This window comes from Nicotiana tabacum, chromosome 4 (genome assembly GCF_000715075.1).
Source record: "Nicotiana tabacum cultivar K326 chromosome 4, ASM71507v2, whole genome shotgun sequence".
In the NCBI taxonomy this organism is placed as follows: Eukaryota; Viridiplantae; Streptophyta; class Magnoliopsida; order Solanales; family Solanaceae; genus Nicotiana; species Nicotiana tabacum.
In genome coordinates this window covers 126,080,331-126,152,419 of record NC_134083.1, presented here as the reverse complement: position 1 = coordinate 126,152,419, position 72,089 = coordinate 126,080,331, and the positions used below count along the sequence as shown (strand labels likewise).

At 38.4% G+C, this 72,089-nt stretch overlaps 1 protein-coding gene and 1 non-coding gene across 2 annotated transcripts; both read left to right on the top strand.

Moving 5' to 3' along the window:
• The first annotated feature begins 34,412 nt into the window (after positions 1-34,412).
• Positions 34,413-66,681, top strand: LOC107827411 (trimethyltridecatetraene synthase-like). Its single transcript, XM_016654547.2, has 2 exons — positions 34,413-35,400; positions 65,864-66,681. The coding sequence occupies exons 1-2, from the start codon at positions 34,501-34,503 to the stop codon at positions 66,488-66,490; spliced, it is 1,527 nt and encodes a 508-aa protein (XP_016510033.1). The 5' UTR covers positions 34,413-34,500; the 3' UTR covers positions 66,491-66,681.
• LOC142180492 (small nucleolar RNA R71) lies at positions 59,897-60,003 on the top strand. The gene has a single exon (XR_012709115.1). It is a non-coding gene; the product is annotated as a small nucleolar RNA R71 (small nucleolar RNA).
• Positions 66,682-72,089: the final 5,408 nt, after the last annotated feature.

Sequence of the window (72,089 nt, the reverse complement as noted above, 5' to 3'; positions counted from 1 at the left end):
TATAGGAGAGGTCACGTTCGCATAGAGTTGAGCTGAGAGCTGGGCGCTGACGATTCCTCTTCCGCATTCGCGTGGGTCAGTCCGCGTTCGCATAAGTCAGTACGCGTTCGCGGAGATTTGGCATTTGTGGGCATCGCTTTTTCATAAGGAGGTTCACGAACACGTAGAGTATTTCGTGGGCAGTGCATCTTTCTTCTTCATGATGGCGATGGTATTTCCGCGATCGCGATTTATTAATTCGTCTAGTGATTATAAGTACTCTATTTTCGGAGGTTTCGGCTATTTTAACATATTTGGAGCTATGGAGCTCGGATTGAGGTGATTTTCCTGGCAATTTTCACCACATGGAATGGGGTAAATGTTTTCTACTAGGTCTTGATTTTATTCCATGATTTCCTCTTCGTTTTTGATATTTGATTGATGATTTCAAAAGAGAAATTGGGGAATTTTGTCTAAAATTTCATAAAGTGAATTTTTGGGTTTTGAACATTGATTTAGAGTCAGATTTGAGTGAAACTAGTATGGTTGGACTCGTAATAGGATGAGTTGTTGGATTTTGTGAGTTTTGTCGGGTTCCGAAGTGCGGGCCTGGGTTTGACTTTATGGTTGACTTTGGGCTTTTGATTAAAGATTTGATCTTTGTTGATTGGGTTTGTTTTCTTTTTATATTATTTGATGTTCTTGGGTTGATTTTTGCTAGTTTCAAGTTGTTCAGAGGTCGGTATGCACGAGATTGCATTTCTATAGTATTGTTTGGCTTGCCCGGTATTGGATTCGGCGTGTTTGAGGTAAGTAACATATCTAAACGTAGAATTGAGGGTATTTACTGTGTTATAATAGATGTATTGAGGTAACGCACATGCTAGGTGACGAGCGTGTGGGCGTGCACCGAGGAAATCATGATTTTAGTCGACTATTAGACTATTACCGAACTTGTTTTGATGTTATATCCTGCTACCTCCATGTTCTCCCTACTTATTTGATTATATGAGTTGTAAATCATATTAGAAATCATGTTCAGGTTATATGCTTATTCTATTGGGACCCACTGAGGTCATCTCTGTTGTTGAGTTATTTGCTTAAATTGCAACTACACATTCAGCCATATTCATTCATTTGCATATCATATCTCAGTCTCTGTTATCATTTGTTGTCACATCATGTTATCATTGTTTGGGCTGATTGGCATGAGATTTGTGAGCCCAATAGACTGGAGATATTGATGATTGAGTTGGGGCTTGAGAGCTATGTTGTGAGTGATATCGTGGATCGGGTTGCACGCCACAGTAGGCCATATTGGCTTTATATATATTACTATTATATGGATCAGGCTACACGCCACAGCAGGCCTTATAGCAATGAGCGCCGGTACCGAGTTCCGAGTGATTGAGTGTGAGACAATGAGATTGAGTATTCTAAGGGTATGAGTATCACTGTGATGCTTAAATTTGACATGCATACTTGGCATGTAGGCATAGAGACGCATTTTCTCATGCTACACGGTATTGTGACATTCATGACTTCACACGCACCTTGACATGTAGGCATAAAGATGTACTCTCCTCATGCTATCTGAGAATGAAATATCTTATCTGTTGTGAATGTTTTTTTGGAAAAAATCATAGTTTTTCTAATATACTCATACTTTGGTGATTTCAGTGAAAGATTTGGGTTTTACTGTTATACCTGAAAATCATGCCTTATTTCCGTAACTGTGAATGAGCCGAGCATTATATCTTGGAGTTATTACTTGTGCTGCTTTTATTATATTGTTGTGAGTTGTGGCTATTGATGTTAGACTTTGACCGTTTCTCCAAGCTCAACACTGCTTTCAACCTAAGATTAGGTTTGTTACTTATTGCGTATATGGGGTCGGTTGTACTCATACTACACTTATGCACCTTGCGTGTAGATTTTGGAGCTGATATTGCTATGTATGGCAGGAGTTGGCATTGAAGATGAACCTGCATTCCTGTTGTAGCCACCTCTTATTCATGGTAGCTTTAGATTTATTAAGATCTGTTTATGTACATTTCAAATAGATGATGTATTTATTTTATACTAGCTTTGTAAACTCTAAATCTTAGAAGCTCATGATTTGTACTACTAATCCTTGTGGATTCTTTGTATAAAAGTTCAGTTATATTATCATTATTTCTGTTAGTAGATCTCATTTGAACTGGATTGTTGATAATTTGCTTACTAAGCGGGTTGGGTTAGATGCCATTACGACTAGTTGAATTTTGGGTCGTGACAAGTTGGTATTAGAGCTCTAGGTTTATAGGTTCTTTGAGTCATTAGAAAATGTCTAGTAGAGTCTTGTGGATCGGTATGATGATGCCCATACCTATCTTCGAGAGGCTACATGGCATTTAGGATAAACTTTCCATCTTTCTTTCCTTATCATGCGACATTGATTCTTCTTGAAGCGTATCTCTTTGAATTCCTTCCACTCACTCGTACGCACATGTGAGCGCTCGGTATCAGCTTTACATAGACTAATTTTGGATTCCATTGATGAGGTGCGAGATATGTTTTTTGTGTTTTGGTGATGGGCTAGTTTGGAGGACTTGAGGCCAGGTTTGGACCACAGCTTACGCTCAGTAGTTTTAGTTGTGTGCGCATGTGCTTTTGGATTTCTATATCCAATGGTTTCCCTATGAGTGGGAATGGTGGTTCGGTGATGTGTTGGATGGCTATATGATGAGTAGGGTGTGACTCGGGATGTGTTCAGATGGTTTGAATATGGATGGGAAGAGTTTGCTTGAGATGTGAAAATGACAATTAAATGCTCGATTTCTGTAGATGTGTCATACAGTCTTGAGTTATGAAGGTTTTTGAGGGATTCTTTCATGTTATTTCATTTGTGGAACGAAGTAGATTTTTATGTCTTGTTGATGAGTTCAGACTCGAAAAGATGTAATGATTGCATATTGGTTGTGGTCATGAAAGGGTATAGAGAGATGCCAGTTTGAGGCTAGGTAGGTGGGTTATCTCCCGTGAGGTAATCTATGTGTGATCTTTATGATGTTTGTGTGGAGAACTTCTTTCTACTAGTGGGTTATATGTGTTGCGATTTGAGTATGGACTAGCTGAGAAAATTGACCCGACTATCACGAGGATGAATGCGAGCTTAGCAGATGATTTGAGGTATTATATGGTTTGTGTTGCATGAGCTTATGAAGGGTTAGTTGAATTTTGGTGCAGGTCTATGGTAGCAATAGAGTATGGGTCTTGTGAGTTATCAGACGTTTTACTTTATGGCTTTGAGCCAAGTGGGGGAGTCTACCATTGGTGATTAGGTTGTATAGTTATGGGCTGTATTGGTTGCGGTCTGAAGCATAGTTGTGGATTGCTTATGACTTGCAGATGTTGGTTTTGAGGATGACTTAAGAAAGAAATTTCTGGATGCATGATGTACTACACCTTATGGATATATGTAAGTCATGGAAATGGTCTGGGGTTTTTGTTCATGATGGATGAAATGTACCAAGAAAAATGATTCACTCGCTTGCTTAGAGGTGTAGAATACTTCTTTGGGTGTTATTGTGCTAATGGGGCACAGGTCTTTCGGCCCGTTTGGGGTGGTAAAATTGAGATTTGAGCGGAGTGGATGACTCTCGAGAAGGTTCTAATGGATTCAAGATTTATATGTGGCAATTGAGAATTTTTCTAGATTTTTATATGGCTAAGATCTGAGATTTGCATTAGATGGTGTCAGGACTTGCGGTATTTCTGTATCATTATGGATTCTACATCTCAGTATCAGAGATGTAAAAGGAACAATGTTAGATTCACAAGAGGTCTTTTCAGAGTGGGTGTCTCGGTTGTGGTACTTTTGGGATACTTAAGAGAGAATACAACAGCTTATGGGCCTTAGGGCGGTGTGGTTTTAAGCTTAGATCTCTTGTGGCAAACTTTGGGTAAGGGTAGTGGTGTTCTGGCAAGGAGAACTATCAAATTAAAGGTAATTCAGAAGGAACTCAGAGAAATATGACAGCTTGGTAGCAAGTTGGATTGACACGGTACTGGATATGATTGGGTCTTTGGGTTCTTACGATGTGATGAGGCTTTACAGGTGTTTTGTGGTAATACTCTTGGGTTTGGCGACCTGCATGACTTGGTTGAGTTAGAGGATTTCAGTTTTGATGGCTTGGTTATGTGCAGATGGGTTTCGAAGGGTTCTCGATGGTTTCTACCACGACTTTGGGATGAATATTTTCTATAATATGGGGAGTGGGGAGTTTTTTGTGCATTGCAATTTTCTCTTGTATGGGATCAAGTGGAAGGTTTCCGGCTATTTGAGTATGTATTATGCTTGTTACTCAAAGTTGATAATGAGATTCTCGTGCTTTTCATATGAGGGCATGATAGATATGGTGTGTCCTGTGTGATTGAAATTTGCATGTACAAGGTGGCAATTCAATTTTGGAGGGAAGGTCAGGAATTTTGGATGGCATTGATGGTTCCAGATGTTTAGATGAATGCTATTACTATTTGGTATTGTCTGAGAAGGGTGCACATTACAGATTGCGCACTACGTTTTGACTTACAGATGCTTCATTGGTATTGTGGTACTCACCTGGTTGATCGACCACTGATATTCAGATCTTTGCTATGTGGCATGGAAGAATTATAAAACTATTTCTCGTGGGATGATTGTGTATGAGAGATGTGTTAGTTATTCGAGTGGTGGAGTTGGGATCAGATATGGTGATTCAGGTGTTCTATGGATTTGGAGAATGGGAGCTCTCAGAAACAGAGTGTTTCAGGGTTGTGGACTGTGAAGATATGGCCAAAGTTAACGAGATGGTGGTGCGTTCTATGGTTAGGTTATTGTGGAATTTTTGAGGGCCATTTATCCATTTGGGGATGATCGAAATTGATTTGGGAACCCATTGGTACGCCCAATGAGGGTGTGTAATCTACACCGGTTCAGATTTGTTGACTTAGAACTGTTAGTGTTGAGGGTGTGTCATACGGTTAGAGTTGAGCTTGTTCGTGTTCTGAAATGTTCTATGTGTTACTATTCTATGCTACGAGGGGTTGTGATTCATTGGTTATATGCACACGTGGTGCGGTTCTGTTTGGGTCTTGTAGCAGAATTCGCGCGAGATGGCGATTGGGGTGTGGATTGGTTGATAGCACCTTGGTTATGGTCTTACCGAGTTGTGGTATATTGAGTTATTAATTTCTCCATGGTTATAGTCATGCACTTCATCTACTTGATGTCGGATTGCGTATGGTTGTGGATTTTGAGCATTGTGGCTTGAGGTATTTCAAATGGACCGGTGTTTGGATGGGTCACGCATTGCAGCGGGGTTATGTTTGGATATGATCCTTTGTGTTAGATTCGTGTGTCTTGGTCCTAGCATATGTGATGGGTTCATAGCATTGCATTGTGGTGGTACTTGTTGAGCTTGCGAGACGGTTCTCTTATTTGAGTCATTTTCCATGTTTGGGTACATTTGAATTGTTGCTTATTGGTACACGGATTACACGGTTTGTATCTTTAGGTTGTGTTGGTGTGGCATGCCAATAGAATGGTTGTGTTTGCTGAGATGAGGTCATTGGACCTAGAATGGATACTATCTGATTTGATTGCAGTATGTATGGAGGAATAATTTTAGAAGTCGGTTTAGAACTTGGCTTTGGTTGTTGTCGGACGAGAGAGAGCTCCATGACTTGTTGATCTGATTATGGTTATGACTAGATACAACTTGTTTAGACTTATACAGTGTGTAGATGCGAGATTTAGGTCTTGTAAGAAATTTCGGATGTTGGAAACTGGGTTCCAAGGTTTATGGACTAAGGTTGATGGAAGAATCTTCGGTTATGTTGAGTTGACAGACTTATATGGGTTAGGGTGATGTAGGATCACCCCCGGGTGTTGATACCCAATTTTTCCCTCATATTTTTTAAAATATTATATATACTTTCAAAATATCATTTTGCATCATTCAGCAACTTACAAGTGTCATATAAGTATTTTTTTTATAATTTTCCATAATTGTTAAAGCTTTAAAATTGATTTCTTGCATTTTAATGGTTCGAATATTTATTTACTTATCCTTTAAAATTATTTTGTGATGACCTAATCATCCAAATATATTATTTACACCCACATATATATTTTATAACATTTTTACTCCATTTCATATAATTATATTTATATTTTTTTGCTATTTATACAATTTTGCAATAATAGCCTATATTCTATACATAATTACATTATTTATATTGTTTATACTAAAATAAAATTTTTATATTTTTATAATATTAAGCTATTATTTTCAATCATTTTACTGTATAAGTAATATTTTCATTATTTATAAATCACTTTTTATAAATTATTTTAAGCAAATTTCGTATATTTAATTTACAGCCTAATACAGGGCTAATTTCGGACCAAAATTAGGCCCAAGACACCTGGCCCATTCTATTTCACCCTTCAGCAGCCCAACCAAACGACCCTTTTTAAAATCTGGTCGCGACCCGTTACACTAAACCGGCACTGTTTCCTATCCAATCTTGGAATTGATCTTTAGTGATAAACGACCTATATTAAACCTCCCCCTCTCATTATATCCTTCGCCCCTAAACCCTAGAGACATTTCCCTTGAATAACCGACCACAAATCCTCCTCTTCTCTCTTCAGAAACCCTAGCCGCCTCCCCCAACCCACTCCGAATCCGATCAAATCATGGATTCCTTCTGTGATTTACATACCTTTCACGCGTTACCTCGTTGTTACTTACAAGACTATGGTGTTACTTAGTACTTGCCCCATTTTTGGCAAATACCAATCTCCGAATCAAGGGATATCGGCTGCACCCTTCGAGATTTGGATGATATTTTGTTTGTATACATCCATGGCAAGGCTCTGAGGGTCCGATTCACCAAGATCTACGACCAATTTTTTACCTTTGTCAAACTAGGGTTTCCTGGTTTCTTCTCCTAATCCGATTTTAAATTGATTTTGCATGTTCTTCATTCCTTGTTTATATTTGATTGACTATATTTTCTTATTTGTGTGTTTATCTTTACTACTAAATAAACCTCCTTTCCCTGTTCCTCTCTAAGTCTTAACGATCACTGAAACTACTCTAAGGCTTAATCTCTTGGCTGGTTGAAAGCCAAGGCCACCGAAATTTAATTATTGGACCTTTTTCCAGTGCGAGCACTTCCCGGGGTTCATTCAAAACCCTTGGGAACTCTGACGCACAGAGATTCCTGGGTTCTACTGCTCATCTTGCTACTGACGATTGAGATATTGCTGAAATCATTCTTCTTGCTTACTTGTTTGTCGATTAATAACGGGTAAGTCCTTTGTCCTTTGTAGTTTCATCTTTTTTCTTGTGAACTAATGTGTTACCCTGCTATCTCTACTTACATCCTTATTTGCTTCAAGTTTAGTTTGAGATTCTAAACTTTTCCTAACACTGTGACTTACCTAGTTTGGTAATCTGGATTATAGATTTCTTAAGCATCTCTTACTGTTCTACTTATTTTTGGGTACTTATGCCTACTATCTGCTATGAGCCCATCTCTCTACCCTACTCCAGACCCTTGAGAGGAACTAATTCATTGCCCTGAATGTGTTTGTATGCACTGTTTTCCTTAAGTCATTCGAGTGTAATTTTTTATCTTCTTCAATGATCATGTAATTTCTGAATGTCGTCACTGCCTGAATCTCTAAAATGGTATGCCATGTTTTTTCTGCAATTCCATTGTGTGATCTGCTAAACTCTATGTTTCTAAGTGTTGCCCAGGGCTTTCTAGTGTAAACTTCAATGTTTGGCCTTTTCCTGCATATGATTAATTGGCACTAGGCTTGATAATTATTATCCTATTATCCTAGGGTTGTTACTTTTGCTACCATGAATCATAATGTCTGCATGTTTTGTTAGCCTAAGGTCGACATATTCTTTTACCTACTATTAGTTCTTAGTGCTACAGTTAGTGTCCATCATGTTAAGTCTCATGATAACCTAAGTATGTTTGCAAAATTATGCTACTAGTATGGTTGTTATGCAAGGCTTTTATGTTAAAATCCCCATATGAAGATTGTACTCCACCTTCTTCTTGTCTATGATTCTGCTAGGCTATCATCTGAAGCTCTTAGTTGGTTCTATTTTGAAACACTGTTTGCAGTGTTTGTTAGTTTATGATAGCCTATCTTGTCACTGTTAATCCTGTTTTTCTGGAGTTATTTGCCCATATGTGTCTTTGATGCCTTTCAACTTAGCATGGCCCTGTCTATTGGCTGAAAATGTAATTTTTTTTCAGTTGTGAAAATTAAGTGTTTAAGTTATTCCACGAGTAGTTCTTTTACCTGTATGACAGAAATTGCCATCCATTAGCTTAATTATTTGAATCGTTTGGGTCTGGTATGTTAGGCCTGCCTTTGGTATTGAGGGTTTAAAGTATACTGCCTGCACCTGGTGTTTGGGACTGCTGTCCGTATAAAGTTCTAAGCCTATTTGAAGGCCCAGATGTAATTACTGGGTTATTCAATATTTGTATTTGGGTCTGTAATTATTTAAAATGATCTGTAATAGCTTGTAAACTGAATGATGGGGAAATTAGTAAAAAAGGGCTGGGGTATTCTAATTCTTACATGAAAGGGTAAAAAACTTGTCTATAGGATTTAATTGCCTTGTTTGCTATACTTTTGACATGTTTCGATTCTACACTCTAATAGAAGTTATGCCTATAGGAAATTACACACTTCACTTAATTTGTCTAATACTTGTACACTATTCAAAGCATGCTAGTTTAAGTGATTTGCTATATATGTTTCCATATCTATTATTGTGCGCTATTAGGCAACATGTCTATAGGAATCAAACGTCTTATTTAATCATTAGACAACATGCCTATAGGGTGTAATAATACATGTCTTTTCTAATGCTCATCTAGAGACCATGACTATAGGGTTTTAACTAATTAATCAAGCTGCTTACGTTACTTTCATTATACTACCCCTCCTAGCTGATATGCCTATAGGGATAAAGTATTATAAAATCAAGTTCGAATGCCAACTGTTAGAAATCCTGCCTATAGGATACTCTCACTCGCCTAGAAGGCATATCTATAAAATCAGCACTGGTAATTCTGAATTCTCGAACTGTTTCACTGCCTCATTGCGCAAATAAATAGAGATCATGCCTAGAAATTAGAATCACATAGAAACCGTGCATATAGGACTCGACAACTCTCATGCTTCTTAACTATAAATTGTCTACTGCTTAATCTAACCGCGTGCATTTGTTGCTATGTGTGGAGGCTAACTTGATCAATTTATTATTATTATGTGAAGTCCTATATGTTTTGAATATGCACTTAGTTTTATCATTTTAAGCATCCTAAGTAGAGTCTAGAACCACCCAAATAGTAGGTCCAAAGGCCCCCGGACCATAGGCATGGGGCATGTAATGCATGCGTAGGACACAATCTAGAATTGAATTAGAGCACTTTTAGGTAAACAACTTTAACATAATAATAGGTTTTCATGAGATGATAGTCTGTTGCTGCTGAATAATATGAGCAACCCCTACCCTAAGGGAGCTGTGAAGTATTATTTATGTTGCACGGGGTGATCCTTTAGGCTAAAAAACTTAGGACCCCCTCTTTTATATGTTTATTATTCGCACTTAGTCGCTGAACTTATAATAATTAAGTTGTACCTTGTAACCTCTAAAGACTTGTACTAATTATCTATATAGTTTAATTGTTGCCTGATTTCCTTTACACTTGTTCATAATAGAATCTTTAAATTCCTTGTCTTCCCTCACTCGTATGATCGCTTAGGACAATTATAATCTGACAATCCCACATAGTTTAAACTTCGGCTGGGACCCACAGTTGTAGACCTCGAAGAGTGCCAAGCACTTTCTCTTTGAGGTAATTTGAGCACTTGCTCGATCTTTGGTGACGTAGACTAATCAAACAGAGTGATTTGCAAATAGGTCCCTAGCGCACCTTAAAACCCGTTAGGTGGCCACTCGCCTCTTTTAATACTCATTTAAAGAGTTGTCACATGTCGAAACCAGCTTTCGAGAGAAAAAGAGGCGCGACAACATGGCGACTCTACTGGGGATATACTTGGGCTCTTTCCATATTGATGTTGACTTATGTGGATTAATGGATTATTTGATGACATGTACCTCCCTTCACTTATTTTTCTTTATTTGAATTGCTATGACATAAACATCCCCTCCCTATTTCCCTTACTTTCTTAAATTGCTATGCCATGTACATCCTCTCTCCATTTTCTTCATCTTATTTAAAGCTGCTATAGCATGTCTCTCTCATCCCTATCCCCCCATCTACTTCATTTAATTATGTTCTCACACATTTTCATGAGTTAAACTTACTTCTCTCTTTTGTCTTTCCTTTTTCCATTCTTTCTCCTATTCATATTATTTACTGTTTTAGTTGCATTTTCATCATACAAATATCTAGCAATGTGTTATTGTTTTTGCATAAAGCATGCTTTCCACATCATACTCCGTTCGTTCTGATTATCAACATAGTGGCGCTTGATGAGTGTCCGCATTTTTTCCAAAAAACACCCTTTTAAACCCGAAAGGCTTATTTTCAGTAGACTAGTCGATCAACGGTGCAGTCAACGGTACCGTGCCTTTCCCTATCAAGTTGTCCATTTGAGAGTACTAATATAGACCTTTCTAGAAGCCACAATCTAATTTGAAATGTACATGCATCATGCTAAACCTAGTTCGGATTGAGACGTCATTGACACATCGACCCGCTTAGATGAACCTTGTTCAAAAGTCCAACAGGATTTCCATAATCCCATAGGACACCATCATATTATGTGCATTACTTGGAGAAAATGTGTAAACATGTTGATCATTATTTCACTAATAGTCGAATCTGGAGTGGGAAAGGGCTAACTTTTATTTATTTGCATAAAATGAAGCACGAAATCCCCATGTTCGGTATTGTCCAATATATCCCGCCTCTGCTAATTGACTGGTGGAACGACCTTGCACCATGTGACAGAAACCATGTGAGGAGGGTACTGGGTAACCTGCTATCTTTGTTGTATATTCAACCAAAGAAGGGACTGATCGAGGTTGTTGCCATGTTCTGGGATAAAAAGAGAGCTTTTTTCCGATTTGGCAATATAGAAATGACTCCTATCTTGTAAGAAATAGGGGGCTTCGCCAAGTTACCATGGGATAGTCCAAGACTATTGGTGCCAGAAAATCACACCCCACGCGATTTTATGAAAATGCTGGGTTTTAAGAAGAATGACGAATTGGTGTATCTGAAGAAATTATATATCCCCTTGGAATTTCTCTATGAGCGTTATGGGCATAGAAAATCATATCGCCTTCATCATGAGGAGATAGACATTACCTCTTTGGGATGGGTGCACCTCCGGGTCTTTTTCTTCATAGTCTATTTCTTGGGTTTGTTGATCATTCCAATGCAAGGGGGAAGAATTCATACTTGCTTAGCCATGGTCGCCAGGACCTTAATGGAGGGTATCGAGGGGCAGAAATACACTATCATCCCGATGATCTTATCTGAGATGTACCGTGCTATGGATCAGTGCAAGCATGGATTTGAACACTTCAAGGGTTGTAATCTCTTACTACAAGTTTGGCTACTGGAACACTTTCAAAGGGGTTATTATCGCCAGTAGCTTCTTCGAAGGCCACTGAATGACTACATTTCAAGTCATCATCCAAAAAAGATGACATTCATTCTAGACAGGTTTGCAAAGCTTGGAAATACTGCAGGCTAGGTGCGTTTCTTCAATAATCTGGCAGACGAGCAAGTGCATTGGATGTTTGAATGGTGTCCTAGTAGTGAGTTCATCATCAGGTCCAAAGGAACCACTCATTTAGTACTGATAAGGCCATGAGACATCTACGCTTACGCTCCTATAAGGGTAATGAGGCAAGCTGTGAGGAAACAAGTCATACCTCGGGTTTCCAACATGGTTCAGTATAAAGCAAACTTTAAAGGAGATGTCATCCCATTCAAATTAGAATCCCAACACATGTGGAACCAAAAGATCATCATGGAGGGAGATACTATTGAGCCAGACAGGTATCACGCCGGTCATATGTACTACTATCTCTCATGGTTGGAAGACGACATAGCCGGGGAAGTCAAACTGGGGGTCAATCTGAAGGATAAGATCATAGATGAGGTGGATGAGGCACATGTGAAGTACAAGAGGCTACACAAAAGAGTATTTGAATCTAAAGCTAAGCATCTAGAACATCATAAGGTAATGGAAGGAGATTTCAAAAAAGTCGACAGAAAGATTGGAGCATCTAGAGCAAGGACTGATGGAGCTAGAGGGGAATATGAGAGAGAGACTTTGGAATTGTCAAGGCATGGATCCTGATGAAGTAGGGAAGCTGGCAATATCATACTTGATACGCGACATGTGCGATCTAGGAAACGTGATTGATGGAGTCAAGAGAGCCAAGCATGGAGAAGACCATTCAAGAACCAAGTAGACTAGGAGATAATGTTCTTTACTTCTTTCTAGATTAGATTAGATTTCGATGTAACAAGGCTTAATGCCATAAGTGACTTCATAATTATTATTTTAATTTAGTAAAAGATTTATTTGGCTTATTTTCGCATTAATGGAATGAGGCAAACGTTGGCATGAATTTTCTCCAAGTCTATGTGTCGCTTAGGCCTACTTCAGGCACAATGAGGTCCCCAAATTAGGACGTGAATTTTTGCATGACCTTACGTGATACCTGCTTAAATATTGCAAACACTCTTTTACTTCATCTTACTCACTTGATTACCTTTTGTTTTGTTTCCTTCTTTTGATTGCTCACATTCTCAAAGGTTGGTTTGTGCATTCTGGCATCATCGGCGTACCATACTAGATCCGGAGGTCCCCCACCTCCTCCTCCACCTAGCAATCCTAAAGGCAAAGGCAAAAGAAAAGGGAAGATGAATGATCTAAGTGGTAACCAAAAATACAATGCTACCATGGTAGAGAATGTTGAAACCGCAGACAGAAGAAGTACGCTAGGACGGAATGAGTTGGTCCTACGTTTGGAACAAAAATCTTGGAGCTACAGGGTTAGCTTGAGCAGGTCCGAAATCCCACAAACCTCTCCATTACTCTAAATGTTCCTGACATCAACCACCAAAACACAACCACTCAAAACAAAACACCACGGCAAAACACCCAAAACCAAAATCCACCACCTATAGCTCACAAACTCCTCCCGTAACGCACCAGTATCACAATTATACACCTCATCAAAACCTTAACCTGCCACTAGTGCAAACCCCTAAAACACACCACCACCATCCAACCCAATATCCGCAAACCACCACATACCACACTCCTCAAAATGCACGGCAACTTACCCCCGATCAACCTCAAACTTCAATCAATGATCACCGATATACCCAAGTTTTAGGAACTCGCCAAGGCAACCCGATATACGTGGAAACCTTACCCCATACCCTGCAACAAACCCTATACATACCTGAGCTGACCGAAAAGGACCTGCTCATTCAAAACATGGTAGCGGAACTCAAAAAACTAATAGGGAGAGTCCAGAGTGTTGAAGGCGGGAATGGCGTTGAAGGTTTAAATTACGAAGACTTGTGTATCCAGCCATATGTAGAACTGCCGGAGGGTTACAAACCTCCCAAATTTGAGATGTTTGATGGCACTGGTGATCCTAAGGTGCATCTGAGAACCTACTGTGACAAGCTTGTCGCAGTGGGTAAGAATGAACAAATTCGCATGAAACGGTTTATGCAAAGTCTTACAGGAGACGCATTTTCTTGGTATATCAGCCAGAATCGGAAGAAGTAGGTGAATTGGATGAGTATGGCACCAGATTTCATGGACAGATTCAGGTTCAATACAGAGAATGCGCCAGACGTTTTCTATATCTAGAACCTCAAGAAGAAGTCACTTGAAACCTTCCGCGAGTATACTACTCATTGGAGATCAGAGGCCGCCAAGTTCAGGCCCCCACTTGAAGAAGAAAAAATGAACAAGTTCATTGTTAGAGCTCAAGATCCGAAGTATTACGAAAGGTTGATGGTTCTCAAGAATCACAAGTTCTCATACATCATCAAGTTAGGGGAAAGGATAGAAGAGGGAAACAAGAGCGGAATGGTGACCAATTTCGAGGCACTGCAAGACACAAATAAAGCCTTGCAATCAGGAGGTATCTCGAAGAAGAAAGAAGTGGGTGTTGTAATGGTATCCTAGGGCCCTAAGTCTCCCCTTACAAACCAAACACCTCCACCCACATATCAACCCCCACCTCTAAAATACCAATACCCTGCCACCACCTACCATACATATAATACCCAACCAACATATTACCATTCACCTCCTCTCGCCCACCAAAACTACCTTAAGCCAATGACCAAACTTTGACAGCATAGCTCCTAGACAATACACCATAATTGATGAGCCCATAGCCCAACTGTGTGAGAGACTAAAGGTCGCTGCTTATGTCACCCCCATTCCTGTTATTGCTGTTGAGAACCCTTCCTAGTGGGCTAACCCCAACAAAACTTGTGCCTACCATTCAGGCATGAAAGTTCATACTATTGAGTAATGCCATATGCTGAAGGACAAGATTCTGACACTAATTGACACCAAAGTTATACATGCAAAAGAGTCCGTGCCAAATGTCCTTAATAACCCTCTTCTTGATCCTAGGGGCGAGGAAGTGAATGTGATAGAAACTGATAAAGAATGGGATCAGGAGGGATATTTCAGACTTATTCGATAGGGGGACGCTCCCAAAACATCTCATGTCACCCTCTCGCCGATTGAGGTGCAAACCCAGGCACTGTTTGAGGTCGAGGTATCTATATCTTTCACTGTGATGGTAGCTCCTACATCGTCCTATAAGTCTGATGATGTCCCATGGGATTATGTGGCGGAGGCAAGAAGAAAAGGAAAGGCCAAAATGGAAAAGACATGTGTTGCGCAAGGAATGACTAGAACTGGCAGATTTTATACACATGAGAATCTTGGAGGAACAAGCAAAGAGACTACATCTAAGCCACTTGTCATGGAGACAAGCATTGATGATCTTTGGAGAAAGGTACAGGCGAGTGAATACTCTGTTGTTGATCACTTGAACAAGACTCCCACCCAGATATCCATCTTGTCGTTGTTGCAAAATTCAGATGCGCAGAAGAATGCCTTGATCAAAGTATTAAGTGAAGCCTATGTGGCCACCGATATCAATAGTGGGGAGATGGCTAACATGGTATGGCATGTAATGGAGAGTAATAAGATTACTTTCCAGGAAGATGAGCTACCGCCAGAAGGGTTAAGTCACAACAAAGCATTGCACATCACCGTGTAATTTGAAGACAAGTTCATCGCTAGGGTTTTGATAGACGGAGGTTCGAGCTTGAACATGTGCATGATGACTACTCTAAAAAGACTTGGTAAAAGCCTGCATGATATACAGATAGGAAACATGAATGTGAAGGCGTTCGATGGATCTCAGAGAGCCACTATCGGAGAAATCAACCTTGATCTGTAAATGGGCCCGACCTAGTTCGACATTGAATTTCAAGTGCTAGATATATCTGTCACCTACAACTTGTTATTGGGATGACCATGGATACACGCAGCTAGGGCGGTCGCTTCTAATCCACACCAGGTTGTGAGGTTTGAGTGGAATCATCAAGAGGTGATTATTTCACAAAGATGGAAGCAACTCTATCTACACCAACCAGACTGTACCGGTTATCGAGAACAAAAGGAAATTGGGAGGAGAAATATACCACCACATTGAGCGAGTAAACGCAATTGAGAAGGATTGATGGTGGAGAAAAAATATAAAGCATACTGATGTGGTTGGGATATGAACCAGGCAAGGGTCTTGGCCGAAAGCTTAAAGGGATCACAGAACCAATACAACCACAATATCATAGCACAACCTTTGGTATCAGGTATGCCTATACCGTGCAAGAATACCAAGATTGGACACCGTAGTGGTGTGCCAATTACTATCCATTGGTAGAACCCATCCACCGCTACACCAGACATTCCGCTAGACTGATGTAATTTGGGGATCCGAGGAAGACAAGGTTTTGGCTGGTATGAGGAAGATATGGATTGCAGTGCAATTTTAGAGTAGGAGGAGGAGGAAGACCTTACCATTCAGACATTGGGAGAAAGAGTCGTTCTCAAGAACTGGACTGCTGCACCATTCCGGGTTCGCCGAGTACCTCGGTAGCCTTGGCAGAATTAGCATGATTTATTTTAAAATTGTTTTGGGGCATTTAAGACATTTTCAGTATTTTGTTTTGAAATAATTACTAGAGACATCGAGTCGTACTTGATGACAATTGTAAGTTTATTAATGCATTATTGCTTTCGTTTATTTATTATTATTTTTCTACATTCTTTTCAGCATAATTATTACATATCCTGATGAACCTATGACTGTGACATGTAATGAGACAACACAACAGAAGGAAAGTAATTCGGAAGATTTAATAGATGATATAATACCTGAGGAAATTGTCAAAGAAGTAGAGAATTTTGAGAACAAACCAAAGTCCAATTAGGAAGAAACTGAGGCAGTTAACTTAGGAGATTCTGAAACAGTCAAGGAAACTCGCATAAGCATTCATCTATAACCATCAGAGAATGAAGAGTACATCAGGTTTCTAAAAGAGTATGAGGATATTTTGCATGGTCATACGACAACATGACTGGGTTAAGCACATACATAGTAGCTCACAAGCTCCCTACCAACCCTATGTGTCCACCGGTAAAGCAGAAGCTCGGGAAATTCAAGCCAGATATGAGTTTGAAGATAAGGAGAAGGTTACCAATAAAATCAAAGCCAAGGTCCTTCGAGTGGTCGAGTACCCAACTTGGCTAGCCAACATTATGCCGATTCCAAAGAAGGATTGGAAAGTTAGAGTGTGTGTTGACTATCGCGATCTGAACAGAGCAAGCCCTAAGGATGATTTTCCATTGCCCAATATACACATACTAATCGATAATTGTGCCAAGCATGAACTCCAATCCTTTGGGATTGTTTCGCAGGATACCACCAGATTTGGATAGACGAAGAGGAAGCCAAAAAGACAGCCTTTATCACGCCATAAGGGATATATTATTATAAAATGATTCCATTCAGTTTGATTAATGTTGGGGATACCTACATGAGGGCCATGACTACTCTTTTCTACGACATGATACACAAGGAAATAGAGGTATACGTGGATGATGTTATCATCAAATCTAAGGGATGTCCGGATCACATAGCAGACCTGAGGAAGTTTTGCTTCGCAAAACAATTTGAAGCTAAATACTGCAAAATATGCCTTCGGAGTCCCTGCTACAAATTGCTGGGTTTCATCGTCAGTCACCGCGGTATTGAGCTAAACCCGTAAAAATCAAAGCTATTCAGTACTTGCTACCGCTAAAGAACAAGAAGGATGTGATGAGTTTTCTGGGATGCCTCAATTATATCATCCGTTTTATAGCACAGTCAACGATGATATGTGAGCCGATCATCAAAATACCGAGGAAGGATACTGCGACAAGCTGGACCGAAGAATGTCAAAAGACTTTCGACAAAATCAAGGAATACTTGTCTAAGCTGCCCGTGTTGGTCCCGCCAGAGCCATGAAGACCTTTGTTGTTGTACCTACCCGTGTTGGATAGAGCCCTTGATTGCATCCTGGGTCATCATGATGAAACCGAGAGAAAAGAGCAGGCGATATATTATCTGAGTAAGAAGTTCACACCTTACGAGGCCGATACTCTTTGTTGGACCGCACCCGTTGTGCTTTGACATGGATAGCCCATAAATTGAGACACTACTTTTGCGCATACACTACATATCTCATATCAAGGATGGATCCAGTGACATACATCTTTCAAAAACCCATGCCTACAGGTAAATTAGCAAAGTGGCAGATATTGGTTGGTGAGTTCGACATCATCTATATGAATCAGAAGGCCGTCAAGGGGCAAGCATTGGCCGATCACTTAGTAGAGAACCCCGTAGATGGAGAATACAAACCATTGAAGACATAATTTCTCGACGAGGAAGTGTCGTTTGTAGGTGAAGATATTGCCAAAACATATGATGGTTGGTGGATGTTTATTGACGGAGTCGCAAACTTCAAAGGAGTGGGCATCAGAGCTATTATGGTATCAGAAACCGATCAACACTACCCAGTGTCCGCCAAGCACAGGTTTCTGTGCACCAATAATATGACAGAATATGAGGCTTACATCTTGGGACTAAAATTGGCCATCAACATGAATATTCAGGAGTTGCTGGTAATCGGAGATTCAGACCTACTGGTACATCAGGTACTTGGAGAGTGGGCTACCAAGAACACTAAACTTTTGCCATACCTGCATTGTGTACAAGATTTGATCAAGAGGTTCATAAAGATAACATTCAAACATGTTCTGAGGATTCAAAACGAGTTCACAGATGTGCTGGCTACCTTGTCTTCCATGATACAACATCCAAACAAGAATTTCATTGATCCTATCCCGATAGAGATCCGTAAGAAGCCGGCTTACTATGCTTATGTTGAAGAAGAGTTCGATGAAAATCCATTGTTTCATGATATCAAGGAATATTTGGAGAAAGGAGAATACCCAAAAAATGCCACACACACTAAAAATGCACGCTTCAAAGTTTGGCCAACCATTTCTTTTAGGGCGGAGGAATTATGTATAGAAGGACTTATGATTTGGGATTGCTGCAATGCGTCGATGCCAAGGAGGCATCTAGGTTGCTCGAAGAAATACACGCTAGAACTTGCAGACCTCACATGAACGGGTTCGTTCTGGCCAAGAAGATATTAAGGGCAGGATATTCTAGATGATAATGGAGACAGATTGCATCAAGTATGTACAGAAGTGCCACCAATGCCAGGTACATTATGATATGATACGAGTTCCACCCAACGAACTCAATGCAACGAGTTCACCCTGGCCTTTCTCTACCTGGGGCATAGATGTCATCGGACCAACCGAACATGCTGCTTGAAACAGACATAGGCTCATTTTGGTGCTATAGATTACTTCAAAAAATGGGTTGAAGCCGCTTCTTATAAAGTTGTGACTAAGAAGGTCGTAGCGGATTTCGTCCGAGATCATATTATTTGTCGATTTGGAGCACCCGAGTCAATCATTACTGACAACGCCGCCAAATCAACAGTGCTCTGATAGAAGCCATGTGTGAAACATTCAAGATGAAGCACCGAAATTCTATAACATACATGCCGCAGATGAATGGAGCAGTGGAAGCCGCCAATAAGAACATCAAAAAGATATTAAGGAAGATGATGGACAACTATAAACAATGGCATAAGAAGCTACCATTTGCTTTGTTCGGGTACCGCGCCACAGTCTGTATGTCAATTGGGGCAACCCCCTATCTACTGGTGTATGGTACTGAAGCCGTTATACCTGTCAAAGTGGAGATTACTTCCCTGAGAATCATACAGGAGACAGAGCTCAGCGATGCGAATAGATATGGAACCGGTATGAGCAATTGGCTATCATTGATAGTAAAAGGATGAACACAGTGTGTCATGGTAAACTCTACCAGAATAGAATGACAAGGGCTTTCAAGAAAATGGTTAGATCGACGCAATTAACAACGGGGTAATTGGTGTTGAAACGAATCTTCATTCATCAGGACAAAGCAAAAGGGAAATTCTCACCTAACTGGCAAGGCCCTTACATGGTTCACCGAGTACTGACGGGAGGAGTACTTGGACTTGCAGAAATGGATGGGGAAATATGGCCAAAACCTATCAATTTGGACGCCGTCAAGAGATATTATGCTTAAGATTATGTTTGCAGTTTCTCTTTGATGTAACCTGAACTATGCTTGACCCGATTCCTGTTTAAGAGGGGATACGTAAGAAGCCATATCAGTTCGGTCACATCATAATAAAATCTTCATTTCTCTCCACGATCAGGACACCGGGGCAAGATTTCGAGTTTCGTCAAGGATCACCAAGATGTGCATTGCCGGAAGTATGTATTTAAACTGGGGCAGAATTTTGAGGAGGGTCCATAAAATTCCGAGTTGAGAAGGTTGCAATGTCTCGAAATGTGTCACAGTCTCTGATTCAACAAAATTATTTGTTCTACGCATTTTTCACAAATACATATTTTGAAAATTTTCATTTTTCTGTAGTAGCCAGATGTTACCCAGGGTGACTCGAACAATGCATCAAGATAAGGAGAAAAGACAAAATGAAGAATCAAAGGCACAAACCAACCTCCCCCCTCCCCCCCCCCAAAAAAAAAAACAAAAACTCATGATTTTTCTTTGGATGCAGGCATAACGGACATGACAAGCATATCCACAAACACATAACAAGAATGCTATATCCACTGACAGAAATCACCAAGTACAAATGTGTCAAGCTAAGAATCACTTTATTTCTCATATTTAGTCTTCGCCTTTCTCTGCATGAGGCTAAACACTGCCTGCATTATTGCATAGGGCTAAGCACTTCCATCATCATCACATAAGGCTAAACACTACCTTTCTCTGCATAGGGCTAAGCACTGCCCTCATCATTGCATAAGGCTAAGCACTACCTTTCTCTTCATAGGGCTAAGCACTGCCCTCGTTCATTGCATGAGGCTAAGCACTGCCTTTACTATTGTATAAGGCTAGACATTGCCTTTCCTTACATGACACTAAGTATGAGACTAAGCACTATCTCCATTACATTTCATGAGGCTAAGCACTACCTATACTATTGCATAAGGATAAAAGCTTCCTTTCCTTGCATGAGACTAAGCACTGTCTCCAATACATTGCATGAGGCTAAGCATTGCCTCCATTAATGCATAAGGCTAATTGTTGCCTTTCTTTGCATGGGACTGAGTAGTGTCTCCACTACATTTGCATAAGGCTAAGCACTGCCTTCATTATTGCATAAGGCTAAACGATGCCTTTCTCTGCATAGGGTTTAGCACTGCCCTCACTACTTGCATAGTACTAAGTACTGCCCTCATCATTAGGCTAAACGTTGCCTTTCTTTGCATAATGATAAACACTGCCCTCATCACATACAAGGCTAAGCACTGCCTTGTCTCATTCTCACATACAACTAAGCATCACTTGTTCCCTCTATCAAATGGTCGATATCACCGTATCTTTGCATTTCATGGGCTGAACATCGCCACATTGTCCGAAGGCGTCATAGTCTGAAGACATCATCCTCATAGCCCAAAGACATCATGCCATGTCCTGAGGATCTCTCGAAACTACATATCATTATTCAAAGGCGTCATAGTCCGGAGGCACTATCCTCATGGCCCGAGGATACCATTGCATGGCCTGCGAATACATTATCATACGCTTCATGGCCCAGGATGTCATGGTATAAAGAAATCATCCTCATCGTCCGAAGAAAACTCTCATGGTCCAAAGGGAATTTGCATCATGTTTAAATTTCCGCAGTAACCCTATATATTCGTGTGCATCGTGTTTCAAGTTTTGCAAGTCATTCAGGAGGTAAGGGAGAAGTTACATCCTTCGATTAACTCAAACGTAGTCGACAATAAGCAATTGTTTACTCTTTGTCTCGTAACCGCCCAAACATTTACCTCGAATATCCTTAATACTCAAATTTGCATTCATAGCTCCACCCGAAATTATCCGTTCCTCATGACATTATCCTATCCAAGAGATCTTTTTCGAAACAAATGGCCATCCTTGTAACAACTCCATCGGTTTCGTTCGCCGTTGGATCCAGAACTACACACAGCCCGATTTCCGTAATTCCAAGGATATGTAGGCAACTCAGGAACCAGGGTTCGGCCCCCATTTTTCAAAAAACACATCATCTTCACTCATTTCAGACAAAATTGGTCATCTTTTTCTTTACTCCACAGCTCTTTCATCACTCCCGGGTAAAGAATGGCAGGTGTTGATATCCAATTTTGCCCTCATATTTTTTAAAATATTATATATACTTTCAAAATATCATTTTTCATCATTACCCAACTTACAAGAGTCATATAAGTATTTTTCATAATTTTCTATAATATTTAAAGCTTTAAAATTGATTTCTTGCATTTTAATGGTTCAAATATTTATTCAATTATGCTTTTAATTTATTTTGTGATGATATAATCATCCAAATATATTATTTACACCCACATATATATTTTATAAAATATTTACTCCATTTCATATAATTATATTTGTATTTTTTGCTATTTATATAATTTTACAATAATAGCCTTTATTCTATACATAATTACATTATTTACATTGTTTATACTAAAATATCATTTTTATATTTTTATAATGTTAAGCTATTATTTTCAATCATTTTTCTTCTTAAGTAATATTTTTATTAATTATAAATCACTTTTTGTAAATTATTTTAACCAAATTTCGCATATTTAATTTATAACCCAATACAGGACTAATTTCGGACCAAATTAGGCCCAAGACACCTGGCCCATTCCATTTCACCCTTTAGCAGCCCAACTAAACTACCCCTTTTAAAACCAAATCGTGACCCGTTACACTTAACCCGCCCCATTTCCTATCCGATCTTGGCCATTGATCTTGAATGATCAACGGACCAAAATAAACATCCCCTCTCCTTATATATTTCACCCCTAAACTCTAGAGACATTTCCCCTGAATAACCGCCCCCAAATCCTCCTCTTCTCTCTTTAAAAAACCTAGCCTCCTCCCCCAATCCTCTCCGAATCCGATCAAATCATGGATTCCTTCTGTGATTTACTTACTTTTTACGTGTTAACTCATTGTTACTTATAAGACTATGGTGTTACTTAGTACGTGCCCCATTTTTGGCAAATACCTGTCTCCAAATCAAGCGAAATCAGCTTCACCCTTCAAGATTTGGACGATATTTCGTCTGTATACATCCATGGAAAGGCTTTGAGGGCCCGGTTCACCAAGATCTACGGCCAATATCTAACCTTTGTCAAACTAGGGTTTAATTGGTTTCTTCTCCTAATGCGATTTTAAATTAATTTTGCATGTTCTTCTTTCCTTGTTTATGTTCGATTGACTATATATCCTTATTTGTGTGTTGATCTTTACTACTATATAAACCCCCTTTCCCCTTTCCTCGTTCCCCTCTAAGGCTTAATGATCACTGAAACTAATGATTATCTCTCACTCTCACTTGTCTTATAATACTCTGACGCTTAATCTCTTGGCCGGCTGAAAGCCAAGGCCATCAGAATTTAATTATTGGATCTTTTCTCAGTGCTAACACAGCCCGGGGTTCATTCAAAACTGTTGGGAACTCTGATGCACTGAGATTCATGGGTTCTACTACTCATCTTTGTAACGACACGGCTTATCGTTTTGAGCAATTGTGTCTGATTTAGTAGTTTGAGGCATGAGTAGCTTCACATAATGTATTATGATTTGCGTGCATGGTTGACTTTGGTTTTTGAGTTATTCGAAATTGATTTTGAAGGAGGACTAACACTTCAGAAGCTGGAAGTTGAAAGAGTTGACCAAGTTTGACTTTTTGAGTATTTGACCTCGGGTCGGAGATTTGATGGTTCTGGTAAGTATGGATGGTGATTTGGCTTTAGCGTATGCCGTGATTTACATTTGGATATTTCTAGAGGGTTTCGACATCATTTGGCGGAAGTTGGAAATTTAAAGGTTTAGAATTTTCTTAAGTTTGACCATGGTTTGACTTTAAGGCTATCGGGTTCAGGTTTTGGTTTCGGGATTTGGAATAGGTCTGTTTCGTCATTTATAACTTGATTGCAAAATTTGGTGTCATTTGGAGTTGATTTGTTGTGGTTCGGACGTGTGGTTGCAATTCTAGAAGTTCTTGAAGTTCATTGTGATTTTAATGCATTTTGGCATCTGATTCATGATTCTAGAGGTTATCTTGGTATTTTGATTGTGCGAGCGAGTTGTAATATGTTTTTAGACTTGTCTGGGTGTTTGGTTTGAAGCCTCGGGGGCTCGAGTGAGTTTTGTATTGGTTTCGATTTAGTTTTGTAGCATTTAGAGTGCTGGTGCTGGTTTTATCGCAATTGCGATATTTTTGTCGCAAATGTGACTACTGCATTTGCGAGGTAGTTCTTTCTTTTGTGAACCTGGGCAGTGGGGAAGGGACTCGCATTTGCGAAGAATATATCGCTTTTGTGGAGCCTATAGAGTGCGCATTTGCGAACTCTGTACTGCATTTGCTTTTGCGGCCAACTGGTCATTTTTGCGAAAGATCAGTGTCCGCATTTGCGACATTTTTGTCGCATTTGCGAAGGCATAAGAACTGTTCAAGCTTTGCTTTTGCGAAGGATTCTTTGCTTTTGCGAGGGTTCGCAATTGTGAACCCCTTGTCGTAAATGCGACATCTGCAGCTTGTTTAGCTGAGTATTCCGAGACTTAGCTTCATTTTATCATATTCTGAACCCTAGACTCGGTGGGAGGCAATTTTGTAGAGAGATTTTCATACCAAACTATTGGGTAAGTGATTCTAATCAATTTTCAATTTTATTACATGATTATAAATTAGATTTAACATCAAATTCATGAGAATCTAAGGGAAACATTCTGAGATTTGGTCAAAGTTTTGAAAAATAAATATTTGGGATTTGAGAGTCAAATTGGACTCGGATTTGGAAACAAAACACATATATGGACTCATGGGCCTATGGGTAGTCAAATCATACCCTTGGACCTGGGTTTTGACCGGGCAGGCCCGGGATTGCCTTTTGTTGACTTTTTGATAATGGTATAAAGGTCATAGCTTTGTTAATTGAAGTTGTTTCTCTTGCATCGTTTGATGTATTTAAGTTGTCTCTGGCTAGATTGAGCCGAGCGGAGGCGGATTTGTAAAAGAAAAGTTAATTTGAGTATTGATTTGGCCAAATTAAGGTAAGCATCTTGCCTAATTTTGTGTGGGGAAAACTACCCCTTAGGATTTGGGTTAATTCTGATATTCGTGTTATGTGAAAGTCGTGTACATGAGGTGATGGGTGGGTACACGGCATATATATGGTATTTGACCGGTTTTGAGTATCTAGACACGTTTCATGCCTTTAATTGATTTTTCATAAAATGTGATATGTTTCATCGTTAATCTACTCTTACATGCTCTACTTGACATTGTTAGCACTTGTTCTTCCTCTTACTTGTTATTTTGCTCTTATATGATTTAGTTGAAGTTGTTGCCTTCTTTATTGTCTTGTGACCTCTTAATTGTTGAGTTTCTTCCATAACTTCGTGCTTATCTGCTACTTGCCTTAATTGTTGTACTTGCACACCTTAGATGTCACATGCTTCACTTGTCCTATTGCTTTAGTAATATTTGTTGCATCCCTTCATTATTACGTGGTTCCTTTATTTTCATGTACTCACCCTTTGATGGTAGAAATTCTTGTAAATTGAGTTATTGGATTGTTGTTGATTTAAATTGGTTGTGGATCGGGTTGCACGCCGCAATGGTTATGATATGATAGAATAATGGAGGATTTGATATTGATACGGTGAGATCGAGTTGTGCCCCGTAACAGATTATATATGTGGTATTTATGGTGGAATAAAGGAGTATTATGATATTGATAAATGATAATGCGGTGGGATCGGGTTGCGCGCTGCAACACATTTTATATGTGATTCTTGATATTGATATGGTGAAATAAGGGAGGATTGTGTGTGTACGGTGGGATCGGGTTGCACGCTGCAATGGATTGTGTGTATTGTACTTGTTGTTGTTGTTGTTGTTGTTGTATTTTGTGTGAGTCATGCATCCTACGTGAACCGTTGTATTATTTCAATGTATCAATTTGTGCTCCTGTGGTTACATGGTGAATTGATTTTCAAGATAAATTTACTACGCGGAGTTACTATCTCATACCCTGTTGAGTTGTTGATAACATAACGGTTTTAAAAGAAAGAATTTGGGCATACTTCCCTTATGTGATTCTTATGTTAAACTCGTCGTTTCATTCGGTACTTTACTATTCTTAATCGTTGTCATATCTCACTTTAATTGATTTCTCAACTTAAACTTCTAAATATGTCTGATGCTTGTACTCTATTTAAAAATCGTTATTATGTTTTAATTTAACAAATTCTATGTTAAATTCAGTAGCTTATCCGATGCTTTATTCTATTTGAAAATATTATTTTCTTCACCCAAATGATTTCTAAATTAAACTCATTTCCTCATTGATTTTCTACTTGATTCAAAAACTGTAATTATACTTTATTGTACATGAATAGATCCCTCAAACATTTTATTTAACATTTGACACGGATACTATGTACATGATAGCACGTGGATTTTGTCGTGCGAAAGTGATTTGGAAAATGTGGGCACAAGGTGCATGTGTGTATGGTTTGGAAGTCATGGCTTATGATTGAGATTACGAGGAGTGGTACATGAGGCAATTCTTGTTGAAATTCGTGCATTAGGAATGAGTTGATTGATTAAGTTATCATCGATTTCCCTTACATGAATTCATTCATATTTCATCTGTACCCTGACTATGTTGTTACTTAATTACTTAGTTGTTTCTCATTGTCATTCGTGCTCCCATTATTTTCACTGTTGATTGTAATTTGTGATCCTTCTGCTATTGGCCTTACATTGATGTTCTTTCCTGGTTAGCTTTATGTTATATCCTGCATATGTTTACATGTCTAGTAGGTGTTTTGACCTGGCCTCGTCACTACTGTACTGAGGTTAGGCTTGATACTTATTGGGTACCGTCGTGGTGTACTTATGCTACGCTTCTGCATATTTTTGTGCAGATCCAGGTACTTCGGGTCTTGTTGGTTTTGAGACTGATGTCTGCATGGCTGGAGACTTCAGGGTATATCCGCTCGACATTCGCAGGTCCCGAAGTCACCTTCTGTTGTATTTTGTTTCCATTGTTTCCTATTATTCCGGAACAGTGATGTATTCATTATATATAGTTACTCTTAGAAAGACTTATGGCTTGTACTACCGATCTTGGGGTTATGTAACTGATATCAGTTCAGCTACGTTGTTAACTTATAATCTAATGTATTGCAGATAAGATTAGTTAAATTCCATTATTTATCAACATGTGTTAGGCTTACCTAGTCTTTACATGACATCCTACGGTAGGGATTGGGGTCGTGACAATCTTGCTACTGACTATTGAGATATTGTTGAAATTGTTCTTCTTACTTACTTGTTTGTCGATTAATAACTGGTAAGTCCTTTAACCTTTGTAGTTTCATCTTTTGTTTGTGAACCAATGTGTTACCATGTTGTCTCTGCTTACAGCCTTATTTTCTTTAAGTTTATTTTGCGATTCTGAACTTTTCCTAACACTATGACTTACTTAGTTTGGTAACCTAGATTCTGGATTTCTTAAGCATGTCTTACTGTTCTGTGTATTTTTGGGTACTTATGCCTACTATCTACAATGAGCCTATCACCCTACCCTACTCCGGATCCTTGAGAGGAACTAATTCATTGTCTTGAATGTGTTCGTATGCACTGTTTTCCTTAAGTCATTCATGTGTAGTTTGTTATCTTCTTCAATGATCATGTAATTTTTGAATTTCGTCACTGCCTGAATCTCTAAAATAGTATGCCATGTTTTTTCTGCAATTCCAGTGTGTGATCTGCTAAGCTCTATGTTTCTAGTGTAAACTTCAATGTTTGGCCTTTTTTTGTATATGATTAATTGGCACTAGGCTTGATAATTACCTATCCTGTTAACCTAAGTTTGATACTTTCATCTACCATGAATCCTAATGTTTGCATGTTTTGTTAGCCTAAGGTCGGCATATGTTTTTACCTACTATGAGTTCTTAGAATCCTTGTGCTACAGTCAGTGTCCATCATATTAAGTCTCATGATCAGCTAAGTATGTTTGCCAAATTATGCTACTAGTATGGTTGTTATGCAAGGCTTTCATGTTAAAATCCTCATATGAAGATTGTACTACACTTTCTTCTTATCTATGATTCTGCTAGGCTGTCATCTGAAGCTCTTTTAGTTGGTTCTATTTTGAAACACTGTTTGTAATGGTTTGTTAGTTTATGATAGCCTATCTTGTCATTGGTAATCCTGTTTTTCTAGAGTTACTTGCCCGTATGTGTCTTTGATGCCATTCAACTTAGCATGGCCCTGTCTATTGGCTGAAACTGCAGTTTTTCCAATTGTGAAAACTATGTGTTTAAGTTATTCCATGAGTAGTTCTGTTACCTGTATGGCTGAATTTGGCATCCATTAGCTTAATTATTGGAATCGTTTAGGCCTGGTATGTTGGGCCTGCCTTTGGTATTGAGGGTTCGAAGTATACTGCATGCACCTGGAGTTTGGGACTGCTGTGCGCATGAAGTTCTAAGCCTATTTGAAGGCCCAGATGTAATTACTGGGTTATTCTATATGTGTATTTGGGACTGTTGTTATTTAAAGTGATCTGTATTAGCCGGTAAAGTGAATGATGGGGAAATTAGTAAACAAAGGGTTGGGTATTCTATTTCTTGCATGAAAGGGAAGAAAACTTCTCTATAGGATTTAATTGCCCTGTTTGCTATCTGTTTAACGTATTTCGATTCTACACACTAACAGAAGTCATGCCTATAGGAAATCACACACTTCACTTAATTTGTCTAATACTTGTACACTATTCAAATTATGCTAGTTTAAGTGATTGCTATACTTGTTTCGATGTATATTACTGTGCACTCTTAGACAACTATAGGGATCAAACGCCTTATTTCATCATTAGACAGCATGCCTATAGGGTGTAATAATACATGCCTTTGCTAATGCTCATCTAGATACCATGATTATAGGTCTTTAAGTAATTAATCAAGCTGCTTCCGTTAGTTTCATTATACTACCCTTTCTAGCTGACATGCCTATAGGGACAAAGTATTATAAAATCAAGTTTGAATACCAACTGTTAGAAATCGTGCCTATAGGATACTCTCATTCGCCTAGAAAGCCTCTCTATAAAATCAGCACTGGTAATTCTAAATTCTCGAACTGTTTAATCTACCTATAGGGTCTGTAATACCTTTAATCTGCCAATCTGTTAGTCTAAGCTACAGTATTGTCTATACGATACTGGAAATCAGAATCGCATAGAAACCATGCCTATATGACTCAACGACTCTCATGCTTCTTAACTCTAAACTGTCTACTGCTTAATCTGCCCGTATGCATTTGTTGCTATATGTGGAGGCTAACTTGAGCCACTTATTATATTTATGTGAAGTCCAATATATTTTGAATGTGCGCCTAGTTTTATCATTTTGAGCATCCTAAGTAGAGTCTAAAACCACCCAAATAGTAGGTCCAAAGCCCCCCAGACCATAGGCATGAGACAGGTAGCGCACGCGTAGGACACGACTTAGAATTGAATTAGAGCACTTTTAGGTAAACAACTTTAACATAGTAATAGGGTTGCATGAGATGATAGTTTGTGCCCGATGAATAATATGAGCAACCCATACCCTAAGGGAGTTGCGAAGTATTATTTATGTTGCACGGGGTGATCCTTTAGGCTAAAAATCTTAGGATCCCCTCCTTTATATGTTTATTATTCACACTTAGTTATTGAACTTATAATAATTAAGTTGTACCAAGTAACATCTAAAGGCTTGTACTGATTATCTATATAGTTTAATTGTTGACCAATTTTCTTTACACTTGTTCATAATAGAACCTTTATATTCCTTATCTTTCCTCACTTATATGATCGCTTAGGACAATTATAATCCGACAATCCTATATAGTGTAAAATTCGGCTGGGACCCACAGTTGTGGACCTCGAAGAGTGCCTAAAACCTTCTCTTTGAGGTAATTGAGCCCTTACCCTATCTTTGGTCATATAGACTAATCAAACAAAGTTATTTTCAAATAGGTGCCCTAGCGCACCTTAAAAATTGTTAGGTGGCGACTCTCCTCTTTTAAAACCCATTTAAAGAGTTGTCACATGTCGAAACCTGCTTTCGAGAGAAAGAGGGGCGCAACACTGGGTTTGTGCATGGTAAGGTTACATGGTGATTTGATGGCTTGGGTATGACTCTGGGCACGTTCGAGGACGAATGTATATTTATGTTGGGGAGAATGTAACGATCTGACCGGTCTTTTTGAGCATTTGCATTTCGTTCAACTATTTGAAGTCTTGGGTAGCTTCATATGATGTATTATGAGTTGTGTGAATCATCAGTTTTGGTTTTCAGGTGATTCGGGATTGATTTGGAAGAATGATTCTCAACCAGGAATCTTTAAGTTGGAAGAGTTGACCAAGTTTGACTTTTATGTATTTGACCCCGGATTGGAGTTTTGATGGCTCCGTTAGGTCCGGATGGTGCTTTTGGACTTGGGCGTATGCCCGAATTTACACTTGGATATTTCTAGAAGGTTTTGACACTATTTGGCAAAAGTTGGAAATTTGAAGGTTTGGAATGTTCATAAGTTTGACTAAAAGTTGACTTTGATGATATCTGGTTCAGATTATGGGTCCGGGGATGGGAATAGCTTTGTTATGACATTTGGGACTTGTGTGCAAAATTTGAGGTCATTTCGGGTTGATTTGATATGGTTTGGCATGAGTTTGGAAGTTGAAAGTTCAAAAGTTCATTAAGCTTGATTTGAGGTGTAATTAATCGTTTCGATTTTGTTATGTGTGATTTGAGGCCTCAAGTATGTTCGTGTTATGTTATGGGACTTTTTGGTATTTTCGGACGGGGTCCCGAGTAGCTCGGTTGTGTTTCGGATTGATTTCGGGCCATTTTCTTCATATTTTCATTGTTGGTTTCTGTTGGTGTCTGGTGCCCCAATTGTTCTTCGCGATCGCAAAGGTGGAGGTGTGATCGCATAGATGAAAATCTGGAGCTGGGCACTTTCTTCATCGTGGTCTCAATTGGATGACCGTGTTCACGTAGCTTTTGGTTACAGTACGCGTTCGCATAGGAGAGGTCGCGTTCGTATAGAGCTAAGCTGAGAGCTGGGCGCTGGTGATTCCTCTTCCACGTTCGCGTGGGTCAGTCTGCGTTCGCGAAGATTTGGCATCTGTGGGCATCACGTTCGCATGAGGAGGCTCGCGAAAGCGTAGAGTATTTTGGGGGCAGTGCATCTTTCTTCTTCGCGATCGCGATGGTATTTTCGTGATCGCGATTCATTAATTTGTCCAGTGATTATAAGTACTCTATTTTTGGAGGTTTCGACCATTTTAATATATTTGGAGCTATGGAGCTCGGATTGAGGTAATTTTCACCACATGGAATATGGTAAGTATTTTCTACTCGGTCTTAATTTTATTGCATGATTTCATCTTCGTTTTTGGCAAAGAGAAATTGGGCTTTTTTTGTCTAAAATTTCATAAAGTGAATTTTTTGGTTTTGAACATCGATTGAGAGTCAAATTTTAGTGCAACTAGTATGGTTGGACTCATAATTGAATGAATTGTCGGATTTTGTGAGTTTTGTCAGGTTCGGAGGCGCGAGCCCGGGTTTGACTTTTTGGTTGACTTTGGGCTTTTGATTAAAGATTCCACTTTTATTGATTGGGTTTGTTTCAATTGGCATTATTTGATGTTCTTGAGTTTCTTTTGGCTAGTTGCGAGCCGCTCAGAGGTCGGTATGCGCGGGATGGCATTTTTAGAGTATTGTTTGGCTTGCTCGGTATTGGGTTCGGCGTGTTCGAGGTAAGTAACATATCTAAACGTGGAATTGAGGGTATTTACAGTGTTATAAAAGATGTATTGAGGTGACGCACATGCTAGGTGACGAGCGTGTGGGCGTGCACTGAGCAAATCATGATTTTAGTCGGCTATTAAACTATGACCAGACTTGTTTTGTTGTTATATCCTGTTACCTCCATGTTTTCCCTACTTGTTTGATTATATGAGCTATGAATCATGTTAGAAATCATATTTAGGGTATATGCTTATTCTGTTGGGACCCAATGATGGTCATTTCTATTGTTGAGTTATTTGCTTAAATTGCAACTACATACTCAATCATATTCATTCATTTTCATATCATATCTCAGTCTCTGTTATCATTTGTTGTCACATCATATTATCATTGTTTGGGCTGATTGGCATGAGATTTGTGAGCCCGAGAGACTGGAGAGATTGATGATTGAGTTGGGGGCTGAGAGTCATATTATGAGTGATATTTTGGATCGGGCCGCATGCCGTAGCAGGTCATATTGGCTTTATATATATTATTGTTATATGGATCGGGTTGCATGCCGCAGCAGGCCTTATAGGCTTTATTATTATGGGATTGAGCTACACGTCGCAGCAGGCCAGATTGGCTTTATATTAGCGCTCGGGTAGGATCCGCCCCTCCGGAGTCTGACATAGCAGTAGTGAGCGCATGTGCCAAGTGATTGAGCGTGAGACAATGAGATTGAGTACTCTGAGAGTGTGAGTACATGAGTTCATCACTGTGGTGCATTACATTTGACATGCATACTTGGCATGTAGACATAGAGATGCATTTCCTCATGCTACACAGTATTGTGACATTCATGACTTCACACGCACATTGACATGTAGGCGTAGAGATGCGCTTTCCTCATGCTATCTGAGAATGAAATATCTTATCTATTGTTGAAAGTTTTTTCGGGAAAAATCTTAGTTTTTCTTATATACTCATACTTTGGTGATTTCGGTGAAAGATTTGGATTTTACTATTATACCTGAAAAACATGCCTATTTCCGTAACTGTGAGCTAGCTGAGCATCATATCTTTGAGTTACTACTTGTATTGCTTTATTAAATTGTTGTGAGTTGTTCTTGGCTATTAGTCTTGGACTCTGACCGTTTCTTCAAGCTCGTCACTGCTTTCAACCTAAGGTTAGGTTTGTTACTTATTGAGTACATGTGGTCGGTTGTACTCATACTACATTCTGCACTTTGCGTGCAGATTTTGGAGATGATATTGCCATGTATGGCGGGAGCTGGCATTGAAGATGAACCTGCATTCCGGTTGTAGCTGTCTCTTGTTCATGGTAGCTTTAGATTTATAAAGATCTGTTTATGTACATTTCAAACAGATGATGTATTTATTTCATAGTAGCTTTGTAAACTCTAAATCTTAGAAGCTCATGATTTGTACTATTAGTCCTTGGAGATTTCTTTGTATAAAAGTTTAGTTATATTAGCTTTATTTCTCTCAGTAGATCTCACTTGACTTGGATTAGGTGTTATCACAACTAATTGAGTTTTGGGTCGTGACATCCGGTGCTCTCGAAAATAAGATATTTCCAAATAAAAGTAGGTCATCAATAGCCGTTATACATGAGATAGAACAAAAAGTAGTACTCCGGAATTGCATGATAATTTGAAAATTCATTTGGAAATCATTTGGCAAACAACTTGTCAAAGGCGGCTGAAATAATTAAGTCGTGTCAGCATTTTCTACCTAACACAGTGCTCAATTAAAGCCATTCATCTCGACTATAAAAGCATAGGCGGCTAATCAAATATTGTGGCTTAAAGCGAAACTTAAATTAGAGGTTAAATTTTTTGTAAAGCCTCCTCCTGTAGTTTTGTTTAGAGTCCTTTTAAAGTTCTTAGAGATGCATAGTTATTAATAACTTTTATTATAATTGATTTTTCTAATATAATGGTTTTTGTTTGATAATATAATCAATCTATTTAATATTTCTTGAAACATTGTTGATCTTAAGTACAATATTATTGAAAAAGTTTTCCTTTTTATTGGGGTTTCATTATCATCTAAGTCAACTAGATTAGTGATGTTTATCTAAAGAAATCTGTTCAATATTTTTCAATTTGATTTTTTTATTGTTTTTTAAAATTTATCAAGATCGCTCCTTTTTAGAGTAATTCATATTTTCTTGCTGATAATTGAAATTCTCATAATATATAAAGTAAAATAATATAAGAAAACAGAGTTTAGATTAAAAACAAAGAAAATAAAATATAATTCTTGAAGTTTATAAGTTGATGCCAAAACACGTTTTCATTGCTTCAATTTGCTTGTTAATTGCAATGCTTAAAAATAATTGAAAAAAAACATACAATTTATTTTGTTCAATGCACTTCAAACCTTGTATTGACAAAACAACCTACTTGGAGGACTTTCTCCGTTTCAAATTAGATGAAATACTTTCTTTTTTAGTCTGTTCAAAAATAAATGACATGTTTTTAAATTTAGAAATAATTCAACTTTAAACTCTTCATTTTATCCTTAATAAAAAGTTTTTATAACCACACAAATATCATGACCCCACAAAGTTTTTATCCCTTAAGTCACAAATTTTAATTTTGTTTTCTTAAATTTTATGTCAAATCAAACTAACTCATCTAAATTGGAACGGATAGAGTATTTAGTATCGTTTAAAAAAGTAAAAGGCAATCTATACATTTACTACTACTCCAGTAATAATTATTAGAAAACGAGGCCCCCAAAGCGTTGACCTTACTCGCCTACCCCTTCAGCCTGCATAAAAATACCAAGTCGATAGACACATCTCCACCACCAAGACATGGAGAATTCCTGGGTAGTTTTAGCATTAGCAGGCCTTCTTACATTAGTTCTTCTCTCAAAGTTTCTCCATAGTCCTCGTCGTAAACAAAATCTTCCACCAGGTCCAAAACCATGGCCTATTGCTGGCAATATACATCTTCTTGGTTCCACCCCTCACAGATCCCTTCACGAACTTGCAAAAAGATACGGAGATTTAATGTTACTAAAGTTCGGTTTGCGCAATGTCCTTATTGCATCCTCCCCAGATATGGCAAGAGAATTCTTGAAAACAAATGATGCCATTTGGGCTTCTCGCCCTGAGCTTGCTGCTGGTAAATACACTGCTTATAATTATTGCGACATGACATGGGCACGTTATGGACCCTTTTGGAGACAAGCAAGGAGGATCTATCTCAACGAGATTTTCAATCCTAAACGTTTGGATTCGTTTGAGTACATTCGCATAGAGGAAAGGCATAATTTGATTTCACGCCTTTTTGCTCTCTCGGGGAAGCCAATTCTTCTTAGAGACCATTTAACTCGGTACACTCTTACAAGTATAAGTAGAACAGTATTGAGTGGGAAATATTTTAGCGAGTCACCTGGTCAACGTTCAATGGTAACTTTGGAAAAATTGCAGGATATGCTTGATAAGTGGTTTTTGCTTAATGGTGTGATCAATATTGGGGACTGGATACCTTGGCTTGCTTTCTTGGATTTGCAGGGTTATGTCAAGCAAATGAAGGAGTTGCATAGGAACTTCGACAAATTTCATAATTTTGTGCTAGATGATCACAAGGCTAATAGGGGAGAGAAGAATTTTGTGCCAAGAGACATGGTGGATGTTTTGCTGCAGCAAGCTGAGGATCCTAATCTTGAGGTCAAACTCACCACTGATTGTGTCAAGGGTCTAATGCAGGTACTGTTTTTTTTTTTTAAGATCTTGCTTTATTAAATGTCATATTCAACATGTAACTTCAAACTTCTCATTTATCCTCAATCACAAAATTTTATAAGTACATAAATTTCAATTAGATATTTAAGACCACGTGTTAAAAATCTCTCGTTATTCTTAAATTTTATGCCCAATAAAACATCTCCGCAAAAAATGCAGGTGGAGGGTTAATTACGTTATATATAATAGTTATAAGAAACCACAAAAATGAGGGTTATCCGGTGATCAACTCCTGATTGAAATGGACAGACAATCCCATTACGATCAGCCATCTAAATTGAAATGTTTTATGTTCAAATGGCGTTTAGCTACTCCTATTGGCTCTAATCTTCTTATAAAAGTCAGCTTAACACCCACTTAATTAGATCAACTTTTATAGGAAAAATGCTTAAATGAATGATACTGACTGTACATTGCAATGATGTAAACTTTGTTAGGGAGGATTCTTCCCTATTGCAATGTGCTGATAAAGAGAAAATATAAATTACAAAATATAATCATTAACATTGACATCATAATAAAATAAGTAGATACTTGTGAAAAACAATTAATTAGAATGCATCTAGACATGAGAAGGGGAGGGAAATTTTTATCGATCTTGCCCGATTTTCGCCGTTTAATCCGTATATTTTGGAACCAAACAGAAAGTAAAGTGTAGAAATTAAAGAATACAAGTAATTTTACATGGAAAACTTCTTTGCTAAAGGGAAGTAAAAATCACGACCTATCCATGTAGGATTTTCCTCAATCTTTATTGTACAACAAGAGCAGTTTTTAGGTTATAATTCAATAACCAAAGGGATTGTACACTCTAGTACCTTAAGCCCTACAACAACAACAACAACAACAACAAAAACAACAACAACAACAACAACAACAATTTTCTTTCTGTGATTATGTAGTAGAGTAGGACTCCAAGAATTTTGGAAGCTGAACATGCTCAAAAGATGCCTAAAGCTTTTAGCTTGGTTATTCGACGCCGAGTGAAACGGTTCCTTGCTAAATAAAACCAAAGTTCCACTACAACGCCCGATAGACTACATCCATCCCTGAATGTCGTCGGGTACTGTTAACTTCCCCCGTCGCAGGCATGGGATAAGAAATCCAGTATTTCACTAAGATTTCGAATAGCGGTCCCGAATTTAAGTTGATTCTATTTCGACTCTTCCTCATAGAAAGACGTTGATGCCAAGGCTTATTCCACTACGGATATAAAAAGACAGAAAAGGAATTGTTCCTCCTTTTCGGTATTTCGAAATTCATTTTCTTCCTTCCCCGAGCTCACCTTTAGCCTTTTCTTCAACTACTATTGTGGTATGAACACATTCTTCGAGCAGGAGTACCATTGATTATTTGCACTTTTTTGCATAAACCCTTTGAACAAAGTCAAACAGTCAACCCAAAATAGATCAATTTTAAGCAAGAATCAGGTTTATTGATTAGCATTATGTGCACCTCCTTAACTCCTCCCTTTTGGCATCATCGAAAACTAAAGCATCAGTTATTAGAGGCAAAAGTGAAGATTAAGCATCATGGCCACTTGGACTACAACATTAATGTACATAAGTCAAGAGGTCAAATAATTATTCTAAGGATATTAGCCATCTTAAATATTTTTCAAACCAAAAATATAAAATTTTAATTGATACACCATATTAAGCCTTTTTAGGCGCGAACCAAAAAAAAACATACAAAAACCTAATTAAAATTCCACAAAAAGAAAGATCAAACCTGTAGAGTACAAAAAGTTAGAAATTCAATGCAAAGCTTGACTAGGTTTGAACTGGGCTAGGAGGGACTAAGGACCAAGTTCATTAATCGGAAGAGGGTTGCTTCTACACAGGCTCCAGAAGCTTGTCAAAGAGAGCATTAGCAGCTATTTGTTCCCTTCACATCTCTTCCTTCAAATTTCTTGTTCTCCTTTGTAGAAGAGGCTAGCTCAACCATCAACAATTCAATCTCCTTGTTGAGTTTCTTTTTTTCTTTCTCAAGATTTTTCAAGTTATTGAGCATCTAAGAAATCAGACTGTTACTTTGTGGAAAAGTTTTTCTTGGAAGACATTATTCACAATAAAAAAATTCACACTCATCTATATCAAACATGTCCTTGTTAGTTCCTTTCTTTCAGAAGTTACATGAACCTAGCAGTTTTCAAACACCACATAGAGCAAGAACCCATAAGGCAAGCATGTGCCTCCTTCAGAGGATCAGCCATCATAGACATATGCTTGATCATCATGGAAGGTAGATTCAGTGGCTTGTTTTGATCGAGAACTTCCATCACTGCTAAATCCATGTAAGTAGCCTCATGTCTTCTCTGATATCTGGGAAGCACACAGTTGTTCACAAACTTAAAAAACAGTTTGTAAATTTCCCTCATCTCACTCTTAGACACTTTTCGTGCTTTCTTACTCTCTCTTCTCTATGATTACTTGACAGTCAAGTGCTTATCATCCTCTTTCTCTCTAACGTTTGGGCATTCTCCTTTGACATAGGTTTCAAACACTTCAACAGGAACCTTCAAATTTTCTTCCAAAGTAGTAGCACCGAAAACCAGGTCAAGACCCTTCACTATTGTGGTCATAGTAGTTTCATCCACCAGAGTGAAGTTAATATAGAATATCCAAGACTTCATCTTTCCCTACCATAGGAGGTGGGCGAAAGAACTAGTGTGTCCATTCCTGGAAGTCTAACTTCTCCAAAAGTTTATACATAACAACTTCAGGGTCAATTACCTTGCTCTTCGGATTCATTTGCAAACTAAACCACCTTTATTTCCCCATAGTTGACACCTTCTTCTCAGTTTTTCTTTTATTTCTCTAGCTTGATTTTGGCTCATCAAGATTCATCTCTTTCTTCTTCTTAGGAGTTGTTTTCTTTTTCACTTACTTCTTCTTTTAGGAAGTATCATATGAACTGACCTTCCTTTTTTTCTTCAGAGGAACCTCTTGTTCGTCTTCCTCTTCTTCAGCCTCAAGATCTATGGGATCTACACCAAGTTTATTGCGCAACCTGAATTTTCGCTTTTCTTACCTCCTCCTTTTGTTTGCCTCATCATCTCTTCTAGAGCTACTTTTCTCTTACTCCTTGTGTTAGGATTCCTTCCCTTGACGATCATAGATTTGATAATATTTTTGGGCAAAGCTGTCAGTTTCGTTTTTGCTCCAGAAACACCTTCACCTATAACCTTTGTCTTGTTCATTGTATTGTCTAGTTCTTCTGGAAGACATTCTTCCTTTTTTGATATTTCTATATCTTCTCATCACTCCATTCATATTTCTTGAGAACATAGCAATTTTTTCTCCCAAAGCCTATGCTTCATCGTCGTTATCGTCCTCAGATCCTTCAATCGAGGTTTTGAAAGCAGATGTTTTTGTTTTTGAGGTATCCACGTAACTCATCATACTTTAGTTTGTCCAAGTCTTGAGATTCGAGGATAACTACTTTTTATTAACCATGTAGTGGGCAGACTTCCTAGAATATTTTGAACTTGTTCACTAGAGTATGGCCTGCTAAAAGCTTTCAGAACCCCAATGATATTGCTGAATCGAGCAAATATTTCTTCAATGGATTCACCTCTTTCATTTGAAAGAGTTCATAATCATGGATCAACAGTTTATCCTTGTTTCCTTTACTTTGATCGTTCCTTCATAGGTAACTTTCATATTTCTTTGGCCGTATCACAGCTTGAGATCTTCTCGTATTCTTTTCCTCTTATGGCATTGTATAGAAGATATCATGCCTCAGCATTGACTTGGATTACTACCATTTGTTCATCAGAGTAGTCATCTATATATACCGGATCGGTAGATGTTTGTCCATCAGTTTTCTTGTCAGACTTTGCTGCTGGAATTGGGTATTATCCCTTTTTGATTACACGTTATACTTTGACATCATAGGTCTTTATATATATTTTCATGCGAACTTTCCAATGTGAAAAGTGTTGTCCAATGAAATATGGTGTCCTTACTAGAGATGTCACTTCTTGAAATAGTGCCCCTACAATTACTTTGTTTGATATGATCTTTTCTCACTAGTTGTTAAGCAAAAGAGTAAAGGTATGAGACTTACTCTGATACCAATTGAAATTACAAGAGGGGGTGAATTGTTATCCGTTCTTTTCATAACTAAGTAGTTGACTAATTTTCCAGTTAGTCGACTAGATCTAGATGTGAGATAGATGCAAAGTAAATACAAAAGTAATTTGCATAAAGTAAATGACACCAAATGTTTATACTGGTTCGGATTCATTGTGAATCCAAGTCTAGTCTCATTAGGTTGCAAGAGGGTTCTCTCATTAAGTTCCTGTCATGACCCGAAATCCCCATCGGGTGGTCGTGATGGCGCCTAACGTCCACTTGTTAGGAAAGCCAATATAAGTACACAATTAATCATTTTAAACAAAATTTGAAAGCAATTTAACGAATATTAATGTTGTAGAGTTTCAAAAGAAGATATAATAACTCCAAACGCTGACTAATTAAATTTCAGAATCTGGTATCACGTGTACATGAGCATTCTAACAGTTCTACAACCAAAGTCGGAATGAAAATACAATTGTTTGAAACAAAAATAAAAAGTAGAACTAGATAAGAAATGGGGCTTCAGGATTGCGAATGCCATGCAATTATTTCTCAAGTCTCTGTGATCAGCTAATCCGATCAAACCTCCACTAACTATTATTGGGACCTACACCAAAATCTGCACAAGAAGTACAGAAGTGTAGCATAAGTACAACCGACCCCATGTACTATGTAAGTGTCGAGCCTAACTCTGACGAGATAGTGACGAGGCTATAACAAGGCACTCACTAAAAACATGTACGAATATAATGAAATAGCAACAAAACAGAGAAAACAAATATAACATGGAGACTGAAACATAAATTACATAACAGAGAGCCCCAGAATAACACCAAAGCTCAATTTTCTCAATACAATACGGATACGGAAAACAACAACTCAAAATAGTTATATAAGTCTTCTCCGTTGTGGTGCGCAACCCGATCCACAAATATTTAAATAGCATATTTTCTCCGTTGCAGCGTGTAACCCGATCCAAAAATATAAATATACAACTACCCTTGTTGTGTACAATCCGGTCCCAAATGGTAATACCAACATTAGTTGCGGCGTGCAACCCGATCCCACACAATAATAATATAAATGAACATTTACAACCAACTATGGCGTAACTCAAATAAAACGCAACAAGGGAAATTACACAATTAAAGTCATAAAACGAGAAAAGTAGCTAGTTAACAACACACTAAATCACAAAGCAAGTAAAGGCAGACAATAAATAAGGGGCACGGATACATGGAAACAATTAGAAATTAAGGCATGTAAGGGATAAGGTATGAATTTAACAAGTAGAAGCAAGTAACAATTCAAGCATTTAACAAGTATTAGCATAGGTTAAATGAAGGCAAGAAATAATTGAAAACAGTAATAAATACCCCAACCTGCATGGTTAACCCATGACTACGTATATACACTCGTCACCTTGTATATACGCCGTCCCCACACATAAATTACATAGAAAATTATCCAATCAAGTCAGAATTCCCTCAAGTCAATGTTAACTACGACACTTACCTCTTTCCGCAATCAAATCAACACTCAACCACGACATGTTCTTTAGAATTAGCCCCCAAATCAATCAAATCTAGTCAAATATAGTCCAAATAATTCAAGATAAGCTTTAGAAACTACCCACAAGTGAAAAAGATTCAATCTTTAATAAAATTAGAAAATGTCATCAAAAGTCAACCCCGGGCTTGCTTGGTCAAAACCCAAGATTCGATCCAAAATCCGATTAACCATTCACCCCGAGTGCGATTATGTAATTTGTTTCAAGATTGTCACGACCCACTCCCACCGGAGCCGCGAAGGCGCCTAACACCACTTGCCAAGCAAGCCAACAGTCACATAATAGCTTAACATTTGAATAAACATGGTTTAATAAACTCAACAACGGAAAATATCATAAATATTTGACACAATTAACTGAAATACCGCTACAACCACCTCAAAATCTGGTGTCAACGAGTAAATGAGTACTACTGAGTATCAAAACATAACCAAATCCTTAGCACAAATGTCAGAGTAACAGAAGAATATTGAAGAAATAAAAGGAAAGAGAGTCAAGTTTTGCGGATGTCATAGCAGCTACCTTGAAATCTCCAAGCATTGGTACTAGCACGGATCTAGCAATCACCACGTCCGGATATACCTGGATCTACACACGAAGTACAGAGTGTAGTATGAGTACAACTGACTCAATAAATAACAATACTAATCTTGGGGTGAAAGCAGTGACGAGCTTAGAAGAAAATAGTTAGAGTCCAATATAATGACAACACAAGTATAATAATGACAATAAAAATAAATAACTCGGAGAAATTTTCATAATCAACTGGTTCATGGTACATAAATTTAGACATGCTTTCAAGTTCAACAATTAAGGTCCAACACTAATAGGAACATGTCAAGTACATCTAGCATGAGGAAATGTACATCTCTATGTCTACATGTCAAATATGCATGTCAAATGTATGATTTCACGGAGATATTCCCAAGTGCTCACACTCCCAGAATATTCAATCTGTCTATCTGATATGCTAGTCATCACACACACAATCATTCAACACTGCACGGATGCCTGGCATCAATGAGCCTCACCAAAGCATGTGTATATATCACTGCGCCTGCGTTCACATCTAGTATGTCAGACTCCAGAGGGCGAATCCTGCCCATGCGCTAAACAAAGCCTATAAGGCTAGATGCGGCGTGCAACCCGATCCGTATAATAATAATAATAATAGTAAAGCCAGTATGGCAAGCTACAACGTGCAGCCTGATCCACAATAACACTCACAACACGGCTCTCAGGCCCACCTGTGTCATCAATCTCTCAAGTCTCAAGGGCTCACAATCTCGTACCACTCAGCCCAAACAATGATAACATTTGATGTAACAGTGTATGATAAACATAGACTAAGATATGATATGCAAATGAAGAACCATGACTGAGTATATAATTACAGTTAAAGCAGATAACTCAAAAAAACATAAATAACCTCATTAGCTCTCAACCTAATAAGCACACAGCCTAAACATGATTTCTAACATGAATCACAACTCAATTACTCTAACAAGTAAGTATTACATGGATAAAACAAGACTTGATATCAACACGGTACCAAAATTAGCCCAGATCATGATTTTCACAGTGCACTCCCACACACCCGTCACCTAGCATGTGCGTCACCCCAACACATCCTATGTAGCATGTTTTCCAAGGATATATACCCTTAGTTCCAAGTTTAAAAATGTTACTTACCTCAAAACGTGCAACTCAATACTCCAAAAATCCCTTCCCACGTGTATCGTCCTCCGAACGACTCGAATCTAGTCACAAATAATTTAATATAATCAATACAAGCTATAGGAATCAATCCATATGATAAAGCTAAGATCTTTAAACAAAATAAAAAAGTCAAACAGGGCCCCGCACCTTGGAAGCCAACAAAATTCATAAATTTTGAATACCCATTCAATTACGAGTCCAACCATACAAAAATAATCCAATTCTAACCAAATATCGACCCTCAACTCCTCAAATTTCACTCTCCAATAACATAATCCAAAATCCCCGAATTCCACCTCAAACACACATAAACTAGGTGTAAAAATCAATGAGTAAAATATTTATCAATACAAATGATGAATCTTCACTTACCTCTTCAATTATAGTGAAAATTACTCTAAAATCGCCCTTAGCCGAACTCCACAACTCCAAAAATGTCAAACCCTTTGATTTATATTTCTGCCCAGCTAAATCGCATATGCGGTCCAAAACATCGCAGTTGCGACACTGCTTTTGCGATCCATCCTCTACATATGAGGTTTCCCATTAATATGCACATTCTCGCTTCTGCGCCCAAATGACCGAACATGCGGTCTCTCAGATGCGGAACCTACCTCGTACTTGCGCCCTTCCTGCCTCCAGCCAAACCTCGCTCCTGCAGACCTTCTTGCGCAGAAGTGCATCCGCTTCTACGAAATTACCTCCGTACCTGCACTCCTAGGCTTCCTTCCCAAATCTCTCACATGCACACAAATGGCCGCTTCTGCGGCTTCGCACATGCGATCAAAACCACGCAGGTGCGGTTACACCAGACCTGAAGCTTCAGCATTTCCTTAAAATCTCAATCTGATTTCAATCCTAATCACTCCCGAGACCCCATCCAAACATACCAACACGTCCTAAAATATGATACGAACTTAGTCAAAGCCTCAAATCATACTAAACAACATCAAAATCATGAATCGCACCCAAATTCAAGTCTAATGAAACTAATGAACTTTTCACTTCTAGAAACAATGCCGAACTATATCAAAGCTACTCTAAATGACCTCAAATTTTGCACACTAGCCTCAAATGACACAACGGGCCTATTCCAACTCTCAGAACCGAAATCCAAACCCGATATCGACAAAGTCAACTCTCGGTCAAACCTCTCAACCTTCCCAAACCTTCAACGTTCCAACTTTTGCTAAAAAGCCTCAAACCAACCTACTAACCTCCAAATCAACATCCGGATATACGCCTAAGCCCAAAATCACCATATGAAGCCATTAGAACCATCAAAACTCTATTCTGGAGATGTTTACACAAAAGTCAAACTCTAATCAACTTTTCCAACTTCAGCTTCAAACCTTGGGATTAAGTATCCCAATTCACTCTGAAACATCCCCGGAACCAAACCAACTGCCCCGGCAACACATAACTACAAATGAACATAGCATACGTAATAAATAAGGTAACAGGGCTACAATACGCAAAGCGACCGGCTAGGTCGTTATATTCTCCCCCTCTTACACAAATGTTCGTCCTCGAACGGGTCTAGAATCATACCTGGAGTCTCAAATTGGTCTGGATAACTGCTCTGCATCTTCCGTTTAGTCTCCCAAGTAGCCTACTCAACTGGATGGCCTCTCTACTAAACCTTCACTGAAGTTATATTCTTTGATCTCAACTTCCAAACCTGCCGATCCAAATGGCCATCAGTTCCACATCATAAGTCAAATCCCCATCTAACTGAACCGTGCTGAAATCCAAAACATGTGACAGATCACCATAATACTTTCGGAGCATAGAAATATGAAACACTCGGTGAACACCCGATAGACTAGGTGGCAATGCAAGCTTGTAAGATACCTCTCCAATCCTCTCAAACACCTTAAAATGACCAATATACAGAGACCTCATCACACCCTTCATGGGCAAAACTCTAAGCAAAACTTTCTCACCCACCATATATGGAACATCACGAACCTTTCTATCAGCATAACTCTTCTGTCTGGACTGTGGTGTACGGAGCTGATCCTGAATCAACTTTTCCTTCTCTAAGGCATCAGGTACCAAATTAGTGCCCAACAACCTACCTACCCCTCCCCCCCCCAAGCTCAAACCAACCAACTAGGAAACGATATCTCCTCCCATATGAGGCCTCATAAGAAGCCAACTGAATACTCGATTGGTAGCTATTGTTGTAGGCAAACTCTACAAACGGTAGAAACTGATCCCAAGTAACCTGTAAAAGCCAAGAAAGCTGTGAATCTCAGTAGCTGAAGATGGTCTAGGCCGACTTTGAACTGCCTCAATCTTCTCTGAATCTACCTTGATCCCCTCACAAGACACTACGTGGCCCAAGAACGCCACAGAATCAAGCTAAAACTCACACTTGGAGAATTTAGCATATAGCTTCTTCTCCCTCAACATCTGGAATACAATCCTCATATGCTGCTCATGATCCTCATGTCTGCGTGAGTACATCAGTATATCATCAATGAATACAATGGCAAATGAATCAAGATATGGCTAGAATACATTGTTCATCAGATGCATAAATGTTGTTGGGACATTGGTCAGCCCAAATGATATTACTAAAAACTCGTAATGACCATAGCGGGTATTGAATGCCGTCTTCAAAATATCAGAATCCCGAATCTTCAGCTGATGATACCCAGACCTAAAATCAGTCATCTAAAACTTTCTAGCACCCTGAAGCTGGTCAAATAAGTCATCAATACGCAGTAGATGGGATTTGTTCATAATTTTAACCTTGTTCTATTGCCTGTAATCAATACACATCTGTATAGTACTATTCTTCTTCCTCACAAATAGAACCGGTGCACCCTACGGCGACACACTAGGCATGATAAATCCCTTATCAAGTAGCTCCTGAAGTTGTTCCTTCAATTCCTTCAACTCTGTTGGTGCCATATGATACGGAGGAATAGAGATGGGCTGAGTGCCCGACACCAGGTCAATACCAAAATAAATGTCCCTATCATGTGGCATGCCCCGCAGGTCTGCTGAAAATACATCTTGAAAGTCTCTCACTACTGGAACTGACTCAATGGTAGGAGTATCCACAATAACATCCCTTATCAATCATCTGTTGAGCCTTCAAGTACAAAATCACTCTGCTAGGAACATAATCCAAGGAACCTCTCCACTATAGCCTTGGCATCCCAGGCATTGGCAACATTAAGGTCTTGGTGTGACAATCTAGAATAGTGTGACACGGAGACAACCAATCCATGCCAAGTATCACGTCAAACTCAACTATGATGTGCAGTAAGAGATAAACTCTCATCTCTAATCCCCCAATAGTCACCACACACGACCGATATACACGGTCCACAATAATAGAATCACCCACCGGCATAGATATATTAACAAACATAACTAAAGAATTATGGGGCATGTCTAAATAACGAGCAAACTAAGATGATACATATGAAGAATTGGAACTAGGGTCAAATAATACTGAAGCATCTCTGTTGCATACTGAAACAGTATCTATAATCACAGCATCTGAAGTAACTGCCTCTGGCATAGTGGTAAAAGCATAGCATCGAGTCTGACCACCACCTGATTGATCTCCCCCGCTAGGGCGACCTTGAACTGCATGAGTCCCACCCCGAGCTGGCTGAGCGGGTGGTGTAGTAACTGGTGCAGAAGTAGTAGCTTGACCTTTCTTCGGAACGGAACCTCCCATAAGACGGGGTCAATACATCCTCATATGCCCCAACTCCCCACACTCATAGCAACCTCGATCTAAAGATGGAGGCAGGGCCTGAACCGGACCCCGAGAACTAGAATAGCCAGTGGAAGAACCTGGTAGTGACGAACCCTGAACTGATGGAGCACTGTATAAACCCTGAACTAAAATTCAAACCACAAAAGAGTGAGAACATTCTGTAATGGATGAGAGATTTTATGTTTCTAATTTCTTACATATAATTCTTGAGGTCTATCCTTCATGATTCATTAAAGAACCAGATTTGTCTATAGTAGTTGTTTCAACATTTACCTATTTAGTTCTCCCTGTCTGGGGTACACCATGCTAAGCTTCTAAAGAACCTGGTTGGTTCACGGGCTCTCTTTATTTGGAAGTGTTTTCCACACTATTTTGATCTGGCCCATTAACATATTTCTATATCATTCCATTTTTTCCATCATCATCATCCTACATGCGTTTCTTGACCTCCATTATATTCATCCTACAAGCCTTTCTTAGCCAAGTGTTCAGTTACATAATAATCACATGGACATTTTCTTCAACACATAAGGTTCTTTTATTATACACTTTATAAGATTTACTATGTGAATAATAACCAAATAACTCCTTCATCACTTTTTGCATCAAAGTTTGCTAGAGCCTCGTTACCATTATTATGCACATAACACTTATAACCAAAGCCTCTTAGGTAAGTTAGATTTGATTTTCAGCCTTTTAGTAATTCACATGGGGGTCTTCTCAAGCAAAGGTTTTATCATGCACCTATTGATTATATAACAAGCAGTATTCACAGCCTCCACCCAGAAACGCTTAGGAAGATGTTGGGGCTTAATGCACATGCATGTATGCACAGTCAACAAGTAATAAAGTGATGAGAAAGTATCATTCCCATGAGTACTTGTGATCAACTACCAACTGAATTAAACTAGCCACGAACCGTTTGTTCAAGTGATTTTTCGAGGGATGGTAATAATTTTACTTACTAAAAATACTACAAAAATTAACAAGTAAGCAAAGAGAAAAGAATGCACGTAGGCACAAAAATAACTTAGGAGTAAATTCAATGGCAATGAGGATATTTCTGGGTTAATGTCAATCCTATTGAGTTTTTCGGTTGAGTTGACTACGTGATATATCTGAATTGTTGATTACAAGAGTTTAGTCTGCTTGCAAGGATCGTTCGATGCCTTGATCTCCTATTCAAGCCAACTTAATACTATATGTCTGCAGAACCAAAATTAGCTAGATCGCATATGTAATTCCTGAAATAATAACAAAGTAAGGTAATTAACATATATCTATCCTAATCACGAATCTATTCTCCGTTGCTCGGATTCAAGATCTTACTCTATTCAATATTATATGCAATCTATAGTTCACAAGTTCGAGTTCAACTATAAGTTCGTAGATAGTATTCTACTATTGAATAATTAAATCAATATGATATAATCAAGAAATCTTAAAAATAGTTAAACATCAAGAATTAAGAACTACCCATAATCCCAGACCACGAGGGGTTTTAGCCACTAATAATTGTAACAATCACAAAGTGTTTTGAATCATAAAACTACAAGTACGAGAGGAAGGGATGAAAGAAGTGATTATTCCATGCTCCAAGTGGGTTCCGTAGACCTTCGTATCTCTAACATATGTCCCACCCTGTCCAAAACGAGTTTAAGGTGTATTTATAGGTGAGGGTCAAAATGTTCTAGTCCAAAATCAACAAAAAACCAATTCTTCTCAGACTCAAGGGTGCCTTGGGTGTAGCTTTTTCCTTGCTAGGTGTCGTGGGAGGTGTCTTCAGGAGCTCACGAGATGCCATGTGGCGTGACAAGTTGGGCGCCTTAGGTGAAGTGAGGCGTCGCGTGGGGCGCCAACTCTGTTGTACCTTGCACTGAACTTCCTCTTGTGCTCTACCATTTTGTGCAACTTTCTTCCTACTTTGCATTCTAATATTCCTACACATAAAATAAACTCAATTAAGCTCAAACGTCACACAATTTATAATTAAATCCTCAAAATGTAAGGCAAGTAATGTTATAAAACATAAAATTGTCGCCAAACATCACCACTTTACACTTTAACGTTGCACACTATACCTATGACTATGGTTGATAACAATAATTAAGCTCTAGCATATGTATTCAACACACACTTTCCATACTTCATGCTATACTTCAAAAATATTCAAAGCATAAATAGCGTGGTCATAACAATTCTAACCTCAAAAACTGACTCGATTCCACACTGTACTCAAGGCTTGAACACTTACCCTCATAAAGGAGTCTAATAACGTTAAAAACGTTAACTATCCATCGTAAAATCATGTGTTCTCACAATTAAATCAAAGAGATTAGATAGTCCCCACATTCAAGTCAAATGCACAAATATATTTTTAAGAACTCACACATATGAAAGAAATCATTCACTCTTGAAAAGAAGTCACATGCACGCAAATGGTACCATCCACTTGCTCATTATGTAAACCTCTACTAATGTAGCCTACTCATTCTAAAATCAATTAGGACTTTATCATGGTTGTAATATAGGCCAATGGACGGGTAGAATATATTTAAGAATATTGACTAACCCCTTAAGCACTTTAACACATCATGTAATCACTTTAAGTGCAACTTCCTTCAACTCAACTTCAAATTCACAAGCTAGATCACCCCAAATAAGTTCCCTTATTCTTTAAGTACTACTTTAATTTACACTCACTAGCAAGGACAATATTTAATTATCTCTTTCTAAATATTTTTCTCCTTTTCTTTCTTTTGTTTTTTTCTCTTTCTTCAAATATATTTATCGAAATTGTTTCTTGTATTTTCTATTTCCCGCTAGTGGTACTTTTTCTTCAACACGAATGCACGTTTTTTCCTTTCTTTGATTCCAGTCAAGCCACCCCAAGCTCCCTCCTTACTTTTTTCTAGCGCTCATTTACAATTCAAGTGCTCTAAGAGGTAAAAGAATTAAAATAATTTAATTTAGAACAAAAGGATAAAGGCTTGTACTGCGAGTGCCAACAAAAAGGCTTATAATCTCAAAAGGACAAACTAGGGATGATTTTATTTATGATAAGAAACAAGGCTCAAAAATATTAATGAAGACCTAAAATCATTAGTTGAACCGAGAAACACCTAGGATTTTGCTTGAACTCATATGTTGGGCAAGTTCTAGACGCAAATGTAATCACATGGACTACAAAAAAATCTCACTTCATGCATTGACACATGACTCACTAAAGACGGTCACATTATGACATCTCAAATTAAAGTAAGTATTTACGGAGCCAAGAGATATTAAGCATTAAGAACAAAATAAACATGAGTCAAGAAACCGAGTCATAGGGGTCACAAAATATATTATTCAATTCATCAAGGCATCATAACCAATTTAAAAATATGGGAAAGTTAATACACATCCAAGACCTATATATGCTACTATTAAATAAGATTTACATCATTCTTCTCCCCTTTTATTTCCTACATATTAATCTACTCTAAAACTAAAAGAAGTTCACCCGGTGCAAGTTATATCCCATGAAAAAGAATCGAGGCACGAAAAAAACAAAACCCACATTGAATTATTACTACCTAATGAAAACTAAAAGACATGTTTGTATATATTTCTTTAGACTTTAATCCCTCAAGAAAACTGTCTAGGAGATCCATCGTCAGGAAAAGTCCAATCTTTTTCCTAAATTTTTTGTTTTCCATATTATCGAGCTTTTTAAAATAAATTAAGCTACTAAGACTAAAATACTATACTAATAGTCCTAGTAAATACAAAATCTCCAAAAATGGAAAATCAAATAGTCTTAAAACTACTAAACTAAAATACTATACTAATAGTCCTACTAACTACAAAAGAAAAGATAAGAAGCTAAAAATAAAAATAAGAAGTTAATATACTAACATCTATTCGAAGGAAGTCTCTCACCCCACACTTAAAAAGTGTGTTGTCCCTAATGAATAATTCAAACGAAATTGGATAGTGGAAAATAAACTCCCTGGTCACTTGTCGAGGTCATCTCCCTCAACTAATTAGGCTCTGTCGACCTCCTCTCAATCATCCGCCTTGTCTCCGAGGTCCTTATCTCCATCATAAGCAACTTCATCAACTGGCCCCTCTTCCTCCTCGTGCACAGAATGCTCAGGGGTGTCAATATCCTCATCGGAGGGTACACCCTAGCCCTCAGCAATGCCGACCAACCTTTGGGCATATGTGTTGAGATTAAATCGCTCAATGAACGGTGTCCGCTTCTTTAGGGTAGCAGATCTCCCTTCAATCTACAACTGTAAGTCTAGCATCCGTAGAAATGCTTCATGACACTATCATCATAGGCCTGACGCTCGGCAGTAGTCAAATAAGACCCATCTTTCTCATCCTTGCCATAGATACTAGTGATGTTTGTGGCTTATGAAGCGGCAAGAATGATCATGTCAAAACCCGGCTCCTTATCCACCGGGTCAGCCCGTAAGTACTGAGTCAACACATTACCAAAGAAAATCCTGTCAATTCTATTACTCCTTCGAACATGTGCCATCTGCTAGCGCATTAGCTGTTCCACATTAACTCGCTACCCCGTCATTCGAAAATTACATGGTAGTAGCCTCGTGTTCACTACCATCAACCACACTTTGGCAATATTATTGAACTTCTTCTTAGGTAAGGTAATGCAAATGTCAATTCTGTCAGTTCTTTTGTCTCAAATCCATGTAGCATAAAAAAATGGACACCACACTAGGTGTGTCTAATATGACGGCTGGCAATGAAGTTGCATAAGGGTGCATGCGGAACATTGGGTGTCGCATGTGGGTACATAATGCACTAGCAGAAATGTCGATCAACCTCCCACGGATAGGCATCGGCTGCTCTTCATCCTGAATAGTCCACCCAGCATAAAACTACCTAATTAAGGTGAAATTTTCTTTTCCCGGTTACTTAAACACATGGCTCAAACCGAAGTCATGTACAACTTGCCAAATTTGAGGGTGTCTGGACATCAACTTGTCACGACCCAAAATCCCAACCCGTCATGATGATGCCTAACACACCGGCTAGGCAAGCCTAAACATAACAGTAAAGAACCAGAACAGTGGATCTTATAAAAATAACATAAATCTGAAATCTCAATTTAACAAAATACTGATAATACACGGTAAATCTCCCACAAACTGGTAAATACAGAGTTATGAGCTCTACATGGGGATACAAGTCTGAAAATTAAATAACAATACTGTCTGAACCGAAATAACAGTACATAAGAAAAGAGAAGTCGAAACTACTGCCAAGAATACAGCTCTACCTTGCCTCCCGAAGCTCGGTCCAACAAGCAAATCTACTGCTGATTACTGGTCCCCACACCTGATCTGCACAATTACGTGTAGAGTGTAGTATGAGAATAACCGACACAATGTACTCAATAAAAATTGTAACTAACCACGACGAGGTAAAAGAAATAAGAATTATGAATGATACCTGCTATAGCATGTACAGTTTCATAAATCCAACAAATACAGAACAATAATATGATCATGTATAAGGTACTGAAAGGACTATCTCCGTGTGTGTGTACAATTACGCAAAATCTCTATTCAGTCACGGGTACATCGTAAAAGGTGATATGCAGATAAATCAGATAATAAACTATGAAAATTGTAATTAAAGATAAAATGCAATTCCAAAACAACACTGGTCAAACTTTCCTCAACCTTTCCATATCCGTACCAAACCACTGACCAGTTTTTTCCAATAACCATGTGTACTCCATCAAGAGAGAAACATGAGAGGGTGACCTTAGGGGGATGTATCCATATCCATATGCTGCATGAACAACTCATGTGTTGCACGGACAACTCACGTGTTAATAATATTAGTAACTGGATCCGCACGGACAACTCACGTGCTAATAAAATCAATCACATGGATAACTCACATGCCAATAATTACAATCCACCTGGCATGGTCACATGCTACCAGTCCAGCTTATAACACAGAGAAAGTAAATATGCGGAATACATGTATATGATCAATGATTATGATGTTTCATACTCTTGAACTGGTATAAATAATATGTTATAGCGTAGGCATGTGCAATGTGTGCTATCACAGCTAGAACAGACAATTTTCGTCAAGAAATAACAGTTTATCAGGTTCAATTGGAAGAATAACCTTAACGAAATCTCAAATATGGTACAAATAGCTCACGTAGGGGTACAAATAGGAGAAACATCTCAACTTGAAGGTTAGCAATCATTTCAAGGCATGTCATAGCCTAAGCACTACCCCGATCATAGAAATAGTACCCCGGTGCATGCATATGGGCTCAACCTTACACATATGCGCCACCCATAGCACGTAGCTATCAAAAATAATTCAGGCAACTAATGCCTCAACCAAGTTTAGATAAGATACTTACCTCAAGCAAGCCAAATCACTCTTCTAATAAGCCCTTCCCGCACGTATCTACCTCCGGATTATCCAAATCTAACCAAACCAACTAAATATAGTCAATAAATTCCATAGGAATTGATTCCAAATTATAAAGCTAAGATATTTAACCAAAATTAAAAAGTCAATCCCGGGCCCGCACCTCGAAACCCTACAAAATTCAAAAATTTTGAACACCCATTTGATTATGAGTCCAACCATACCAAAATCATCCAATTCCGACCTCAAGTCGATCTTCAAACCCTAATTTTTTATTTTAGAAAAGTTTCTACAAAATCCCAATTTCTACTTCAAATCACCAAATTAACGACAAAAACAAGCATGGAATCATGATTAATCAACTTATCCGAGTAAAAAATACTTACCCTGATCCAAGACGTGCACATTCCCTCCAAGATCGCCCAAAATCGAGCTCTATAACTCAAAATATGATATAATAACTCAAACCCTCGAAATGGGTTTTTAGTATTCTGCCCAGGTGCTTACCCTTTGCGAACGCGGAAGAAGCCTCTCATTCGCGAAGCACAATTTTGCCTTCGGCCAAAATTCCTCTTCGCAAACGCGACGACCCAGTCGTGAACGTGATCATCAACTAGACTACGCTACGCGAACGCGAGAACTCCCCCGCAAACGTGAAGGCTTAAGCCCCAGTGCCCCTCAGCTGACCTCCCTTCTACGCAAACGCGACCACCCCCTGGCGAACGCGAAGGGCACTGAACTCCAAATCTTCGCGAACGCGAAGAAGCATACACCAGACACCAGATCAGATATCCAAACATGAAGAGGATGGCCTGAAACTCGTCTGCAACATACCGGAGGCCCCCATGACCTCAACCAATCATACCAACAAGTCCTAAAATACTACACGAACTTAGTCGAAGCCTCAAATCACATCAAACAACATCGAAATCATGAATCGCAACCCCAATTCAAGCCTAATGAACAAATGAACTTCCAACGTCCAAAACTAATGTCGAATCATACCAAACCAATTCCGAATGACCTCAAATTTTGCACACAAGTTATAAATGACATAACATACCTATTTCAACTCCCGAAACCAAAATTCGACCCTGATATCAACAAAGTGAACTCTAGATCAAACCTCTCAACCTTCCAAACCTTAAACTTTCTAACTTTCGCCACAAAGCATCAAACCAACCTACGGACCTCCCAATCAACATCCAGACATACGCCTAAGTCTAAAATCACTATACAAAGCTATCTGAACAATCCAAACTCTATTTCGGAGTCATCTATACAAAAGTCAAACTTTGGTCAACTCTTCCAACATAAAACTTCAATTTGGGACTAAGTGTCCCGATTAACTACGAAATATCCTCGGAACCAAACCTACCACCTCGGCAAGTCACATAACCACAAATGAATATAGAATAAGTAATAATCATGGGAACACGATAATAATACATAAAATGACCGACCGGGTCATTACACAATGTGTGCTCCTCCACTGCCAATGTGAGATCCCATACTCTCGTTCACCCCTATCCTGTGGTTGTGATGCAGAAAAGTTGCTACCGCTTACTTCCCTTTACGCTGGCTACTAAAGGTAGGCTCAGTTCTATTCCTCTTCTTAGGCGGGGGTGCAGAAGTGGACGATTTACCCTTTGGTAGTGCTTTGTCTTTAGCCGGAGCCTTAGCACTAGGAATTTGATGCACCATGATCATTTTACCTACAAATAACATCAATAATTAATTCATGGACCCAAGAAGTACGTAACAAAAAGGTCAGAACGACCTCAAACTTAAAGCTTCATCACATTCTACTTCAAATAATTCAAGGTTACTCAGACTTTACCTCTTTCACTTAAACACATCTACATTCTTAATTCAGGTATCACATTAGCAAGTAAGTAATTTGGTCTCACACTTTGTCAATGTACCCCGACAGCATTGATCCACCCACACTTAATTTTCATGTTAATCATGCTCACACAATAAATTTCTATCAATCTCGGAGACTCGTGCTCCAAGTGGGGCAGAAAATCACAGTTGAGGCATTTTACAAATGCCTTGCAAGAACTATTTGTCTGGAAGTTTCTATGTGGGCGAGGGATTGTCTCACCTACCCAAATCGGCTTGGGCATCGAGTGCGAAACACTCTTTCAACAATAATAATACAATCATATGGGGTTTATAAAGTTTGGAATAATTTTAGCACAAATCACCATTGAAAGACCATAAAGTCTTACAAGCTTGCTTTACATGAATACCATAACTAAGAGAGGAGAGAGATAAAAGAACATACCTTGTGGTTGAGGATAAGGAGACAAGGGAAGGTAGTGAAGTGTTGTTGGTATTGTGGGGGGGGGAGGGGGGGGGGTTAAATGGCTTTGGGAAGAATTTTGGGAGAGTTGTGATGTGCTTTGTTCGTGTGTTTTATATTTATAAGGTAGAGATAAGGTGAGGGTGATTAAGTGCGAGGGGATAAAAATAAAGGGAAAGATTCTTACCTGGCGCCCTATGGCACGACGGGAGGTACGGGGAAAGCTGGGAGTGGCGCGAGATGCCCGTAGGCATGAAGGCCTATGATTCTTTACCTATGCGATGTGGCTTTGGGACGAGGGGAATGGGCGCCAGGCAATGCCAGGCACGTCAACCCCTACGTGTGAGCCTGCGCCTTGCGAGAACATGGTGTTTTCTCCTTCTGTGGCTCTTTTTCCTGTTGTTGCAACCTTTATGACCTATTTCCTTTCGTATATATCCATCAACTATCAAAACACATGTAATTCACCCAAAATAGCTCGTTAGTCCTCCTCAACATAAAGAAAATCAAAAACTATGCTACAAGTACTCTACAAATTGGGTTGCCTCCCAACAAGCTCCTTCGTTAACGTCATGGCATGACGAATTCAACACCACCATGAATTGCCTCCCATGAAGCTCCTAATGTAATGTCGCTGCACGATGAAGAATACTCCTTCATGCTTCCATTAAGTCTATTGAAATTTTGTAACAACGAACGCCACCATCCATTAGTGTTTCACTCTTTGACCATTAACAAAGAATTCCGCTATTCTCATAATCCCATAGTTCTTCAGCTCCATGTGTTTATGAGTTGTAGCATACACTACCTCAAACAAACCTGACCATCTAAACTTTAGGTTACCAGGGAAGACCTTCAACCTCGAATCAAACAATAGAACGGCTTGACCGACTCAAACTCATGATGCATAATGTGCTTGTCATGCCTTCTTTTATCTTTTCCTTAACAACTCTGCATTCTCATATGCATGCAACCAAAATTCATCGATCTCATTAAGTTGCAATATTCTTTTCTCACCAACTAGGTCCATATCAAAGTTGAGCTTTTTGATTTCCCAATAAACCTTGTGATCAAGCTCCACAAGAGACACGCATTCCCTTAGACCAACCAGTAGGGAAACGTGCCAATTGCAGTCTGGTATGAAGTGCGATATGCCCATAATGTGTATTCGATCTTCGTAGCCCAATATTTCCTACTTGCAGTCACCATTTTCTCTAAAATTTACTTTACCTCTCTATTCGAAACCTTAACTTGGCCACTAGTCTGCGGATGATAAGCCATAGCGACCTTGTGTTTGACCCCATACTTAACCAAGAGATTACCCAAGAATTTGTTACAAAAGTGAGTATCCCCATCACTAATCAAGGCATGTGGATTCCTAAATCGCGTGAAGATATTCTTTTTCACAATGTTCACCACTGCCTTAACATCATTCGTAGGTAGAGCAACGACCTCTATCCACTTCGACACATAATCAACCGCTACAAATATATACCTATGACCATCTCAAATAGGTACCTGATAGCGGCATGGTCAGTGTAGATGATGACTTTGGTTCCCACTAGGTAGGTTCTGCATTTGTCAAACTTGCATACTACCTCTAGAAACTCCTTTTTTGGGACCATATAATTTACTTAAACTGGATTTAGAGTTTTGCTAGCGTAGTAAATCTAGAGAAATACCTTATTTTCCTTTTGCCCAAGATGACACCAATTGTCGTATTACTGGCGTCACACATAAGCTTAAAAGGCACTCCCCAGTCTGGGGCAGTGATAGTTGGTGCATCGCTTCTTAGCTCCTCAAATGCCTTTAAGCAATCATCATCAAATTTGAAAGCAGTATCCTTTTAAAGCAAGCTACACAAGGGAGCGAAATCTTAGAGAATTACTTGATAAATTGACGGAAAAAACCTGCATGGCCCAAGAAATTTCAGACCCCTTAAACATAAGTTGGAGGCGACAATCTTTCAATTGTCTCCACCTATGTCTTATCAACCTCCAAACTATCTTTGGACACCTTGTGCTCGAGTACGTCCTTCTTGCACCATAAAATGATACTTCTTCCTATTCAACACCAAATTTGTTTCCTCACAGCTAACAAGCACTTTACTCAAATACGTTAAGCATTCACCAAAAGAAGGTCCAAAAATTAAAAAAGCATCCACAAATACTTCAAGAAACTTTTCTACTATATCAGTGAAAATTGTAATGATACACCATTGAAAATTCATAGGTGTATTACGCAACACAAATGGCATTCTTTTGAAAGCATATGTTCAACAAAATTTTTGTTATAGCCGAAATATCCATCAAGAAAATAGTAGTAATCCTGTCCAGCTAGCCTCTCTAACATTTGATCAATAAAGAGGAGGGAAAGTTGTTTTTACTTGTGGCATTGTTCAACTTCCTATAATATATGCAAATTATCCAACCTGTGACAGTTCTAGTAGGAATTAATTTATTATTTTCATTTACCGTAACTGTCATACCATATTTCTTTGGCATACACCGCACTGGGCTAACCCACTCTCTATTAGAGATAGGAAAGATAATACCCAAGTCGATCCACTTTATCACTTCTTTTCCAGCTATCTCTATCATGATTGGATTCAAGCAGCGTTGGTGATCTACACTTAGTTTATGCCCATCCTCCATGAAAATTTTATGCATACAGAATACCGGCCTAATTCCACATATATCCGCCATGATCCACCCAATTGCTCACTTGTGTGATCTAAGCACCCGAAGTAACTTTTCTTCCTATAAGTTAGAAAAATAAGAAGAAACAACATTCAATATTTCATTAGTAATAAAATAATCATAATAAAGGTGAGCGGGTTGGGGTATAAGCTCTAATTTGGGAGCTACTTTGACAGACGACTTGGGTGGTGGCCCACTGGGTCTATCTAGAGGCTCAAAATTAATGACTCTTTTGATGTAAGGGCGTGCATCAAAATTATGAACTATCTCCTTGACGTCCTCGTCTAAATCAATGCTATCAAACAACATGAGTACTTTTTCTAGATAACCGTCAAGATATATAACCAAGTCACCTATCTTCTCTTCTTTCTCTGCAACAAATATCATGGCAAGATCCTCATAATTGCTAGGAAGCTGAATTGCCTTATATATATTGACAACTACTTCCATATTATAATCTCTGATGATCATCTTTCCTTCTCTAACTTTGATGACTGCATCAATTGTTGCTAAGAGAGCTCGCCCAAATATGATATGGACTTGTTCATCCACCTCATAGTCCAGAATGATAAAATTCGCAGGAAGGATGAATTAATCAATTTGCAAAAACACATCTTCTATCACCCCCTGGAATGGACAATGGAACTATCAGCTAATTACAACATGACCATAATGGGTCTTGCAGTGCCCAAACCTAGTCAATTAAAAATTGACAAAAGTTATTAAATTTGTGGTTGCCCCGAAATCACATAATGTTCTCCCCACATCTACTTCATCTATTCTCATTAGAATCTTGAAACTACCAGGATCTTTCAATTTTGGAGAAGATTCGTTTGGATTCTCGAGGTACACTCTTTAGTGAGTGCCACTGTCTCAAATTCAGTTAGCCTTCTCTTGTATGCCACTATATTCTTAATTTACTTAGCATATTTTGGAATTTTGGCGCAGCCCATCAATAAGGGGTAAGTCCAATTGGACTTCGCTTAACATATAAAGAAACTTGTTATACATCCGATCATCATTATTTTTTGTAATATATTGGGAAAGGTAACTGGAGTCCTTCCCATTGGTACATTCTCATTAGAAGTACATTCTTTCTCACTTTCATCCACATGCTTAGGAACTACTTTACCTTCTTTCTCTTTTATCTTCTTTGGTACTTCTTCCAATTCTTTACTATTCCTCAAGGTTACAATATTCGTTTGAGGATTCTTCTTTGTATCACTTGGAAGAGTGCTTGCAGGCCTAGTATTTTGATTTGTAGCAAACTGCCAACTTTTCTCTCCAAATTTTTGAAGTCAGTCCTGAGTTATTGATTGTCAAGTAACAACTTCTTCAACAAGTCATCCATACTCTCCTCTACTTGTTAGGGTGGCTTTGGAGGTTGGTTGTAATTTATTTAGTGTTTATACTGATTCTGAGTCCCTTGATTTCCACCCCATGAAAAGTTCTAGTGATTCGTGCAATTGAGATTATATGTATTACATATTGGGTATTTTGGTTTATTGGACCGATGCTTTATTGTTCCACCTAATAAATGGACTTGGGATTTATTGGATAACAATCACTCGTGTGACCTTCCCCACATATTTCATAATATATGGAGATTTATTGTACATGATGCATCTGATACGCCTGACCCATTTCTAACTTCGTCACCTAATTTGTCAATTTGGCCAGATCTACCCTCATAGTTGTAAGCTCATCTAGATCAATTACACTTGCTGCCTTCTATTTAATTGTTCTTCATGGTTCCCCCACATCTTGCTAGTTGTGATCATTTTGAAGAAGTTGTTCAAGAGGGTTTGGATTTCGCTGTAAGGGTTTTCCATGCAACAAACCCCACAGGATGAGTGAAGATTCATCTTTGATGCATCATCCAACCCATCAATAAAAGTGTGGCCCAATACCTTGTTAGTCTAACAATGATGTGGGCAGCCTCTAAATAGCTTTTTGTATCTTTTCTAAGCTTGACAAAGAGTCTCGCCATCTCAATATTGAAACCCAAGAATCTGGTTCCTTAGTGACTTTGTCTTCTTTGTAGGGATGAACTTGATCAAAAGAGTTTGGGCTAAATCACACCAAGTGCGGATCAGATTAGCAGTCTCCTTTTGCCACTATTATTTTGCTTACCCTAGTAGAGAAAAGGGAAGCAATGTTTGTTGTACCATGTACTGTTTAAGCTCAAAGTGATCAGTAATACAGGCTTTATGATTGCCTAAGACATATTAGCAAGATTAGGCCTTGTGACCTCTATTATCGACTGATCTTTTTTTTCTTCTATCTCGATTGGTTGTGGTTGGAATACAATACCCAACTCTGTAGTTCTAACTCTAGCTTCAGCCTCCCTCCTTAAACTGTGAAAAGTTCTTTCTATTTCTAGATTAAAAGGGACGATATCATTAAAATACTTGTTCCTCCACATTCATGAGTGAAACACATGTAGATGCAGAGGCAACAAGAAAATATTAAATCTTGAACTAATAATGAATAACATCTTATTTCAGAAAGATAGCTAATTTTATGTCCCCGACAATGGTGCCAAAAATATTTTGGGACCTAACGCACATATAAGTATACGCGATCAACAATTAATAAAGTGATGAAAAAGTATCATTCCCACAAGGACTTGTGATATCAACTGAATTAAACTAGGTACGAACTGCTTGTTCAAGTGATTTTTCGAGGGACGGTGATAATTTTACTTAACTAAAACTACTACAAAAATTAACAAGGAAGGAACAAAAATGCAAGTAGAGCACACAAAATAACTTAGGAGTCAATTCAATGAGATGGGAATATTTCGGAATTTTGGGGTTAATGTCTATCCAGTTGAGTTTTTCAATTTAATTAACTACTTGATTTATCTGATTTGTTGGTTAGCAGGATTTATTTTGCTTGCAAGGTTTTTTCGACGCCTTGCTCACCTATTCAAGCCAACATAATACTATATTTCTATAGTATTAGAATTAGCTAGAATGCAGGTGTACTCCTTGCAATAATAATCGAGTAAGGTAGTTAGCATATGTCTATCCTAACCGCGAATCTATTTTTCGATGCCCGACGTCAAGATCTTACTCTATTCAATCTTATATTCAATCTATAGTTTTTACTTTGGAGTTTAACTATAAATTCATAGATATTATTCTACCGTTAGCTATGCAGTAAAATAATTAAAAATAACATTGAGTAAAATAATCAATATGATCAAGAAATCTCAACAATCGTTAACCATAAACAAATAAGATCTGCCCATAACCCTAAAACACAAGGCGTTTTATCCACTAATAATCCTATCAATAATCACAAAAGTGTTTTGAGTCTTATAAAACTATAAGTACGAGAGAAAGGAATGAAGAAGGTGACAATACCGTGCTCCAAGTGTTTTCCGAAGCCCTTTGTGCCTCCAAAATATGTCCAACCCCGTCCTAAACGAGTTTATGGGGTATTTATAGGTGAGGGTCAGAATGTCTTAGTCAATAATCAATAATGAAATAAATTCTTCTCGGACTCGGGGGGTGCTGGTGCGAGCAGCGCTTGGGCTGCAACTTTTTCCTCACTAGGTGCTGTGCGAAGGGCCGTCTTGAGCTCACAAGGTGCCATGATGCATGATAAGTCACGCCTTGGGTGATGTGGGGCGCCGTGTATGGCGCCAACGCTTGTGTGCCTTGCACCGAACTTCCTTTTGTTCTCTCCTTCTACGTCTTCAATGCTATTTTGTGCAACTTTCTTCCTACTTTGCAATCCAATGTTCCTACACATAAAACCAACTTAATTAGACTCAAACGTAATACAATTTATCATTAAATACTTAAAATGTAAGGCACGTAATGTTTTAAAATATAGAATTTTTGTCAAACATCAGTAGACTATTAGTAATTAACATGGTTCTTGCTATATCCTCTAGAGTTATATTTTTTGCTTCAACAAAACTATTTTGCTTTGCTGATAGGAGAAGAAAAATTATGATATATGCCATGATTCACACAAAATTCTGGAAATCTATTATTTCCCAAATTCGGTAATGCTATCCAATTAACTATCTAATTTTCTTTGCAGTTTCTTTATAAATGCAACAAACACATCATATGTTTTCTTTTTAAAAGCAAGAAATAAGGTCCACATGAACCTGGAATGGTCATCAATAATCACAAACACATACATTTTTTATGCAACCCTTATTGGACACATAAATCCATACGCAATAGTTTCAAGGATCGAAAAGTACTTTCTAATTTATTTGATTTGAAGGTGGATTTCACATGTTTACCTTTAGCACATGCATCACATACTTTATATTCCTCGAACCTAGATTTTTATAGCTCAAGAACTAGGTCTTTCAGAACTAATTTGTTCAGTAGTGAAAAACATGCATGTCATAGACGCTTATGCCACAACAAAGAATCATCATCTAGAGCACTAAGACACGTTAGTTCACTTCCTAGAAAGAAAATAATATCAACTTCATAAATATTTTTGTGCCTTTTTCTTTAAGAGCCAGTCCTACAGATTTAAGATTTGTGACAGTACATGCACTAGAGGTGAATTCTACCTTGTTTCTTATAACATTTGTGACACACTTAGCAGATTGTGTTTCAAGCAATTAAAATACTATACATTTTCAATTTCATGAAAGTGGGACTTATCAATCATACCTATACCTACATTGTCACCATTCTTATTATTTTCAAATGCCACTCTTCCTCCACGAAAGGCTATTAGTGAGAGAAATATTTTTCTTTTACGAGTCATGCGTCCAACAAGCATTATCTAAGTACCACACTTTGTTGCTTTCTCTCACCTAGCTTAACCTATAAAATAATTTAGAGGTTAGATTTAGGGACCCATATAGGCTTGGATCTCTTTCTTTGAATAAAAGGATGAATCTCATTCCTCTTAGCCCAACCTCGCAATCTAGCATTTTTTAATGAAGAACCAGATTTAACGATTTTCCTTATCTCAACAAACTTAACATTCTTATAAATTGCTTGAAACTTAGCCTTATATGATTTTTTAAAATGAGAATTACTACCACAGTGTGTGCAAAGCTTATTATCAAGAACAGACACATACTTACTTCTGGGATTATAGAGAGTCTTAGTTTTTATATACCATATTCCTTAACGATTATCATTGTGGTCTTCATGCAATGATGTTAACATCTCCGGATATGGTCCACCGAAGTGTTCTGTCTAAATCATACTTAGAGTTATTTAGATTCTCTTGGAATAACCTACTTCTCTTACATTCAGCTGAAAATCATTCTTTCCCTTATTCAGTTTATTCTCAAGATTCTTATGAATATTACAAACTATGCCTTTTCCCTTAGTAGGTGCCTCAAGAATATTTTCCCCCCTTTCAAAATTAACTTCTCATGATCTAATGCAAGAACATGGTTCGTTAATTCTTTAACACTCTTTTTTAGGTTTTCCTTATTTATATCTAATCCTTTGTAATCAAGTTTAAGAGAGGCACATGCATTCATCAATTGTTTCTTTTGCATCACATGTAGTATGATATGCATCAATTATACGCTGAGATAAGGAAGTAAGTTTTTTCTTTGAGTATATATGATTTCTTTCTTTAATCTTCAGAAAATTTACCTCAGATTGTACTTCTTCCACTTCGGAGTCAGAATTTGCCATTAATGCAAGGATATTTTCATCATATGAGTTCGAGTCATCCCTGCCATCAAGGATAGATCTTTCTTTTCTTTTTCATCATCAGATTCACCATTAGAGATATTCTTCTTTGCAGCTAAAGCTTTTTGCACAATCTTATTTGTTGCTCTCTTTTGAATCTTACGCTCAGGGACCTGGTCCTTCTTTTGCACTTTTATTTTATCATGATTATTCTTCTCCCACTCGGTCTCCTACATTGGACATTTCCTAATAAAGTGATCAAGACTGCCATACTTGTAGCACACGTCGAAGTTGTTCATCTTTGGTGCGTTTGATTTGGAGTTGCTACCCTTTTTCTGAAAACGATGATTCTTTCAAATAGCACATTGAAATTTACGAGTCAGTTGTGCCATATGACCGTCATCAATTTCTAGCTTTTTTGTGGTCTTGAGAGCAGAATCTTATCTTTTCAAGGTTCAGCCAACTCATGATCATGATATTTCTTCAACTCATAGGTTTTTAATTTTTCAATAAAATCGCCAATGGAGAACCTCTGCAGATCTCTTGCTTTTGAAATTGCATTCACCTTGCTTTCCTAAGACGGAGGCTGAATACTCAGAATTTTATTTACTAGTTTATTTGTAGGGATGAGTTTTTCAAGAGAGCTTAACTCAATAGTGATCAGTATGAAGCGAGAGTATGCAACGCATCCCAGATCTACGTTGCATTCGTATATGCTGAGATTCGGCTGTACTCGACCTGGACCAATCCTGCAGATCAAGATCTTTTTAGCTTTGACATTTTTCTCAACAGATTTCTTGTCCTCTTCATTGTATTCCTTCCTAGACTTAGGAGTAGTTACTTCTCCCTTGTTATTCTTGTTCATGGTAGCAATGGGTCCATCCACAACTACATCCTATAAATCTAAATCTTCATCCATCAAGAAGTTCTACATCCTTGATTTTCACCATCTATTATACTTCCCTTAATTATTGGTTATCTTGGCCCTTATTAAACGCCTGGGGGAGCATCCATCTTGGGTTCTTTTAAGGTGTTATCCTTACGTTGAAAGAATTTGATCTGATATTAACTGTTAATTTAAATAGCACCTAGATATAAGACGGGGGAGGTGAATTGTGTCTTGCACGATTTTTGCCTACTGAAGAACCGTGTTTTTGAATTTGTATATTTTAAAATCAAACAGAAAGTATAGTGCAAAATATAATGAACGCATGTAACTTTACATGGAAAACCTCCTTGCTCTAGGAAGTAAAAATCATGACCGTGTAGAATTTTCCTCAAGCTTCACTAAAAAGTAAGAGTAATAATAAGGTTACAACTCAGTAATCAAAGGGATAATAAACTCTAATACCTTGACCCATAATTAACTACTGTGAACTCTAGCATAGGAAGAACCTCAAAATCTCAAAAATTATTCACCTACGGTAAAACTTCTCAAAAGCAAAATAGATTACAATTAAAGAACAATGAATCAAGACTCGACAACTAAAGAACTAGTTAGTCAACTTCATTATCAGACCAGATTCTTTAGTTGTGTAGCTTGAATCCTTAAAAGTACCTTCTTGCTATAATTACTATTTGCCAAGATTGATTTGTACTATTTGTGCGAAAATAGCGTTATCATCAATAGCCGCAACATGATACCTTATATAGGCATGAAATTGGGGCCAATATTTCTCCAAATTTTGCACCAAAGCCTAGAAGAAATCGGTTAAGGTAAACAATCGTAATAGGACTTGGTTTGTGTAAATATCTCCAACTTCGCATACCTTTTACTTTTATGCAAGTGTATCAATTAATTGAATCCTTGACCACGAAATCTTCCAGCTGGTGCAATACTTCTAGCTCACGAATTAAATCCTCCAAAGAATTTTACTTGCATTAGGAATCGGTTTGCAACTCCTTATGCGTGCATCTAGTGACCCGGTGATTAAATATCTGTTTTGAAAAGTTATCAACCATATTTATTAGAATAATAAATATCTTCAAGGGACCTAGTTTGTCAACCATTATTTGTTAATCATCAAAATTGATTTAAGCTCAACTAAAAAAAAAATAAGAACCATTTTTGTGACGCTTCTCTTAATTCTAAGGAAATTGGAAACAATGTTCTTTTTTCATCAACATGTGATTCTCATACGATATATAGGTTTTATTAAATCTCTCGTCAAATCTTGTGCTTAGAGTACTCAATTAAAAAATATATTGGCTTTCTTTGATGTTTTGGTTTATAAATTGATGATAGGACTTATTGGCTGGCGGCACAGACACCTCAGCAACAACAGTTGAATGGGCTTTTTATGAACTTCTTAGACAACCAAAGATTATGAAGAAAGCACAACAAGAGCTAGACCTTGTCATTTCACACGACAGATGGGTTCAAGAAAATGATTACACTCAACTCCCTTACATTGAGTCAATCATCAAGGAAACATTAAGGCTTCACCCAGTAAGCACCATGCTTCCGCCGCGCATTGCCTTGGAGGATTGTCACGTAGCAGGCTATGACATACCTAAAGGTACAATTTTAATGGTGAACACTTGGAGTATTGGAAGAAATTCACAGCATTGGGAGTCACCAGAACAATTCATTCCGGAGAGGTTTGAAGGGAAGAATATAGATGTCACAGGACACCATTTTGCGCTCTTGCCGTTTGGTGCGGGCCGGAGAAAGTGCCCGGGATACAGTCTTGGGATTCGTATAATTAGGGCAACTTTAGCTAACTTGTTGCATGGATTCAGCTGGAGATTGCCTGATGGTATGAGTCCAGAAGACATTAGCATGGAAGAGATTTATGGGCTAACTACACACCCCAAAGTCGCACTCGACGTGATGACGGAGCCTCGACTTCCCAACCATCTTTACAAATAGTGGATAATTAAAGTCATTAAACTCATTTTGTTATATGCATGTCTCATATTTGTAGCGGTCAAAATGCTTGTTTTCTATCATGGGTGTTCAGTGCGACGTTGGGAATTTCAAGTCATTAACGTGTGATAACATTTTAAATTTATAAATTGTGTAATCGTGATTTTGAATGTCAAAACAATACCAGATTCCAGAAAGACTTATATTGCAAATGAATTTTACTAATACAAGTGTTAAGAACATGCGCAGCGGAAGTAAACATACAAGTCAGGCATCACATACATGTAAGCTAGATAATAATATAATTACGAGATTAGGAACCACTAACCTCTTGAAAACGTTGCACAGGTCCTTAGAGCAATAATCGAGGGCTGCAGTCTTTTGCTATGGTCCTAGTAAGACCTTGGATGAATTTGCTTTGAGTGGACAAGAACAATACAACTCTGAAAAGTAAGTTATTGGGTGAAAAATGTCTTCCTTATGTATACTCGCTTTTCAGCCAAAGAGGGCTCCAAAAACATGTAGCATTCTGCTTGTGAAAGCAGAATCCTACTCTAACTCTACAGGATGACTTTTCTCCCAAGTCTCTTCTTTTACCCAAGTCAGTCTAGGTTTTTACTAGGTATAGCAGGGACCACATAAATAGTAAGAGGCTACCAATTATAGCATTATTCGAAAATTTGGATGAATTAATTTCTACTATAATTAATTGCAGTTTATTCCACTAAAAAATTACATTTGAACTCCTCAATATAAATTTCAAAAATTCACTAACACTTATTTTAACTCCCCATGTTAAGATCACAAATACGAGTTAATTAAATTAAATCACTCACAATTTAATTTAATCAACTAATTAAATCCTCTATAATTTCGCTTAAACTATTTCATGTGACGGATACAAAATCCATCGGCCGGGTTTTCACATGAAAACTTATAAGCTTACATAAAGGGGTATCATCAAACTCAAAACTGAGTCATGAATTCTATCAACTAATTATTATTTCACAAATGCTATTCGTTATTGTCCAATCTAGTAGGCATACACTAACTCTGAATAAAGTTGTACATTTTGATAAGTCAAAATAATAAACAAATCACATTGATCATAATAATTATATCCAAATTAGAAGTATAAGTTCATTTAATGAATTAGAGAAAATATTTTATATATATATTCAGTACAAAAATATCTTTTCTCTACTTGGTCCATTCAATATACACTAAGTATACTTAGCACAAAAAGTCGGAGTAAAATCATTCTCATAATCAAGACAAATTATACTATAATCTTGTACTACAATCATCAAGATATTTTGCCCAATAATATCTTCGATTGTGAACATAGTTTATTAATTATGAGCTCCAACAATTTAATCTTCTGTGCATGAGCTAAGACTCCATACACTAAATTGTCTACTACATAACTAAAGGACACACATGTAACAAATGATCTATTTAAAATAGTACTTTATTGAATTTAATAAATTAAATAAGCAATTATTTCATAAGGAATCAAACACAATACTATGTCTAAACTGCATGGTTAATAGTATATCCCAACAATATCCCACTTAGACTCAAAACCAAGCGTCTACAACTCTAACACCCATTCCTTTTACATGCTTGTCAAAACTCTTCTCTGACAAGCTCTTTTTAAACATGTCTGCCAAATTGTCCTCTGACGCAATGTTCAACACTCTTAAATCACCTATCTGAGTTATGTCCGGAATTAAATGATATTTACGCTCAATATGTGTCACAACCCAAACCAACCCCTGTCGTGATGGCGCCTATCGTGGAACTAGGCAAGCCGACTCATTTCCAAAACAAACTGATGTTTTCATTTCAAAAATAATTTCAATGTTATTTAACATAAAAACCTTCGTAAAGGAGTGCAAATCAAAATAAAAGTACGGAAGGAAAAGCCCGAGATCGAGGTGTCACTAGTCATGAGCATCTACTACAAACTGTCTACAATATCAAGGCTAACTCAGCCTGAAAAATAACTAAATACAACTAGAAGAAGATAAGAGAGAGAAGAGCAGGGGCTGCGATCGCCAAGCAGCTATCTTGCTATCTCCAAGAAAATCTACAACCAGAACAATCAATAACCGCTACCGTGTCCAGCTACACCTGAATCTGCACACAAGGTGTAGGGAGTAACATGAGTACGTCAACTCAGTAAGTAACAACAATAAATAAAGACTGAGCAGTAATGACGAGCAATAAAGCATATAACATTTATATCGGGAAATCTCAGTAAAATATCACATGCTTTTTTTTTAAAATAAGGGTTTGAATCAAAATATCTCGTTTAACCCAGTTCTAGTAGAAACCATTTAAAGATATTTTTCAACAGTTTGCAGATAGAGAAAAAATGCAAAGATGAACAAAAATGGTAAAATCATAAACAGCCCCTCGGGCAAAACATCACTCACAAATAGACCCTCGGGCAAACCTCACAGTCATTCGGGTCACTCGGGCATGCCTCACAATCACTCTTTCCACTCGGGCATACCTCACAATCACTCATGCCTCCCAGTCACTCAGCACTCGGCACTCGCACTCAGTAGGTACCTGCGCTCACTGGGGGGTGTACAGACTCCGGAGGGGCTCCTCTAGCCCAAGCGCTATAATCCGCACGGACAATTCACGTGCTATAATAATAAAGTATGCTGCAGACGGGCAGCCCCGATCCACACTCGTCCTCACAAATCAGGTCCTCGGCCTCACTCAGTCATAAACCTCTCAAGCCACTCGGGCATTCCAGTAAAATAGGGCACTCGGCCCAAAATATTTATATGCATCAAAATAGAGTCATAAAACTGAGTTATGCGGTAAACAAGTATAAACATGACTGAGTATATATTTTCAATCGAAAACAATGAGAGGATAGTAAGAAACAGCCCCTAAGGGTCCAAACAGCACTGGCGCAAGGCCCAAACATGGCATTCAGTCCAATTTACAGAAACTCTTTCTAAAATATATAAGTATCATATAGTTTCAACAAAATATGCAACTTTACAGTTGCTACGGGACGGACCAAGTCAGCAATCCCTAACGGTGCACACCCACACGCCCGTCACCTAGCATGTGCGTCACCTCAAAGTAGTAAAATGATACGAAATCCGGTGTTTCATACCCTCAGGACTAGATTTACAATCGTTACTTACCTCAAGCCATGAAATTCTTATTTTGCAATGTCTTTTCCTCGTGAATTGGTCTCCAAGCGCCTCGAATCTGGTCATAAATAATTCGTTTCAGTCAATAAAATTCATTGGAATTAATCCCATAAGAAAATAATGATTTTCCATAAAAATCCAAAAATTAGCTCAAAAAGCGCCTGTGGGGCCCATGCCTCGGAACTCGATAAAAGTTATAAAATCCGGAAGCCCATTCAACCACGAGTCTAACCATACCAATTTTATCAAAATCCAGCCCAACTCAACCCTCAAATCTTCAATTTAAACTAAGAGGGTTTTCAAATTTTTCCAACTGAATTCACCAATTAAATGATAAAAACAACCATGGATTCAGGGAATTTAACCAATATTGACTTAAGAACACTTACCCCGTTGTTTCCTCTGCAAATCACCCAAAATCGCCTCAAATCCGAGCTCCAAATCGTCAAAAACTGAAAATGGGACAAAGTCCCATTTTCAGAACTTAATCTCACTGCCCAGACTTTTCTTCTTCGCGAACGTGGATAGTGCCTCGCGTTCACGAAGCACAAAATAGCTCCCGTCCAAATTCTTCCTTCGCGAACGCAACATCACCCTCGCGTTCGCGAAGCACAAAATGCCTCTACCTCAATGCCTTCTACGCGAACACGTCCAACCCATCGCGAACACGATGCTTCATTTCCCCCTCACTACGCGAACGCGACACCCCCTACGTGAAAGTGTTGACCAATTTCCTGGGGTCCTCGGCTGCTTCCTCTCTTCTTTGCGAACGCGTAACACCTCTCGCATTCGCGATGCATACCCAGTCCACCCTTCGCGAATGCATTCTTCTCTTCGCGAATGCGAAGAGCAAATATTTCCAGCCTCTCAGTTCCTCTTCGCGAACACAAGGCTCCACTCACGAACGCGATGAAGGAAACCAGATGGTGCATCAGACAAATTCCAGCAGAGTTCCAAGTCCATAATCCAACCCGTTAACCATCCGAAACTCACCCGAGCCCCTCGGATCCTCAACCAAATATACCAACAAGTCCTAAAATATCATACGGACTTAGTCGAACCCTCAAATCACCTCAAGCAACGCTAAACCCATACACCCAATTCAAGCCTAATGAACTTTGAAATTTCTAATTTCTACAAACTACTCCGGAACCTATCAAATCATGTCCGATTGACCTCAAATTTTGCACACACGTCATAAATGACATAACAGACGTATTCCAATTTTCAAAATCGGATTCCGACCCCGATATCAAAAAATCAACCCCCAGTCAAACTTCTCAAAAATTAAACTTTCTGCATTTCAAGCCTAATTCTTCTACGGACCTCCAAATAATATTCCGGACACGCTCCTAAGCCAAAAATTACCATACGGAGCTGCTGGAATTATCAGAATTCGAATCTGAGATCGTTTACATATATGTCCATATCCGGTCCACTTTTCTAACTCAATTTTTCAATTATGAGACTAAGTGTCTCATTTCACTCCGAGTTCCTTCCGGACCCAAACCAACTAACCCGATATAACATAATATAGCTGAATAACATAAAAGAAGTAGAAATGGGGTAAATGGGGCTAAAACTCTCGTAACGACTGGTCAGGTCATTACATCCTCCCCCTCTTAAACATCTGTTTGTCCTCGAACGGGTCTAGAAACATACCTGGAGTCTCGAATAGGCATGGATATTTGCTCCGCATCTCCCGCTCAGTCTCCTAGGTGGCCTCCTCCACAGGCTGACCTCTCCATTGCACCTTCACTGAAGCTATATCCTTTGACCTTAACCTTTGAACCTGTCGATCCAAAATAGCCACCGGCTCCATATCATAAGTCATATCACCCTCCAACTGAACCGTACTGAAATCCAAAACATAGGACGAATCTCCAATATACTTCCGGAGCATGGAAACATGAAACACTGGATGCACACTCGACAAGCTGGGTGGCAAGGCAAGCTTATAAGCCACATCTCCTATCCTCTGAAGCACCTCAAAAGGCCCAATGAACCGGGGGATCAACTTGCCCCTCTTCCCAAACCTCATAACACCCTTCATGGGTGATACCTTCAGCAAACCTTCTCCCCAACCATAAAAGACACATCACGGACCTTCCTATCCGCATAGCTCTTCTGCCTAGACTGCGCCGTGCGAAGCCGCTCCTGAATCAATTTCACCTTATCTAATGCGTCCTGGACCAAGTCTATACCTAAGAGACTAGCCTCACCCGGCTCAAACCATCAAACCAAAGTTCTATATCTTCTCCCATATAAAGCCTCGTACGAAGCCATCTAAATACTCGACTGATAACTGTTATTATATGAAAACTCCGCGAGTGGTAGAAACTGGTCCCATGAACCCCCAAAGTCAATGACACAAGCACGCAATATGTCCTCCAATATCTGAATAGTGAGCTCGGACT

Coding starts and splice junctions, on each gene's coding strand:
- LOC107827411 (XM_016654547.2), top strand. CDS start 34,501: ATGGAGAATTCCTGGGTAGTTTTAGCATTAGCAGGCCTTCTTACATTA. Junction 35,401..65,863: donor GTGTCAAGGGTCTAATGCAG/GTACTGTTTTTT, acceptor AATTGATGATAG/GACTTATTGGCTGGCGGCAC.